At 45.2% G+C, this 72,089-nt stretch overlaps 1 protein-coding gene and 2 long non-coding RNA genes across 3 annotated transcripts; 1 reads left to right on the top strand and 2 right to left on the bottom strand.

Annotated features, from left to right (window-relative positions):
- Nucleotides 1-26,583: 26,583 nt before the first annotated feature.
- Nucleotides 26,584-45,916, bottom strand: LOC117508028. The gene is made up of 3 exons (XR_004559952.1): nt 45,906-45,916; nt 43,150-43,155; nt 26,584-26,669 (listed from the first exon to the last, which is right to left on the bottom strand). It is a non-coding gene; the product is annotated as an uncharacterized LOC117508028 (long non-coding RNA).
- LOC117508027 lies at nt 26,593-44,445 on the top strand. Its single transcript, XR_004559951.1, has 4 exons — nt 26,593-26,667; nt 35,519-35,530; nt 41,053-41,056; nt 44,436-44,445. It is a non-coding gene; the product is annotated as an uncharacterized LOC117508027 (long non-coding RNA).
- A 7,121-nt stretch (nt 45,917-53,037) lies between the features above and the next one.
- Nucleotides 53,038-68,312, bottom strand: LOC117507836. The gene is made up of 5 exons (XM_034167623.1): nt 68,220-68,312; nt 63,952-64,086; nt 63,379-63,847; nt 61,234-61,287; nt 53,038-53,197 (listed from the first exon to the last, which is right to left on the bottom strand). The coding sequence occupies exons 2-5, from the start codon at nt 63,962-63,964 to the stop codon at nt 53,038-53,040; spliced, it is 696 nt and encodes a 231-aa protein (XP_034023514.1). The 5' UTR covers nt 63,965-64,086; nt 68,220-68,312.
- Nucleotides 68,313-72,089: the final 3,777 nt, after the last annotated feature.

The raw sequence follows: 72,089 nt of genomic DNA, 5'->3' as shown, positions 1-72,089 counted from the left end.
GGATTAATACTTGTGGAATTAAAGGACAGGGGTTGATGCCAGCGCCGCCGTTCGGCATAAGCAGACTACGCAGCCTGCGTGGGGCACCAACCATGTTGCACTAGTTTGCAGGGCCTCCAGTTGACTGAAAAATGTGTTGAAATTATTACATTATTACATTTCAAAATCAATATGAATTATTTATGAATAGGCCCATCGTTTTTGTCTTTAAACATTGTCTTTAAATGTTTGCATGGAATATGGAAATATACATGGAATAAACTATAGCAGGATAAATTTTGGGTCATTTGGTTCCAAAAACCCATATGTAAGGAGCATTTGAATATTTCAAGTAACGCGTGTGTCGTACATGTGCTGTTGACGTAGAAAACCACTCTGTTGGTTATAATTAGTTCATTGTTGTAGTGTGGGCCGCTGAAGAGGAGGTACTGCTGGCCCACCACCACAAGATGGCGCCCTGCTTGAAGTGCGGGCTTCAAGCACGAGAGGGCGTCGGAGCGACCGGGAGTGACAGCTGTCACTCATCATCCGTACTAGCTGTCACTCATCCACTACTCAACACCATCACCATAAAGGCCGGACTGCAACTCCACCTCCCCGCCGAGAAATCAGCTACCATACAGGTAATTCTCTGCTGAATCTAAACCGAACAATAGTTTGATCTCTTTTGCAGCCGTTTTCCTGTGACGGATTCCTTGTCTGCTGTGTTGGCGTTTGGTGTGGACTGCGACGGCTTCGCCTCCCACCCCAACCAGATAAGTGGTTGTCACAGGAGCTGTCCGAGTGTGTTATCGGAGGTGGAGGTTCTCCCTCCTAACTGAACACAGACTGTGGGATTACTGAGTGTGCGAACTCATTGTCCGTTCATTAACGCCCCCTGTTGTGGGTCCGTGTCACGACACCTTCCCAACAATTGTGGCCATGTCATTCTTTACATGTGATGATTATACTCAAATGATGTTCCTGAAATAAAATCTACATAGATTTTGTTTGTTACAAGTGATCGTAACATATGTACTGAAATTACGTTTTTTGTCAATTACTCTTAAAAACACCAGATAGGCTTATTGTTACTACAGAAGTTGAATATAAACTTGCAGTCAAGCAACATTTGGAGCCAAATTTCAAGTCTCTAGGTGCAGCAGTTCTCAAGATATAACATTTTTGTCGATATTTTTGGCAATTTTTGAACCCGATATCTTCACTGGTTCCATGAAAATAAAATAAAACAAATGGTGACTGGTTTATAACACGATGAAAATGATGAGTTTGAGGGGGAGAGAGAGAGGGAACCACAGCCAGCCAGTTTTTTTTTCTTTTCTTTGTTTACATGTGCGCGTGCAAACACAACAAATAAAGCACAGCAACTTGCTCCGTAGGTGAGAGTCATAAAACGCAGGGAAGACGAAGACAACACACTGAAAATTTTTTTTTTTTTCCCTTATTTATTCCTTTATTGGTTCATTTTACTGGTGCTTATAGTTGATCAAACTTGGAGTGCAGTATAAAGTTACGTGCAAATACTTGTTAGTGATTAAAATTGTACGAAAAGACTGATGATTTGTTTTTATTTGCCCCTTAAAATAATGGCCGCTGCTTGGAGATTATACTGACTGTGCCACTTACAGTCACTCCCACACACAGAAATGTGCGCACACACACCACTGACTTCATGAACGAAACACGGTCAATAAAAAATAATTGTGCTATACGAGGTCTGTTAGAAAAGTATCGGACCTTTTTATTTTTTGCAATAACCTTATGGCTTTGAATTACGTGTGATTGCATCAGCCAAGCTACAACCCCTGGCAAAAATTATGGAATCACCGGCCTCGGAGGATGTTCATTCAGTTGTTTAATTTTGTAGAAAAAAAGCAGATCACAGACATGACACAAAACTAAAGTCATTTCAAATGGCAACTTTCTGGCTTTAAGAAACACTATAAGAAATCAAGAAAAAAAGATTGTGGCAGTCAGTAACGGTTACTTTTTTAGACCAAGCAGAGGAAAAAAAAATATGGAATCACTCAATTCTGAGGAAAAAATTATGGAATCACCCTGTAAATTTTCATCCCCAAAACTAACACCTGCATCATATCAGATCTGCTCGTTAGTCTGCATCTAAAAAGGAGTGAACACACCTTGGAGAGCTGTTGCACCAAGTGGACTGACATGAGTCATGGCTCCAACACGAGAGATGTCAATTGAAACAAAGGAGAGGATTATCAAACTCTTAAAAGAGAGTAAATCATCACGCAATGTTGCAAAAGATGTTGGTTGTTCACAGTCAGCTGTGTCTAAACTCTGGACCAAATACAAACAACATGGGAAGGTTGTTAAAGGCAAACATACTGGTAGACCAAGGAAGACATCAAAGCGTCAAGACAGAAAACTTAAAGCAATATGTCTCAAAAATAGAAAAATGTACAACAAAACAAATGAGGAACGAATGGGAGGAAACTGGAGTCAACGTCTGTGACCGAACTGTAAGAAACCGCCTAAAGGAAATGGGATTTACATACAGAAAAGCTAAACGAAAGGCATCATTAACACCTAAACAGAAAAAAACAAGGTTACAATGGGCTAAGGAAAAGCAATTGTGGACTGTGGATGACTGGATGAAAGTCATATTCAGTGATGAATCTCGAATCTGCATTGGGCAAGGTGATGATGCTGGAACTTTTGTTTGGTGCCTTTCCAATGAGATTTATAAAGATGACTGCCTGAAGAGAACATGTAAATTTCCACAGTCATTGATGATATGGGGCTGCATGTCAGGTAAAGGCACTGGGGAGATGGCTGTCATTACATCATCAATAAATGCACAAGTTTATGTTGATATTTTGGACAATTGAAAGGATGTTTGAGGATGATGAAATCATTTTTCAAGATGATAATGCATCTTGCCATAGAGCAAAAACTGCAAAAACATTCTTTGCAAAAAGACACATAGGGTCAATGTCATGGCATAGGGTCAATGTCAATGAATTTACAGGGTGATTCCATAATTGTTTCCTCAGAATTGAGTGATTCCATATTTTTTTCCTCTGCTTGGTCTAAAAAAGTAACCGTTACTGACTGCCACAATCTTTTTTTCTTGATTTCTTATAGTGTTTCTTAAAGCCAGAAAGTTGCCATTTGAAATGACTTTAGTTTTGTGTCATGTCTGTGATCTGCTTTTTTTCTACAAAATTAAACAACTGAATGAACATCCTCTGAGGCCGGTGATTCCATAATTTTTGCCAGGGGTTGTAGAACCTTCGTGCACATGCGTGAGTTTTTTCACGCCTGTCGGTTGCGTCATTCGCCTGTGAGCACGCTTTGAGTGAGCACTGGTCCTCCCCCCTCGTCGGATTTTCATTGTGAGGAAAATGTCTGAATGGCTGGAGCAGCAATGCATCAAATTTTTCAAGAAAGTGTGAGAGACAGCCAGATGGACACATTCCGAAAAGTCAGATGGCTTTCAGGGATGATTTTATGGGCATCACACAGATTAAGGAGTGGTACAGCCGGTTTAAAGACAGTGCACAATGGCGGAGGGTGCGCCGCACTCCGAGCGGCGATCGACAGGCTGAAACGACCAGATCATTTCCAAACTGAATGCTGTGTTGATCCGGGACGTCGTCTGACTACCAGAGAAATGGCAGAAAAGGTGGACATAGCACTTTTCCGGCACATTCCACTGTTAAAGGAGATTTTGTCATGAAAACAGGAGCGGAGGAATTCGCCACAGAGCCACTAATGGCGCGGAATGAAAGCACCTCCGTGTTGGTCTCACAGGACATGTTGTGACATGCTCAGCTCTTTGACAATTTCTCGGATACTCACTCGACTGAAAAGCCACCCAAAGCCATCTGAATCTTCCGAATGGTGGATGAGCTGGGCATGTCCTGTGAGACTTCCAACACGGAGGTGTTTTTTGTTCTGCGCCATTAACGGCTCCATCCTGACGTGCAAATTCCGCCGCACGTCTTTTATTACAAAATCTCCTGTAACAGTGTAATGTGCCGAAAAAGTGCTATGTCCACCTCTCTTGCTATTTCTCTGGTAGTCAGACGACGTCCCGGATTAACACAGCCTTCACTTTGGAAACAATCTGGTCGTTTCAGCCTGTCGATAGCCGCACAAAGCGCGGCGCGCCCTCAGCCGCTGTGGGCCATCTTTAATCCTGTTGTAATGCTCCTTAATCTGTGATGCCCATAAGATCTTCACCGAAAGCCATCTCAAGTTTCCGAATAGTTTCCACCTGGCTGTCTCGCACAGTTTCTGAAAAAATTTTGATGCAGCAAAGCGGCAGTCGCTCGGCCATTTTCCTGACAAAGCGTGCTCACAGGCGAATGACGCAACCGACAGGCGTGAAAAAACTCACGCATGCGCATGAAGGTTCAAGCTGTATATATACTCAACAAAAATATAAATGCAACACTTTTGGTTTTGCTCCCATTTTGTATGAGATGAACTCAAAGATCTAAATCTTTTTCCACATACACAATATCACCATTTCTCTCAAATATTGTTAACAAACCAGTCTAAATCTGTGATAGTGAGCACTTTTCCTTTGCTGAGATAATCCATCCCACCTCACAGGTGTGCCATACCAAGATGCTGATTAGACACCATGATTAGTGCACAGGTGTGCCTTAGACTGCCCACAATAAAAGGCCACTCTGAAAGGTGCAGTTTTATCACACAGCACAATGCCACAGATGTCGCAAGATTTGAGGGAGCGTGCAATTGGCATGCTGACGCAGGAATGTCAACCAGAGCTGTTGCTCATGTATTGAATGTTCATGTCTCTACCATAAGCCGTCTCCAAAGTCGTTTCAGAGAATTTGGCAGTACGTCCAACCAGCCTCACAAACGCAGACCACGTGTAACCACACCAGCCCAGGACCTCCACATCCAGCATGTTCACCTCCAAGATCGTCTGAGACCAGCCACTCGGACAGCTGCTGGAACAATCGGTTTGCATAACCAAAGAATTTCTGCACAAACTGTCAGAAACCATCTCTGGGAAGCTCATCTGCATGCTCGTCATCCTCATCGGGGTCTTGACCTGACTCCAGTTCATCGTCGTAACCAACTTGAGTGGGAAAATGCTCACATTCGCTGGCGTTTGGCACATTGGAGAGGTGTTCTCTTCACGGATGATGCGAAGGAGATGTGTTGCACTGCATGAGGCAAATGGTGGTCACACCAGATACTGACTGGTATCCCCCCCCCAATAAAACAAAACTGCACCTTTCAGAGTGGCCTTTTATTGTGGGCAGTCTAAGGCACACCTGTGCACTAATCATGGTGTCTAATCAGCATCTTGGTATGGCACACCTGTGAGGTGGGATGGATTATCTCAGCAAAGAAGTGCTCACTATCACAGATTTAGACTGGTTTGTTAACAATATTTGAGGGAAATGGTGATATTGTGTATGTGGAAAAAGTTTTAGATCTTTGAGTTCATCTCATACAAAATGGGAGCAAAACCAAAATATATATATATATATATATATATATATATATATATATATATATATATATATATATATATATATATATATATATATAGATTAAAGAAGAAGCTCTCCCTGAACACCAGGAATGGAATCTGAGTGTTGACCAGGAGGAGGACATTAAAGAAGAAGAGATGCAGTTGTATGGGCTGCTGAAGAGGAGGTACTGCGGGCCTACCACCAGATGGCACCCTGCCATGCGGGCACCTTTTTGCCCTGAAGAGGGCGCACTGGCCTGTTGGCCTCTTTTGGCACTACCAGGTGTGCACCGTTAGGTTGTCAGCTGTTTTTCATCATCATCATCATCATCTCCATAAAAGCCTGTAAAAGACACCATAACTCTGCTGAGTTATCAGCTTACCCGACAGGTAAACTCTCTCAGCCTTTTGTGCCGTTTGCACATTTATTGTTACTAAAGTCTGTTGCAGTGTGATTTATACTTTCAGCTTGTAGCTGGGTTATGGAAGTTTGGAGGAGTTGGCGTTCTCCACTCCTCACGTCACATTTTTAAGTATAATCTTTGACACTGTACGTTCTCAAGTTCCTCAGCACTCTGGGAATTATTGGATTTTTCATTTTGGAGGAACCTGTGTTTTTTGCTGACTGTTTGCTGAGTGTACACACACCCACCTTAATCTGTCTTTGCGCCTGCCAGCAGTACCGGTCCGACAGCCTTGAGCGGTGGCCACCTGGGGTACCAGGACTGGGCGGTTCTGGTGTATTGCGGAGCTCTGGCTGGCGGTGTAACTACGTGGGTTCTGGCTCTTCTCTGGATAAGTGTCTCCTACCCTCGGGCCTGCCCACGTGTCACTTTTGTATTGAATTGGACTCTGCATGTTTGGAACTGTGTTGCACCTTTTGCATAATAAATTGTGATTTATTCGTATCCTATTGACTGCTCATTTACGCCCCCTAACGTGGGTCCGTGCATTCACTTTCTCAACAGAATAACTCGGCCATGTCATGGACTCCGAGGGGCGTTTACCACCTGATGACCGATCGATGGAAGTGCAAGGTGTGCAGAATCTACCGGGAGGATCGCTGGGTGAGCTGCAGCACATTCTGTAACCTTGCTGCTCGTTTGGACTTATTAACCAAGCAGAATGCTCACCTCAGCCGTAGGATGGAGGCTCTCACCGCGCGGGTAGACACGAGCATGTCAGGTGCGGCTGCAGCCACTCCTCCTCCAGTAGATCTGTCGCCACACAGAATAAATCCTGCGGTCGTTCAGAGGCCCCCCCCCCCCCGTCGCCCGAAACTTACATCAGTCCCCCGGAACCGTACGGTGGTTGTGTTGAAACATGCGCCGACTTTTTGATGCAGTGCACACTCATTTTTTCACAACGGCCCATTATGTACGCGTCAGAACACATCCGGGTGGCATATGTGATTAATTTGCTTCGGGGCGAGGTACGCGCCTGGGCTACGGCGCTCTGGGAACAAGATTCACGGATCCTCTCAACTTACACTGGGTTCATAAGGGAGTTTCGACAGGTGTTCGATTATCCCAACAGAGGCGAATCCGCTTCAAATATGCTGCTGTCAATGAGACAGGGACCACAAAGTGCAGCTGATTACGCAACTGACTTCTACGTTGCACCACCTCCCCCTGCTGACAAAGCTATAGACACGAGCAGGGCTAAAGTAAAAGTGCAGGAAAGACAAAGGAGGCTGGCCCGTGGAGAGTGTTTTTACGGCGGCTCGAGTGAGCAGGTGCAGAAGAACTGCCCTAAATGGTTAAACTTTAACGCTCACCCTTAGAGACTGGGGTAAGGGTGAGCCATACAAACAACACGGGCGTTCCACGAAAATGCGCACAACTCCCAGTCACAGTCCTTTATGGGGATTTAGCCCTTACCGCTCCAGCACTGATTGTCACGGGATCGGAAGGGAACCTACTGGATAGTAGGTGGGCTAAGGCCGTGGGGCTCCCTCTGGTGGCCGTTCCTTCAGCATTGAAGGTGCGGGCACTAGATGGCACCCTACTGCCAGAAATCACACATCAGACATGGCCTTTAACCTTGGTCGTCTCTGGTAATCACAGGGAGGAGATTGTGTTTTATGTAACACCTTCTACCTCCAGGGTTATTTTGGGCTACCCACGGATGATAAAACACAATCCCCGGATCGATTGGCCGTCTGGGGTTGTGGCTCAATGGAGCGAAACCTGCCACCGGGAGTGTTTAAGATCCTTGGTGCCACCTGGCGATGAAGTTAAAGAGGAGGTCAGAGTTCCCCCCAATCTTACGGAGGTGCCGGTTGAGTATCATGACCTTGCTGATGTCTTCAGCAAGGATCTCGCCCTCACCCTGCCCCCACATCAACCATATGATTGTGCCATTGATTTGATTCCAGGCGCTGAGTATCCGTCCAGCAGGCTGTACAACCTCTCACGTCCTGAGTGGGAATCAATGGAGACCTACATCCGGGACTCTTTAGCTGCCGGGCTAATCCTGAATTCTTCATCCCCGTTAGGTGCAGGTTTCTTTTTTGTGGGCAAGAAGGATGGCGGTCTCCGTCCATGCATTGATTATAGAGGGCTGAACAAGATTACGGTTCGCAACCGATACCTGTTACCTCTGTTGGATTCAGTGTTCATGCCCCTGCATGGAGCCAAAATTTTCCCAAAACTGGATCTTAGGAATGCCTACCATCTGGTTCAGATAAGGAAGGGAGATGAGTGGAAGATGGCATTTAACACCCCCTTAGGGCACTTTGAGTACCTGGTCATGCCGTTCGGCCTCACTAACGCCCCTGCAATGTTCCAGGCTTTGGTAAACGATGTTCTGCGGGATTTCCTGCACCGATTCGTCTTCGTTTACCTAGACATATCCTCATCTTCTCCCAGGACTCTGAGACTCATGTTAGGCATGTCTGTCAGGTTCTTCAGCGGTTGTTGAAGAACCGGCTGTTTGTGAAGGCCGAGAAGTGCGAGTTCCATCGCACCCCTCTGTTCTTCTTGGGGTTCATTATCTCCTCCAACTCCATCGCACCTGATCCGGCTAAGGTAGCTGCGGTGAGAGATTGGCCCCAACCGGTAAATCGTAGGAAGCTTCAACAGTTCCTAGGGTTCACCAATTTTTACAGGAGGTTTATTAAGGGCTACAGTCAGGTAGTTAGCCCCCTTACAGCCCTGACCTCCACCAAAATTCCCCTCACCTGGTCGGATCGGTGCGAAGCCGCGTTTAGGGAGTTGAAACACCGATTTTCAACTGCACCAGTTTTGGTGTAGCCCGATCCTAGCTGCCAGTTTATCATTGAATTGGATGCCTCTGACTCAGGGATAGGAGCCATGATGTCCCAGAGCAGGGAGTCCGATAGTGTTCTCCACCCCTGTGCTTACTTATCCCGCAGGTTAATCCCTGCTGAACGGAACTATGACGTTGGCAATTGGGAACTCCTGGGTGTGAAAGAGGCCCTTGAGGAGTGGAGACATCTGTTGGAGGGAGCTGTGGTCCTGTTCGTGGTTCTTACCGACCACCGGAACCTGGAATACATCCAGACCGCCAAGCGGCTGAACCCCAGGCAGGCCCGGTGGTCATTATTTTTTGGTAGGTTCAACTTTAAGATCACCTATTGCCCCGGGACTAAGAACGCCCGGTCCGATGCACTGTCCCGGGTACACGAAGAGGAGATAAAGACCAGGCTGTTGGACCCACCGGACACCATCTTGCCGGAGTCCACTGTCGTCGGTACCCTCACGTTTGACGTGGAGGGAGTCGTCAGGGAGGCCCTGACCCGACACCCGGATCCGGGAGGTGGACCACCGAACCGGCTGTACGTGCCACCAGACGCTCGGACTGCCGTGTTGGACTTCTCTCACGGTTCCAAGCTCTCCTGCCATCCAGGGGTGTGAAAGACCGTGGCAGTGGTCCAGCAGCTGTTCTGGTGGCCGTCAGTAGAAGCAGACACACAGGACTACATCCGAACTTGCACCACCTGCGCCAGGGGCAAGGCATCTCATCAGCCGGAAAGGGGCTCCTCCAGCCACTGCCTGTGCCCCGTTGTCCTTGGTCGCACATCGGACTGGACTTCGTCACGGGCCTCCCTGCGTCCCAAGGGAAAACGGTCATCTTGACGATAGTGGACCGGTTTTCGAAGGCGGCCCACTTCGTGGACCTCCCGAAGTTCCCGACTGCCCAGGAGACTGCAGACCTCCTGGTCTACCACGTCGTGCGTCTGCATGGTATAGTTTCTGTAAGGAGCTGGGGGCCACGGTGAGCCTGTCGTCCGGGTATCACCCTCAAACCAACTGTCAAGCAGAGCGGGCCAATCAAGACTTAGAACAAGCCTTAAGATGCGTAACATCTGTGCACCCGACAGCCTGGAGTCAACACCTGGCCTGGATTGAGTATGCACACAATAGTCAAGTGTCATCCTCAACCGGCCTCTCCCCGTTCGAAGTCTGCCTAGAATATCAACCACCACTCTTTCCAGCTGTCGAGGGAGAGGTCGAGGTGCCCTCAGTCCAGGCCCACCTCAGGAGATGCTGTCGGGGGTGGAAGAAAACCCACTCTGCTCTCCTGAAGGCCCGGATGCGGGCTAAGAACCATGTGGACCGCAGATGAGCCCCGGCCCCAACATACCAGCCCGGGCAGGAGGTTTGGATATCCACTAAAACATACCTCTTCAAACAGACTCACCTAAGCTGACTGACCGTTACATCGGACCGTATAAGATTGTCAAGGTGATCAGCCCAGCTGCAGTGAAACTGCAACTCCCTGCATCTCTGCGGATTCACCTTGTTTTTCACGTGTCCCGGATAAAGCCCTACCTCCCGTCGGACCTCTGTTCCCCTGGACCGGGGCCACCTCCTGCCCGGATCATCGATGGAGAACCAGCCTGGACAGTCAAGAAACTCCTTGATGTACGTCGGAGGGGTCGGGGGTATCGGTATCTGGTAGACTGGGAGGGGTATGGTCCAGAAGAGCGTTCCTGGGTGAAGAGGAGCTTCATTCTGGATCCCGCCCTCCTCGCGGATTTCTACCGGGAACACCCAGACAAGCCGGGGCGGGCGCCAGGAGGCACCCGTTGAGGGGGGGTCCTGTTCTGTGGGCCACTGAAGAGGAAGTACTGCTGGCCCACCACCAGATGGCGCCCTGCCATGCAGGCACCTTTTTGCCCTGAAGTTCTTACAGAAACTTCTTACAGGCCTTACTTCAGTTTTTACACTTCATTGCTTTGACATGAAACGTGCTCCTTTCAAATGGTGACCATGGAAATATATACGAGGTCTGTTAGAAAAGTATCCGACCTTTTTATTATTTTCAAAAACTATATGGATTTGAATCATATGCGCTTGCATCAGCCAAGCTTGAACCTTTGTGCGCATGCGTGAGTTTTTGCATGCCTGTCGGTTGCGTCATTCGCCTGTGGGCAGGCTTTGAGTGAGCACTGGTCCACCCCCCTCGTCGGATTTTCATTGTCAGGGAAATGGCTGAGCGATTGGAGCAGCACTGAATCACATTTTTCCAGAAACTGTGAGAGACAGCCAGGTGGAAACCATTCGGAAGATTCAGATGGCTTTCGGTGAGGATACTCTGGGCGTCACACAGATTAAGGAGCATTACAACCGGATTAAAGACGGCCCACAACGGCGGAGGGTGCTCCGAGCGGCCATCGACAGGCTGAAACGACCAGATCATTTCCAAAGTGAAGGCTGTGTTGATCCGGGACGTCGTATGACTACCAGAGAAATTGCAGAAGAGGTGGACAGCAGCACTTTTGCGGCACATTCCACTGTTACAGGAGATTTTGTAATGAAAGACGTGCAGAGGAATTTGTGCGTTGGGACGGAGCAGCAATGGCGCACAACAAAAAACACGTCTGTGTTGGAAGTCTCACAGGACAAGTTGTGACATGCCCAGCTGTTACACAATTTCTCGGATACTCACTCGACTGAAAAGCCACTGAAAGCCGTCTGAATCTTCCAAATGGTTTCCAACACGGACGTGCTTTTTGTTGTGCGCCATTGCGGCTCCGTCCCGACGCGTGAATTCCTCCGCACGTCTTTCATTACAAAATCTCCCATAACAGTGGAATGTGCCACAAAAGTGCTGATGTACACATTTTCTGCAATTTCTCTGGTAGTCAGACGACGTCCCGGATCAACACAGCGTTCACTTTGGAAATGATCTGGTCGTTTCAGCCTGTCGATGGCCACTCGGAGTGCGGCGCCCTCCACCACTGTGGGCCATCTTTAATCCGGTTGTAATGCTCCTTAATCTGTGTGACGCCCAGAGTATCCTCACCGAAAGCCGTCTGAATCTTTCGAATGGTTTCCACCTGGCTGTCTCTCACAGTTCCTGGAAAAAATTGATTCAGCGCTGTTCCAATCACTCAGCCATTTCCCTGACAATGAAAATCCGATGAGGGGGTGGACCAGTGCTCACTCAAAGCCTGCCCACAGGCAAATGACGCAACCGACAGGCGTGAAAAAACTCACGCATGCGCACGAAGGTTCAAGCTTGGCTGATGCAAGCGCACGATTCAAATCAATATAGTTATTTAAAAAAATAAAAGGGTCAGACAGTTTTCTAACAGACCTCGTGTGTGTGTGTGTGTGTGTGTGTGTATATATATATATATATATGTGTGTGTGTGTGTGGTGTGTCTCTATTTCCATGGTAAGAACAAGCGCACCCTCTTCTTCGATGTCAACACTTCTCCCTCCCACTTGACCTTATGCCTAAAATACTTCCTACAGAAACGTCTTTCAATTACAATTGCTTTCTTTCAGTTTTTACTCTTTAATATATTGAAAAATGATGAGATATATTTTTTAAAATAAAATATTTTGAGGTAAAATGAAAGCACTGCGCTAAATACTGTACATGTATGTTCATTGGTTATGATTTTTATTATTTCTATTATAACTGGTGGCATTTGAAAGTGCTGTATTCTGGTGATAGTATTTCACAACACTATTTTGATCTGGTGGTGGAATTTGGCATTAATATGCAGTCTTGATCTGGTGATGGTCATTTTTTTTTAACTATTGCATTGGTTTTAAATGACTTACAAGTGGCAAAACATTTTTCATTGATAATAGTTAACGTCTTTAAGTGTATTATTTGCTAAAATCCAAAAAGGTGTAATTATTGATTTGTTTTCTAAGACGCACTTAGAATTTGGTAAATGTAGAATGAAAACGATGAAAGCAGAATGAAAGTCAATTAATGCAGACAGTCAGTCCATCTGTGGAAACTTGTTAAAGACAAAACCCAAAATAGTAAATAAATTTGAACTAAGACTTGAGCCATATTTTGTTCCAGTGTTAGAGTCAAGTTCCACTGTGTTTTAAACCAAGAAAACTGACCAAAGTGCTGTCAGAATCCACCAAATTGCACAATTTTCTTCCTGGGGGGCATACCCCACCCACCCCCCAAGAGAACCTCACGCCTTTGAGGCTCAGCTGTCCACTCACAGAAAATGTTCAGTCAAAAAATCTCGGTTGCTTACACCCAGGCAGTAGTTAAAGAATTTTATTTGGGGTATGCCATAATTTTCCTCACCTGCATAGTGGAGGGAAATAGTTGGAGAATAAACCTGGGTGAGCTCAGGTTATTCACTAGAACTGGTTCATGATGTTTGCAGCTATACCTGTAAGGTCAGAGGTCGATGGTGGAGGTGGAACGAGTTTCTTACAGGTGAACAACATTGTTCCTGAATCAGTGACGTTTCTGATTCTATCATGAAGATAATTTGGCAGCAGAAATGCTGGAAGATTGTTCTGTGGTTATTCTGTAAACACTCCTGCATTACATTGATGCGGCTCTATGACATCATACTGAAGTGTTATCAATCAAGCCTCTGTGGGGGCTGATCACCTTTGACCTTTGCATCATATTAGAAAAATCCATTTACCAAAAAGAAATTCATGGTATTAATGTGGAACCTGTAGTTTCACTCTATATCAACTCAAAACATGTTTCTCCAAAGCTTTTCATTGTGTAGTTATTAAAGCATTCCTCCATTTTCTGATTATTTACAACAAACATGGTTGGTGATATTTAATTTTTTACTGGGGTTATTTCCATCAACAGCCAGAATAAAAAGAAATAGACTGGAGATTAGTTCTTGGACTGATGTCTTGTTGAGAGAAGGTTCTCAGAGCTTCTCACCTCATAGCAAATTAACAAATCACAGATATGACTGAAAACAGTTTGTTCAGTTCCCACCCACAGCCACAGCATGTTGTTGGTCTTTCAGTCGACTCCAGTTGTTCAGGGTCGTCACAGCAGATCAAGTTCAGAGCTGCATTGGGATTTGGCACAAATTTTACTCTGGATGCCCAAACAGCAACTGGAAAAAACAAAGTTCAGTTTGACCTCTGAGGTGAAGTTTCCTTCATTTGAATTTCTGCATTTTCTGGAGTGTAAGTTGCATTTTTGTTTTTGTTTGTTTTTACTAGTTACTCGACCCCGAGGTCAAACTGAGAACATCTCCACACCTTTAAAAACCCAACATTAATGTTGAGTCCAGTTGTCTCTGTGTTGTTTCCACTGCTGTTTGTGTCTCAGAGAAAATGGTGCACGGTTCTTAATTTTACTGCTTCTCTTTTACTTCAAACTGAAATGTGACTCTGGCAACACAATTTACAGATCATTCTCATGAATGAATTTGTAAAATGTAACAAACTTTAAATGTATCATGGATCAAGTGTCATTGTCTTGGTTACTGTTTGTGTGTCTTACAAACAAGTCGTCACAATAAAAGTACTAAAAGCTTCATTCTACTACATGATGCTCTTCAATCAAAAAGTGTGTTAGTGGGGCTGTTAATCGGGACAATTGTGCACAGAATGAAAACATGAAACTTTCAAGGTTTGTTCTTGATAACAGAAGCTTTAAACTGAAAGTGTCGAAACCTTTAAGTGTGAAGACGAGACGACAACAATTTAATGACAAACTACAAACTACACACATTGGTGCTTCTCATCCCGAATTCACCAAAGTCTGACACTCTTTCACTTCACGATCTATGCAAATGTAATATCCAGGATGCATTTCTTTATATTGTGGATAAATGTTTCTTTGTTTTGTTCTGGTTTTATCAGATCAGAGAATCCAGCAGGAATTTGAAGTCACCCTCTCATCCCGTTCCCCTACAGGCACATTTTGATGCACCTTCTGTAGGACAGAGGTAGAAGAAGAGTCATCCATTCCCAAGAAAGACACCAGAACTTTGGTTTCAGTCTTCAATGAACAGATTGAACCATCGATGTGCTGCTGCTGAAACTGAAGATGTCAAATTGACCTGCTGGAGCCTGATGGAAGCCCCGCCCTCAAACATGTCAGTTTTCTTTGTTGCTGACAAAATGTTCTTTGGTGTTAATTCCGACTTGCAGATCTTTTTTTTTTTTTTTTAAATGGTTTAGGTATTGTGTTGCCCTTTTCTCATTTTCTTGTTCTCAAGTATTTGTACGTGGAATCTTCAGCAAAATCTTCAATGTAGCTCCCTTCATCCAACTGTATGTTTTCTGCTGCTTCCTTTTTTCCTCCCGATTGTACAGTAGTGTTCAGAATAATAGTAGTGCTATGTGACTAAAAAGATTAATCCAGGTTTTGAGTATATTTCTTACTGATACATGGGAAACAAGGTACCAGTAGATTCTCACAAATCCAACAAGACCAAGCATTCATGATATGCACACTCTTAAGGCTATGAAATTGGGCTGTTAGTAAAAACAAGTAGAAAAGGGGGTGTTCACAATAATAGTAGCATCTGCTGTTGACGCTACATACTCAAAGGTATTATGTTCAAACTGCTTTTTTAGCAATCCTGTGAATCACTAAACTAGTATTTAGTTGTATAACCACAGTTTTTCATGATTTTTTCACATCTGCGAGGCATTAATTTTGTTGGTTTGGAACCAAGATTTTGCTGGTTTACTAGTGTGCTTGGGTTCATTGTCTTGTTGAAACACCCATTTCAAGGGCATGTCCTCTTCAACATAAGGCAACATGACGTCTTCAAGTATTTTGACATATCCAAACTGATCCATGATACCTGATATGCAATATATAGGCCCAACACCATAGTAGGAGAAACATGCCCATATCATGATGCTTGCACCACCATGCTTCTCTGTGAACTGTAGCTTGAATTCAGAGTTTGGGGGTCGTCTCACAAACTGTCCTTGGACCCAAAAAGAACAATTTTACTCTCATCAGTCCACAAAATATTCCTCCTTTTCTCTTTAGGCCAGTTGATGTGTTCTTTGGCAAATTGTAACCTCTTCTGCACATCTTTTATTTAACAGAGGGACTTTGCGGGGGATTCTTGCAAATAAATTTGTTTCACACAGGCGTCTTCTGTCACAGCACTTACAGGTAACTCCAGACTGTCTTTGATCATCCTGGAGCTGATCAATGGGTGAGCCTTTGCCATTCTGGTTATTATTCTATCCATTTTGGCGGTTGTTTCCCGTTTTCTTCCACACATCTCTGGGTTTTTTTTTAAAGCATTGGAGATCATTGTAGATGAACAGCCTCTAATATTTTGCACCTGCGTACACGTTTTCCCCTCTCCAATCAACATTTTAATCAAAATATGCTGTTCTTCTGAACAATGTCTTGAACATCCCATTTTCCTCAGGTTTTCAAAGAGAAAAGCATGTTCAACAGGTGCTGGCTTCATCATTAAATAGGGGACACCTGATTCACACCCGTTTGTTCCACAAAATTGACAAACTCACTGACTAAATGCCACACTAATATTATTGTGAACACCCCCTTTTCTACTTTTTTTTTTTTAAATAATAGTCCAATTTCATAGCCTTAAGCGTGTGCATATCATGAATGCTTGGTCTTGTTGGATTTGTGAGAATCTACTGGTACCTTGTTTCCCATGTATCAGTAAGAAATATACTCAAAACCTGGATTAATCTTTTTAGTCACATAGCACTACTATTATTCTGAACACTACTGTACATTTAGAACATTTATCCAGTCCAAATTCCATACCAATGTCCAAGGTCATGTTATGGACTGCCTCCACTAACCGAGTCGATGAAGATTTTCAAGTCGTCCATTAATAAGCGGGTTCACCACTTCCCGGTGTTCCTTCCTCTGCCTCTACTTAAGTCATACCCGATGTCATGCTCCTTCAGGATCTTGCTGAGTGAGTCTATGATTAAACAGAATAAAAGTGGTGAGAGTCTGTCTCCCTGAAATATTTGTCTCTGAACTCGTACGTCTGGGATTGTTATTTGTCCCTCTGTGTGATTGAGGGTGATGGTGGTGTTACACTTGTTCATTTGTGCTTTCAGGAAAGATCTTATTTCCTCATTGATGTTGTAGAGTTGTAAGCACCTCATGACCCAGGAGTGTGGCACGCTGTCAAATGCCTTTTTGTAATCAATCCAAGCCATGCTGAGGTTTCTCCTCCTTTTTCTGCAGTCCTCCAGGATATCTTTGTCTATCAGTAACTGGTCTTTAGCTCCTAATCTTTTTCGGGAACAACCTTTCTGTTCATTTTCCAGGTAGCCACCAGTGTCAAGATGTTTGTAAATGGCATCAGCTATAATTCCTGTCAGCCATTTGTACATTGTTGTTAGGCAGCAGATCAATCAATCAATCAATTTTATTTATATAGCGCCAAATCACAACAAAGTTGCCCCAAGGCGCTTTATATTGTAAGGCAAGGCCATACAATAATTATGTAAAACCCCAACGGTCAAAACGACCCCCTGTGAGCAAGCACTTGGTGACAGTGGGAAGGAAAAACTCCCTTTTAACAGGAAGAAACCTCCAGCAGAACCAGGCTCAGGGAGGGGCAGTCTTCTGCTGGGACTGGTTGGGGCTGAGGGAGAGAACCAGGAAAAAGACATGCTGTGGAGGGGAGCAGAGATCAATCACTAATGATTAAATGCAGAGTGGTGCATACAGAGCAAAAGGAGAAAGAAACACTCAGTGCATTATGGGAACCCCCCAGCAGTCTAAGTCTATAGCAGCATAACTAGGGGATGGTTCAGGGTCACGTGATCCAGCCCTAACTATAAGCTTTAGCAAAAAGGAAAGTTTTAAGCCTAATCTTAAAAGTAGAGAGGGTGTCTTCCCTGATCTGAATTGGGAGCTGGTTCCACAGGAGAGGAGCCTGAAGCTGAAGGCTCTGCCTCCCATTCTACTCTTACAAACCCTAGGAACTACAAGTAAGCCTGCAGTCTGAGAGCGAAGCGCTCTATTGGGGTGATATGGTACTATGAGGTCCCTAAGATAAGATGGGACCTGATTATTCAAAACCTTATAAGTAAGAAAAAGAATTTTAAATTCTATTCTAGAATTAACAGGAAGCCAATGAAGAGAGGCCAATATGGGTGAGATATGCTCTCTCCTTCTAGTCCCCGTCAGTACTCTAGCTGCAGCATTTTGAATTAACTGAAGGCTTTTCAGGGAACTTTAGGACAACCTGATAATAATGAATTACAATAGTCCAGCCTAGAGGAAATAAATGCATGAATTAGTTTTTCAGCATCACTCTGAGACAAGACCTTTCTAATTTTAGAGATATTGCGTAAATGCAAAAAAGCAGTCCTACATATTTGTTTAATATGCACACTGAATGACATATCCTGATCAAAAATGACTCCAAGATTTCTCACAGTATTACTAGAGGTCAGGGTAATGCCATCCAGAGTAAGGATCTGGTTACACACCATGTTTCTAAGATTTGTGGGGCCAAGTACAATAACTTCAGTTTTATCTGAGTTTAAAAGCAGGAAATTAGAGGTCATCCATGTCGTTGTAAGACAATCCTGCAGTTTAGCTAACTGGTGTGTGTCCTCTGGCTTCATGGATAGATAAAGCTGGGTATCATCTGCGTAACAATGAAAATTTAAGCAATGCCGTCTAATAATACTGCCTAAGGGAAGCATGTATAAAGTGAATAAAATTGGTCCTAGCACAGAACCTTGTGGAACTCCATAATTAACCTTAGTCTGTGAAGAAAATTCCCCATTTACATGAACAAATTGTAATCTATTAGATAAATATGATTCAAACCACCGCAGCGCAGTGCCTTTAATACCTATGGCATGCTCTAATCTCTGTAATAAGATTTTATGGTTAACAGTATCAAAAGCAGAACTGAGGTCTAACAGAACAAGCACAGAGATGAGTCCACTGTCTGAGGCCATAAGAAGATCAATTGTAACCTTCACTAATGCTGTTTCTGTACTATGATGAATTCTAAAACCTGACTGAAACTCTTCAAATAGACCATTCCTCTGCAGATGAGCAGTTAGCTGTTTTACAACTAGCCTTTCAAGAATTTTTGAGAGAAAAGGAAAGTTGGAGATTGGCCTATAATTAGCTAAGATAGCTGGGTCAAGTGATGGCTTTTTAAGTAATCATTTAATTATTGCCACCTTAAAAGCCTGTGGTACATAGCCAACTAATAAAGATAGATTGATCATATTTAAGATCGAAGCATTAAATAATGGTAGGGCTTCCTTGAGCAGCCTGGTAGGAATGGGGTCTAATAGATATGTTGATGGTTTGGATGAAGTAACTAATGAAAATAACTCAGAACAATCGGAGAGAAAGAGTCTAACCAAATACCGGCATCACTGAAAGCAGCCAAAGATAACGATACGTCTTTGGGATGGTTATGAGTAATTTTTTCTCTAATAGTTAAAATTTTATTAGCAAAGAAAGTCAAGAAGTCATTACTAGTTAAAGTTAAAGGAATACTCGGCTCAATAGAGCTCTGACTCTTTGTCAGCCTGGCTACAGTGCTGAAAAGAAACCTGGGTTGTTCTTACTTTTCTTCAATTAGTGATGAGTAGAAAGATGTCCTAGCTTTACGGAGGACTTTTTTATAGAGCAACAGACTTTTTCCAGGCTAAGTGAAGATCTTCTAAATTAGTGAGATGCCATTTCCGCTCCAACTTACAGGTTATCTGCTTTAAGATGCGAGTTTGTGAGTTATACCACAGAGTCAGGCACTTCTGATTTAAAGCTCTTTTTCAGAGGAGCTACAGCATCCAAAGTTGTCTTCAATGAGGATGTAAACTACTGACGAGATACTCTATCTCACTTACAGAGTTTAGGTAGCTACTCTGCACTGTGTTGGTATATGGCAATAGAGAACATAAAGAAGGAATCATATCCTTAAACCTAGGTACAGCGCTTTCTGAAAGACTTCTAGTGTAATGAAACTTATTCCCCACTGCTGGTAGTCCACTCAGAGTAAATGTAAATGTTATTAAGAAATGATCAGACAGAAGGGAGTTTTCAGGGAATAATGTTAAGTCTTCAATTTCCATACCATATTCAGAACAAGATCGAAGATATGATTAAAGTGGTGGGTGGACTCATTTACATTTTGAGCAAAGCCAATTGAGTCTAATAATAGATTAAATGCAGTGTTGAGGCTGTCATTCTCAGCATCTGTGTGGATGTTAAAATCGCCCACTATAATTATCTTATCTGAGCTAAGCACTAAGTCAGACAAAAGGTCTGAAATTCACAGAGAAACTCACAGTAACGACCAGGTGGACGATAGATAATAACAAATAAAACTGTTTTTTGGGACTTCCAATTTGGATGGACAAGACTAAGAGTCAAGCTTTCAAATGAATTAAAGCTCTGTCTGGGTTTTTGATTAATTAATAAGCTGGAATGGAAGATTGCTGCTAATCCTCCACCTCGGCCCGTGCTACGAGCATTCTGGCAGTTAGTGTGACTCGGGGGTGTTGACTCATTTAAACTAACATATTCATCCTGCTGTAACCAGGTTTCTGTAAGGCAGAATAATCAATATGTTGATCAATTATTATATCATTTACTAACAGGGACTTAGAAGAGAGAGACCTAATGTTTAATAGACCACATTTAACTGTTTTAGTCTGTGGTGCAGTTGAAGGTGCTATATTATTTTTTCTTTTGAATTTTTATGCTTAAATAGATTTTTGCTGGTTATTGGTGGTCTGGGAGCAGGCACCGTCTTTACGGGGATGGGGGTAATGAGGGGATGGCAGGGGAGAGAAGGTGCAGAGAGGTGTGTAGACTACAACTCTGCTTCCTGGTCCCAACCCTGGATAGTCACGGTTTGGAGGATTTAAGAAATTGGCCAGATTTCTAGAAATGAGAGCTGCTGCCATCCAAGTGGGATGGATGCCGTCTCTCCTAACAAGACCAGGTTTTCCGCAGAAGCTTTGCCAATTATCTATGAAGCCCACCTCATTTTTTGGACACCACTCAGACAGCCAGCAATTCAAGGAGAACATGCGGCTAAACATGTCACTCCCGGTCCGATTGGGGAGGGGCCCAGAGAAAACTCCAGAGTCCGACATTGTTTTTGCAAAGTTACACACCGAGTCAGTATTAATTTTAGTGACCTCCGATTGGCGTAACCGGGTGTCATTACTGCCGACGTGAATTACAATCTTACCAAATTTACGCTTAGCCTTAGCAAGCAGTTTCAAATTTCCTTCAATGTCGCCTGCTCTGGCCCCGGAAGACAATTGACTATGGTTGCTGGTGTCGCTAACTTCACATTTCTCAAAACAGAGTCGCCAATAACCAGAGTTTGATCCTCGGCGGGTGTGTCGTCGAGTGGGGGAAAAACGGTTAGAAATGTGAACGGGTTGGCGGTGTACACGGGGCTTCTGTTTAGGACTACACTTCCTCCTCACAGTCACCCAGTCGGCCCTGCTTTCCCGGCTGCTCGGGATCTGCCAGAGGGAAACTAACGGCGGCTAAGCTACCTTGGTCCGCACCGACTACAGGGGCCTGGCTAGCTGTAGAATTTTCCACCGTGCGGAGCCGAGTCTCCAATTCGCCCCAGCCTGGCCTCCAAAGCTACGAATAAGCTACACTTATTACAAGTACCATTACTGCTAAAGGAGGCCGAGGACTAACTAAACATTTCACACCCAGAGCAGAAAAGTGTGGGAGAGACAGGAGAAGCCGCCATGCTAAACTGGCTAAGAGCTAGTAGCTGCGCTAAGCTAGCGGATTCCTAAGAACAAAGTGAATAATGTGTAAATAATTTAGAGGTGATTCAGCAGAGGGAGTGCTTTATTTAAGGCACGTGAAGATTACACTGTGAAACAAATCGTTATCTAGTTAACTAGATCAATCTAACTGCGCAGATTTAAAACAGCTAACACGATACAGCAAACACCGCTGTGTCCGGAACAGGAAGTGATACAATACCGCAGTGAGAGCCAACCACCAGTAGAGGCAAGCAAGAGCAGATGGGTCTATACTTGTTGGGAAGCTGTGTTTTCTTGGTCTATGGGAAGTAGGCTTGTGTTTCCAGGCATTAGCCAGTCTGGTGTGTCCTCTTCTCTGTTCAATATCTTTGTGAAAATTTGGGATTTTGTCGATGCCAGGTGCCTTGAAGTTACTGTATTCACTCATTTTCTTTCTGATTTCCTCTTCAGTGATTACAATTGCTGGCATTTGCTGTTTGTCTTTGTTTTTCTGTTTTATTTTATTTATCCACTCTGCCTCTTGGTGTTGTTTTGGGTCTTCAAAGAGTGGTCTCCAGAATTTTTCAACTTCTCTTTCTGGTGGCTGTTGTACTTCTATTGTCATTTGACAACTTCCTGTACACTAGCCTGTTTTTGTTTTTTTGCAAACTGCTTGTTGGTTTTGCTTGTTTTCTTGTCCTTTGTTCCAAATCTGTGGTGCAAAAGCTTCACTAAGGCTTGATGTTCAGCCAGCCTCCCACCCAGCTGTTTATCTTCACATTGTATTTTATTTTAGGGTTATTCTTAGACTATGGGCACTTATTATGTTCTTTGATCATATTGTATGAAAAACAGAAAAAAGGGGAAATTTCACACTTTTATACTTATCTTTACAATGAAAGTGTTTTAAGAAATTTGTTCTAGTAGTCTATGATGACTTTTTCATCTTTACAATGAAAGTGTTTTAAGAAATTTGTTCTAGTAGTCTATGATGACTTTTTCACCTTTTTTCAGCATCATTATATGCAAATATTGCCGTTTTGTGCTTGTCCCACACCCAGACTTTTGATCTTCAATGATAAAAATGAATGGTAAAAAAAACATTTTTTTTCTAATGTTTTAAAATATCTCTGAATAAAATAATCAAACATAATTGGGGTATTCAATGTCATACAACTGTTGTGATTTTTTTTAAACAAAATGTAGTTGTCCCACACTATTGCCGTAATTTCCACCACAACACTGTAATGTCCCTTTAAACAGTTTGAAAGATTGTTTGGGTAGTTTCTATGGAGATAAACAGTGACATCAGAGCACATGTATATAGCGCCAAATCACAACAAACAGTTGCCCCAAGGCGCTTTATATTGTAGGCAATGGTGTGGGTGCAAATTACATTTACAAGGCCAATACTGGCCGTAGTTAAAGAATCACCCTTTAATGAAATTTACTTTTTTAAGGGATTCCCTTTTATGGTTGTGGCTTCCCAAAAATGTTACCATTTGGAGAGATCTCTGCTCTTAGGCGGCTAATTTTTTGTTGTAATTTCTTTTCCATTGTGGCACGGTATTTTTCTTAATCTGTGGTTCTTTTTCTCCAAATCTTGTGGGGCTAATTTACTGTGTATGTACCATGCCGCTCCATAATTTACAGAGTTTAACTCTGTTAGTGTGGTTCCTTCTGGGACCAGTGTAGCCAGTACCAGGTTAACTTTTTGCAGGATAGTTTTGAAATTTTATTCTCCTTTAATTTAGTCAGTTTTGGGTGCTCTTTCATGTCCATTCTCTTGTTTCTTCAATCTTATTTGCCAATTCCTCTTCTAGTTCTGCTGTCTGGGTCTGTGTGCACCTGTATATTACCTTGTAGATGAAGCTGGTGAATGGCTCGTCTTTTTTTGGGGGGGGGGGGGGGGGGGGGTGTTGCCTGATTCCTTTTTGTTGGAGCTGTGTTTGACTTCTACTTTTTCTTTGGGCTGAGGCTTGCTTGGTCTGGTGTTTTGTTGGATGCATGTTTTCTGAGGACAGTCATTTCTAGTGGTGCAATGGGTTGTGTCAGAGGCAGATGCCTTCCCTGATCATTTGCCCAACCTCGTGTTGCATCACTTGTATTTCCGCATCCGAGAATGTTTTTGTGCGATAAAGTTGTGTCTTTGGGTGGTGAGTCGTCCTCTTGGATGCCTTTCTTGCTTGGGCAGTGGTGGTGGTATTCTTTGCCATTCTCCGCATCTTTCTCTCTGACTGTTGGTGTATTTTATTTTTGCATATTCCATTGCCCACAGCAGTACCCACTCTTCCTCCCTCTTCCATTTACTCCTTTCAAACTCAAGTTGTTGCCCTTCCTCCATCGACTGATGATCCTTTATTGCTTCTTTTTGGGCTTCTTCCTTTATTTTTGTATTTCCTCTGCTGTTAGATATTTAGTGATTTGAGAGGCAATCGATTGTAGTTTTGCACTTGTGGTGGTTTCTTTTTTCTGCTGGTAAATCCGTTTCTTTTATGCGCTCCTCAAATACTGCTTTTGTCCTCCTGCCCCACTTCTCATGCCTTGAGTAAGTGAAGCAGTGAAAGATCTTTTTCTTCTCTTCAATGGTCCAATTTACTGTGGCATAATTTCGTTTGTTCTTTTGGCCCATTGATGCTGGTGCTGGGGTCCAGGATGAGAACTATGCTGATCTGGTGGATTATCCAGCTGAGTACTTCCACAGGAGGGTTGTCCTGTACAGATTGTTCTTTGTGGCTTCAGAGTGCCCTTCTGTTTCTGTTTTTTTTGCCCTGTATGAATTATCATGTGTGTGTTCAGGCTGCTCTTTCGTCCAAATCTCTGACCACACTCAGAACAAACAAATGATTTTTGCCCTGTATGAATTATCATGTGTGTCTTCAGGTGGCTCATCTGTCCAAATCTCTGACCACACTCAGAACAGACAAACCCTTTATGCCTTGTATGAATACTATAGTGTGTGTGTTCAAACTGCTCTTTCGTCCAAATCTCTGACCACACTCAGAACAACAAATGGTTTTTGCCCTGTATGAATTATCATATGTGTGTTCAGGTGGTTCTGGTATCCAAATCTGTGACCACACTCAGAACAGACAAACCCTTTTTGCCTTGTATGAATACTATAGTGTGTTTGTTCAAGTTGCACTTTCGTGTAAATCTTTGACCACATTCAGAACAGCCAAACAGTTTTTCTCCGGTCTGAATTCTAATGTGTTTGTTCAGAGTGCCCTTCTGTCTTTTACTCTGATCAGAGCAGCTAAATGGTTTTCCGCTTGCTTGCCTCTCCTTTTTTTGCTCTGAGTTGTTCATGTGACCAGATGCTTTTCCATATTTAGAGCCTTTAAACTGTTTCTCATCAGTGTTGCCTGAACAAACAATACTGGTATTTTTTTGAAGGTTACACCTTGACTGAAGTTCTTGGTCTGTTTCCAGTCATAACTGTCATCAGTCTCAGTTCCAGAACTGTCTGAACTCCTGCCACTGGTATCTGGTTGTAAATGACTGTTTGGACCTGAGTTGCTGGCTGGTTGTGGTACTCCATCATCCTCTCCATCAGCTTCTGCTGTCAGTGTTCTCTGTACAGATGAGCTGCTGGCTACAGGCTCAGCCTCTGTGCTCTCATCACTTCGGCTTTGATGAAGCTGTGATGACTCTGGTTTTTCATCATCATTTCACTCTTCAGAGGGACGGCAGTGAAACCAAACTTGGTAAGATCTGCCTCCTCCAGCTGCTGAAGCTGCTCTCCCTGCTGACGTATCCACAGCTTCTCTTCTTCTTTAATGTCCTCCTGGTCAACACTCAGATTCCATTCCTGGTGTTCAGGGAGAGTTTCTTCTTTAATCACCAACAACGGCCGCACGTCTGCAAAGAAACAAATTAACATAAATGTCAGAACAACACTCATTCAAATAAAGTATCAGTGGTGAGTTTGACCTGATGACAGTAAGTCATTGCAGTGATGGAACTGATAAAGTGGAAATGTACATCGGATTTATTTGAAATTTCATAAATTTTAATTGACGTCTTTGTCTTCCACTACTGACTATTCTAATACTTTATATTTTCTGGATTGGCACAAAATAGTGTAGGATGTCTTACAGATGGTACAGAATACTGCTGCTCGAGTTTTGATGAAAACCAGAGGTTTGATCACAGACATTCTGGCTCCCGTCATTGGCTCCATGTGCCTTGAAGACTAGATTTCAAGATTTTGTTAGACATTTCAGGCTCTAAACGGTCCTGAACTCAACTATTGCTGAACTTGTTCCGCCTTATGTGTCACCTCGTGCCCTGTGGTCCTTGGCTGCAGACTTGTTCTGTGTCTCAAGGTGTAAAAAGAAGTCAGCAGGCTTCAGAGCCTTTTCTTGCTGTGCTCGTATCTTGTGGAACAGGCTGCCTGTTCCCATTTGACATGTGACTTTAAGACTATTTCTAAAACAACGATTGTGTAATTAGTTTTAGGGTTTTTAATCTTCTTTTCATTATTTTTGCTTGTTGTACTTCATTGTTTTGTGTTTTTAATTGGCGTTATTTTTGGATATGAGGAGCTTTGTTTAATGTTTGTCTGTGGTTATGTTTATCACTTTGTTGACTTCTTTTCCTCACTTAAAATGCTTTATAAATTTAACATTATTACTTAGGACAGCACAGTGGATATAGTGGTTAGCACTGTTGCCTCACAGAAAGATGGTCATGGGATCGATTCCCACCTGCGGCCTTTCTGTGTGGAGTTTGCATGTTCTCCCTGTGTTTGTGTGGGTTCTCTCTGGGTGCTCCGGCTTCCTCCCACATCCAAAGACATGCATGTTAGATGAACTGAAAACTTTAAAATGACCCTCGGCATGAATGTGAATGTGTTTGTCTGTCTATATGTGGCCCTGCGATAGAATGGCATCCTGTCCAGGGTGTACCTCGCCTCATACCCCATGACTGCTGGGATAGGCTCCAGCCCCCCATGACCCTTAATTGGAGTAAGCGGGTATAGAAAACAGATGGATGGATTATTACTCAAACAACATTCAAAGAAGATGTCAGGGGGAGGAGGGTTTCCAGTTTGGTGGGCTCAGGGTCTCATTGCTTTTTGCAGATGATGTGGTCCTGTTGGCAGACTATCGGCCTGTGACCTCCAACACTCACTGGATCAGTTCACACTGAGTGTGAAGCAGCTGGGATAAGGATCAGCACCTCTAAATCTGAGGCTGTGGTTCTCGGCAGCAAACCGATGGATTACCTACTCTGGTCTTGATTTTCCTCAGAAACTCAGTGGTTATCGAAGCAAAAACTGAGTGGGTGTGGGAGGAAACAACCCACAGCAAATGACTTTCAGTCAGCCTCAAAGCGGTTTTGGCAAACAGATGTCAGGAAACTGAGGCAGTTCTGAGATCAGACTGTTTCAACAAGGATGCAGAGCCGCTTACCTCGAGTGTAAATATCATAAAAACATCACCAAATTAGGCTGGGAAGTGGCAGAGTTCATCACTAAACATGACAAACCCTTGACAGAGGCAGAGTTTAACAAAACTGTGTCATGCCATTGGTGGAGAATTTTTGTCCTGAGAAGACAACTGGGGGAGGGGGGTGAATTTAAAGCAGATTCTTCTGACATCAATCAGTTACTGATTTTCTGAGGCTCTGACGATGACATGAACGTAGCAGAAGAGCTGCTTTACATCAAAGCCAACAAGGCCAAACAAGAGGAACAGATTAAAACAGATGAAAAGATGATGAAAATGCTGGTTTTTTAGATCCAGATATTTATGTGAGCAGACTGTTGTGTGGGCCGCTGAAGAGGAGGTACTGCTGGCCCACCACCACCAGAGGGCGCCCTGCCTGGAGTGCGGGCTCCAGGCACCAGAGGGCGCTGCCGCCTCACAGGAGCAGCCGGGGTGACAGCTGTCACTTATCGACGACAGCTGTCATCAATCATCTGATCTTCAGTGGTATATCAGCAAGACGGCATCTCCACCTCATTGCAGAGATATCGCTCTACGAAGAGGTAAATTCTCAGCTGACTGTATTGTGGAATAACTGTTGCTTGTGTGACTTGGACAGCATTTACTCTGTTCCTTTTTTTGACGAGAGGTGGAGGTGATTTCCCACCATACGTGTTGCTGGGTGCACACGCACCCACTTCTAACTGTGTTTGCTCCTCGCCAGCAGTACCAGATCCGACACGCGTAGGCAGTGGCCACCTGGGAGTTCGGGACTTGGCGGCTCCAGTATTCCCGGGGTTCGGTGGCGGTGGAAATCGTGTGGTTCCGGTTCGACTTGGACTGACGTCTCCTATCGTCGAGCCTGCCCACATAACACTGTATATTGGAGTTCATATTGTAATCTGTTGTTGTTGTTGTGCAATTTCACAACAGTAAAGTGTTGTATTTGGCCTTATCCATTGTCCATTCATTTGCGCCCCTGTTGTGGGTCCGTGCTCTTACACTTTCACAACAGGATATCTCGGCCATCGTCATGGATCCCGAGGGGCGTCAACCGGCTGTTGAACGGCCAATGGAAGAACAGGGCGCACAGGCGGCCGCAGGAGGAATGATCGGTGAGTTGCAGCGAATCCTCACCGCTTTTACGGCTCGGTTGGATCTAATGACCGAGCAGAACGTCCTCCTTAACCGCAGGGTGGAGACTCTCGCCGCACAGGTGGAAGCGCGCCCTCAGGGCGAAGCTGCGGCTCTCCCTCCTGTGGACCCTGTGCGAAACAATGACATTCCACAGGTCGTTCAACGACCCCTCCCACCATCCCCGGAAGCATACATAAGCCCGCCAGAGCCGTACGACGGTTGTGTGGAGACGTGCGCTGATTTCCTTATGCAGTGTTCGCTCGTCTTCGCACAACGTCCCGTTATGTACGCGACTGATGCTAGTAAAGTAGCTTATGTCATAAATTTGCTTCGTGGTGAGGCACGCGCTTGGGCTACAGCGCTCTGGGAGCAGAATTCACGGCTCCTTCAGGTGTATGATGGGTTTGTGAGGGAGTTCAGAACAGTGTTCGATCACCCAAATAGGGGTGAGAACCGCTTCAGCCGTGCTGCTGTCAATGAGACAGGGGCGCCGGAGTGCAGCTTATGCAGTCGACTTCCGCATCGCGGCTGCAAGGTCCGGCTGGAATAGTACTGCCCTCCGCGCCGCCTTTGTAAACGGACTGTCACTGGTTCTAAAGGAGCACCTGGTGGCTAAGGACGAACCGCGGGATTTAGACGGGCTTATCGATCTCGTCATACGATTAGACAATCGGTTAAAAGAACGCCGTCGGGAACGAGACGAAGGGCGTGGCGGGGCACGCGTCGTCCCTCTCCCTTCCGGTTCCGACCGCGTTCCGCCCTCCCCACGCCCCTGCGCTCCGTGTGGTGACAGCTCCCCCTGCTGACGAAGCTATGGACACGAGCAGGACCACATTTAGGCACCAGATAGACAGAGGAGGCTGGCCCGTGGAGCATGTTTTGTTTGTGGCTCGATAGAGCATCAGGTAAGAGACTGCCCCGAGCGGTTTAAAACACCAACGCCCGCCCCTAGAAACTGGGCTAGGGGTGGGCCGAGACTTCACGTGGGACACACCCACATTGCCACCGACTCCCAGTTACAATCCTGTATGAGGATTTAACCCTGAAGGCCCCAGCACTGGTGGACACGGGCTCTGAAGGGAATCTGTTAGACAGCAGATGGGCCAGGGAGATAGGGCTCCCTCTGGTGGCTCTTACCTCGCCTGTGCAGGTACGAGCACTAGATGGCTCCCTCCTTCCTCCAATCACACATAGGACACCACCTGTAACTCTGGTGGTGTCAGGAAATCACCGGGAGGAGATAGAGTTTTTTGTGACTCCGACTACCTCCCGTGTGATCTTGGGGTTCCCCTGGATGTTGAAACACAATCCCCGGATCGATTGGCCGTCCGGGGTAGTGGTTCAGTGGAGAGAGACCTGCCATCGGGTAGTTTAGGTTCCTCGGTACCTCCCGGTTCCCAGGCTAAGGAGGAGGTCAGAGTCCCACCCAATCTAGGGACGGTGCCGGTGGAGTACCACGACCTTGTGGATGTGTTCAGCAAGGATCTGGCGCTCACCCTTCCCCCCACCGTCCGTACGATTGTGCCATTGATTTGGTTCCAGGCGGTGAGTTCCCGTCCAGCAGACTGTACAACTCTCACGGCCTGAGCGCGAATCAATGGAGACCTACATCCGGGACTCTTTAGCCGCCGGGTTGATCCGGAATTCCACCTCCCCGATGGGTGCAGGTTTCTTTTTTGTGGGTAAAAAAGATGGCGGACTTCGTCCATGCATTGATTACAGGGGACTGAACGAAATCACGGTTCATAATCGATACCTGTTGCCCCTGTTGGATTCAGTGTTCACGCCCCTGCATGGAGCCCGAATATTCACCAAGCTAGATCTTAGAAATGCGTATCACCTGGTTCGGATCCGGAAGGGAGACGAGTGGAAGACGGCATTTAACACCCCTTTAGGCCACTTTGAGTACCTGGTCATGCCGTTCGGTCTTACAAACGCCCCTGCGACGTTCCAAGCTTTGGTTAATGATGTCTTGCGGGATTTCCTGCACCGATTCGTCTTCGTATATCTGGACGATATACTCATCTTTTCTCCGGATCCTGAGACCCATGTCCGACATGTACGTCAGGTCCTGCAGCGGTTGTTGGAGAACTGGCTGTTGTGAAGGGCGAGAAGTGTGAGTTCCACCGCACATCTTTGTCCTTCCTGGGATTTATCATCTCCTCCAACTCCGTCGCTCCTGATCCGGCCAAGGTTGCGGCGGTGAGACTGGCCCCAACCCACAAGCCGTAGGAAGCTGCAACAGTTCCTCGGCTTTGCTCATTTCTACAGGAGGTTCATTAAGGGCTACCGTCAGGTAGTTAGCCCCCTGACAGCCCTGACCTCAAAAGTCCCCTTCACCTGGTGGATCGTTGCGATGCCGCGTTCAAGGAGTTGAAACGGCGCTTCTCGTCTGCACCCGTTCTGGTGCAGCCCGATCCTAGCCGCCAGTTAGTGGTTGAAGTGGACGCCTCGGACTCAGGGATAGGAGCTGTGCTGTCCCAGAGCGGGAAAACCGATAAGGTCCTTCACCCGTGTGCCTATTTTTCCCGCAGGTTGACCCCGGCCGAACGGAACTATGACGTCGGCAATCGAGAACTCCTTGCGGTGAAAGAGGCTCTTGAAGACTGGAGACATCTGTTGGAGGGAACGTCCGTGCCATTTACGGTTTTCACTGACCACCGGAACCTGGAGTATATCAGGACCGCCAAGCGGCTGAATCCCAGGCAAGCCCGCTGGTCACTGTTCTTCGGCCGTTTTGACTTCCGGATCACCTACCGTCCCGGGACCAAAAACCAGAGATCGGATGCTTTGTCCCGGGTACATGAAGACGAAGTCAAAACGGAGTTGTCGGATCCACCGGAACCCATCATCCCGGAGTCCACTATCGTGGCCACCCTCACCTGGGACGTAGAGAGAACCGTCCGGGAGGCCCTGGCACGAAGCCCGGACCCCGGAACCGGGCCGAAGAATAGACTCTACGTCCCACCAGAAGCTAGGGCTGCAGTCCTGGACTTCTGTCACGGCTCTAAGCTCTCCTGTCATCCAGGGGTGCGAAGAACCGTGGCAGTTGTCCGGCAGCGCTTCTGGTGGGCGTCCCTGGAGGCCGACGTCCGGGATTATATCCAGGCCTGTACCACCTGCGCCAGGGGCAAGGCCGACCATCGCAAGGCCTCGGGATTGCTACAGCCGCTGCCCGTGCCTCATCGCCCCTGGTCCCACATCGGCCTGGATTTTGTCACGGGCCTCCCGCCGTCCCAGGGCAACACCACCATTCTCACGATAGTGGACCGATTCTCCAAGGTGGCCCACTTCGTGGCCCTCCCGAAGCTCCCAACAGCCCAGGAGACAGCGGACCTCCTGGTCCACCACGTCGTCCGGCTGCATGGGATTCCAACAGACATTGTCTCCGATCGCGGTCCCCAGTTCTCCTTGCACGTCTGGAGGAGCTTCTGCCGGGAACTGGGGGCCACGGTTAGTCTCTCATCCGGGTATCATCCCCAAACCAACGGGCAAGCAGAACGGGCCAATCAAGAGATGGAGCAGACCCTGCGTTGCGTGACAGCCGCGCACCCGGCGGCCTGGAGTACCCATCTGGCCTGGATCGAGTATGCCCACAACAGCCAAGTGTCGTCCGCCACCGGCCTCTCCCCTTTTGAGGTGTGTCTGGGGTATCAGCCCCCGTTGTTCCTGGTGGTTGAGGGAGAGGTTGGTGTGCCCTCGGTCCAGGCCCACCTGCGGAAGTGCCGTCGGGTGTGGCGTGCCGCCCGTTCTGCTTTGCTAAGGGCCCGGATGAGGACAAAGGCCCATGCAGACCGGCGGCGGACCCCGGCTCCTACGTATCGTCCTGGGCAGGAAGTGTGGTTGTCAACCAAGGACATTCCACTGCAAGTGGCCTCCCCAAAATTACAGGAACGGTACATAGGTCCATTCAAGATCCTCAAGGTCATCAGTCCCGCCGCAGTGAGGCTTCAGCTTCCGGCCTCACTGCGGATCCATCCCGTGTTCCACGTGTCAAGGATTAAACCGCATCACACCTCACCCCTCTGCACTCCGGGTCCGACACCACCTCCTGCCGGATCATCGATGGCGAGCCGGCTTGGACAGTGCGCCGGCTTTTGGATGTCTGACGGATGGGCCGGGGCTTCCAGTACTTGGTGGACTGGGAGGGGTACGGCCCCGAAGAATGCTCCTGGGTGAAGAAGAGCTTCATCCTGGACCCGGCCCTCCTGGCCGACTTTTACCGCCGCCACCCGGACAAGCCCGGTCGGGCGCCAGGAGGCGCCCGTTGAGGGGGGGTCCTGTTGTGTGGGCCGCTGAAGAGGAGGTACTGCTGGCCCACCACCACCAGAGGGCGCCCTGCCTGGAGTGCGGGCTCCAGGCACCAGAGGGCGCTGCCGCCTCACAGGAGCAGCGGGGTGACAGCTGTCATCAATCATCTGATCTTCAGTGGTATATCAGCAAGACGGCATCTCCACCTCATTGCCGAGATATCGCTCTACGAAGAGGTAAATTCTCAGCTGACTGTATTGTGGAATAACTGTTGCTTGTGTGACTTGGACAGCATTTACTCTGTTCCTTTTTTTGATGAGGTGGAGGTGATTTCCCACCATACGTGTTGCTGGGTGCACACGCACCCACTTCTGTGTTTGCTCCTCGCCAGCAGTACCAGATCCGACACGCGTAGGCAGTGGCCACCTGGGAGTTCGGGACTTGGCGGCTCCAGTATTCCCGGGGTTCGGTGGCGGTGGAAATCGTGTGGTTCCGGTTCGACTTGGACTGACGTCTCCTATCTTCGAGCCTGCCCACATAACACTGTGTATATTGGAGTTCATATTGTAATCTGTCGTTGTTGTTGTGCAATTTCACAACAGTAAAGTGTTGTATTTGGCCTTATCCATTGTCCGTTCATTTGCGCCCCCTGTTGTGGGTCCGTGCTCTTACACTTTCACAACACAGACTTTTTCAGTTACGAACATCAACAAGAACCCACTTGAGTTTCAATGACTTGAGTGAGCTTTTGTTACAGGCTCAGTGGACTGATATCACAAAACCAAAGTTAGTTCTGTTAACAAAGACAGTTTCTGGGACCAGACTTCCATCACAACCTCTCTTTGTCTTTTCAAACCCACATTTCTGCACACTTCCACATTTACACTATTCAGGTCGACATGTCACACCTGGTAGCAAAGCCGGCTATTAATGGTGCAGAGTTACCAAGGAAAAGTTCCTTAGTTTGGGTTGTTGATGGAAGCTGTAAAAATAATGGATTTTATTCATTGAAGTCATGTTGATTTGAATTAATACTGCAGTGTTGAATAAATTCTGGGGGCAAAGATAATTATTCTTAGTCTACTCATAACCAGAGCTGCTCTTACCCGTGTACAACAGGTTACTGATGTTGACGTTTTAGTGCCAAGTGTTGGATCAAAATAACCAAACCTCTACGTGCCACAATACACAAATCACTGCCACCAGAATCCTTCCAGTTACCTTTGTTCATTTCTAAATTCAAAGTCCCTGCTGATCTTGGACAAAGGGAGTCAAAACGTTGAGGGTGGTGACGTCACTTTCCTTCAGTAAGAAATTAACCAGAGATTTTACAGAATATGGAGAAATTTTACATCTTTCATCAAAATCCTCCTCATCCTGTTCTGTAAGTATTGACAGAATCACTGGAGGAATAACCGATGAAGAAAATTATAACATGTTATAAAGTATCAGTAACACAACAAAGCTAAGTGAACAAACCTGTTCTGTAGAAGAGATTTGGAGGATAAAAACTGCATCCAGCGCTTTACCTCTTTTTCTCTTCTTTTAAATGCACAGAATAACTCGGCCATGTCATGGACTCCGAGGGGCGTTTACCACCTGATGACCGATCGATGGAAGTGCAAGGTGTGCAGAATCTACCGGAGGATCGCTGGGTGAGCTGTAGCACATTCTGTAACCTTGTTGCTCGTTTGGACTTATTAACCAAGCAGAATGCTCACCTCAGCCGTAGGATGGAGGCTCTCACCGCGCGGGTAGACACGAGCATGTCAGGTGCGGCTGCAGCCACTCCTCCTCCAGTAGATCTGTCGCCACACAGAATAAATCCTGCGGTCGTTCAGAGGCCCCCCCCCCCGTCGCCCGAAACTTACATCAGTCCCCCGGAACCGTACGGTGGTTGTGTTGAAACATGCGCCGACTTTTTGATGCAGTGCACACTCATTTTTTCACAACGGCCCATTATGTACGCGTCAGAACACATCCGGGTGGCATATGTGATTAATTTGCTTCGGGGCGAGGTACGCGCTGGGCTACGGCGCTCTGGGAACAAGATTCACGGATCCTCTCAACTTACACTGGGTTCATAAGGGAGTTTCGACAGGTGTTCGATTATCCCAACAGAGGCGAATCCGCTTCAAATATGCTGCTGTCAATGAGACAGGGACCACAAAGTGCAGCTGATTACGCAACTGACTTCTACGTTGCACCACCTCCCCCTGCTGACAAAGCTATAGACACGAGCAGGGCTAAAGTAAAAGTGCAGGAAAGACAAAGGAGGCTGGCCCGTGGAGAGTGTTTTTACGGCGGCTCGAGTGAGCAGGTGCAGAAGAACTGCCCTAAATGGTTAAACTTTAACGCTCACCCTTAGAGACTGGGGTAAGGGTGAGCCATACAACAACAGGGCGTTCCACGAAAATGCGCACAACTCCCAGTCACAGTCCTTTATGGGGATTTAGCCCTTACCGCTCCAGCACTGATTGTCACGGGATCGGAAGGGAACCTACTGGATAGTAGGTGGGCTAAGGCCGTGGGGCTCCCTCTGGTGGCCGTTCCTTCAGCATTGAAGGTGCGGGCACTAGATGGCACCCTACTGCCAGAAATCACACATCAGACATGGCCTTTAACCTTGGTCGTCTCTGGTAATCACAGGGAGGAGATTGTGTTTTATGTAACACCTTCTACCTCCAGGGTTATTTTGGGCTACCCACGGATGATAAAACACAATCCCCGGATCGATTGGCCGTCTGGGGTTGTGGCTCAATGGAGCGAAACCTGCCACCGGGAGTGTTTAAGATCCTTGGTGCCACCTGGCGATGAAGTTAAAGAGGAGGTCAGAGTTCCCCCCAATCTTACGGAGGTGCCGGTTGAGTATCATGACCTTGCTGATGTCTTCAGCAAGGATCTCGCCCTCACCCTCCCCACATCAACCATATGATTGTGCCATTGATTTGATTCCAGGCGCTGAGTATCCGTCCAGCAGGCTGTACAACCTCTCACGTCCTGAGTGGGAATCAATGGAGACCTACATCGGGACTCTTTAGCTGCCGGGCTAATCCTGATTCTTCATCCCCGTTAGGTGCAGGTTTCTTTTTTGTGGGCAAGAAGGATGGCGGTCTCCGTCCATGCATTGATTATAGAGGGCTGAACAAGATTACGGTTCGCAACCGATACCTGTTACCTCTGTTGGATTCAGTGTTCATGCCCCTGCATGGAGCCAAAATTTTCCCAAAACTGGATCTTAGGAATGCCTACCATCTGGTTCAGATAAGGAAGGGAGATGAGTGGAAGATGGCATTTAACACCCCCTTAGGGCACTTTGAGTACCTGGTCATGCCGTTCGGCCTCACTAACGCCCCTGCAATGTTCCAGGCTTTGGTAAACGATGTTCTGCGGGATTTCCTGCACCGATTCGTCTTCGTTTACCTAGACATATCCTCATCTTCTCCCAGGACTCTGAGACTCATGTTAGGCATGTCTGTCAGGTTCTTCAGCGGTTGTTGAAGAACCGGCTGTTTGTGAAGGCCGAGAAGTGCGAGTTCCATCGCACCCCTCTGTTCTTCTTGGGGTTCATTATCTCCTCCAACTCCATCGCACCTGATCCGGCTAAGGTAGCTGCGGTGAGAGATTGGCCCCAACCGGTAAATCGTAGGAAGCTTCAACAGTTCCTAGGGTTCACCAATTTTTACAGGAGGTTTATTAAGGGCTACAGTCAGGTAGTTAGCCCCCTTACAGCCCTGACCTCCACCAAAATTCCCCTCACCTGGTCGGATCGGTGCGAAGCCGCGTTTAGGGAGTTGAAACACCGATTTTCAACTGCACCAGTTTTGGTGTAGCCCGATCCTAGCTGCCAGTTTATCATTGAATTGGATGCCTCTGACTCAGGGATAGGAGCCATGATGTCCCAGAGCAGGGAGTCCGATAGTGTTCTCCACCCCTGTGCTTACTTATCCCGCAGGTTAATCCCTGCTGAACGGAACTATGACGTTGGCAATTGGGAACTCCTGGGTGTGAAAGAGGCCCTTGAGGAGTGGAGACATCTGTTGGAGGGAGCTGTGGTCCTGTTCGTGGTTCTTACCGACCACCGGAACCTGGAATACATCCAGACCGCCAAGCGGCTGAACCCCAGGCAGGCCCGGTGGTCATTATTTTTTGGTAGGTTCAACTTTAAGATCACCTATTGCCCCGGGACTAAGAACGCCCGGTCCGATGCACTGTCCCGGGTACACGAAGAGGAGATAAAGACCAGGCTGTTGGACCCACCGGACACCATTGCCGGAGTCCACTGTCGTCGGTACCCTCACGTTTGACGTGGAGGGAGTCGTCAGGGAGGCCCTGACCCGACACCCGGATCCGGGAGGTGGACCACCGAACCGGCTGTACGTGCCACCAGACGCTCGGACTGCCGTGTTGGACTTCTCTCACGGTTCCAAGCTCTCCTGCCATCCAGGGGTGTGAAAGACCGTGGCAGTGGTCCAGCAGCTGTTCTGGTGGCCGTCAGTAGAAGCAGACACACAGGACTACATCCGACTTGCACCACCTGCGCCAGGGGCAAGGCATCTCATCAGCCGGAAAGGGGCTCCTCCAGCCACTGCCTGTGCCCCGTTGTCCTTGGTCGCACATCGGACTGGACTTCGTCACGGGCCTCCCTGCGTCCCAAGGGAAAACGGTCATCTTGACGATAGTGGACCGGTTTTCGAAGGCGGCCCACTTCGTGGACCTCCCGAAGCTCCCGACTGCCCAGGAGACTGCAGACCTCCTGGTCTACCACGTCGTGCGTCTGCATGGTATAGTTTCTGTAAGGAGCTGGGGGCCACGGTGAGCCTGTCGTCCGGGTATCACCCTCAAACCAACTGTCAAGCAGAGCGGGCCAATCAAGACTTAGAACAAGCCTTAAGATGCGTAACATCTGTGCACCCGACAGCCTGGAGTCAACACCTGGCCTGGATTGAGTATGCACACAATAGTCAAGTGTCATCCTCAACCGGCCTCTCCCCGTTTGAAGTCTGCCTAGAATATCAACCACCACTCTTTCCAGCTGTCGAGGGAGAGGTCGAGGTGCCCTCAGTCCAGGCCCACCTCAGGAGATGCTGTCGGGGGTGGAAGAAAACCCACTCTGCTCTCCTGAAGGCCCGGATGCGGGCTAAGAACCATGTGGACCGCAGATGAGCCCCGGCCCCAACATACCAGCCCGGGCAGGAGGTTTGGATATCCACTAAAAACATACCTCTTCAAACAGACTCACCTAAGCTGACTGACCGTTACATCGGACCGTATAAGATTGTCAAGGTGATCAGCCCAGCTGCAGTGAAACTGCAACTCCCTGCATCTCTGCGGATTCACCTTGTTTTTCACGTGTCCCGGATAAAGCCCTACCTCCCGTCGGACCTCTGTTCCCCTGGACCGGGGCCACCTCCTGCCCGGATCATCGATGGAGAACCAGCCTGGACAGTCAAGAAACTCCTTGATGTACGTCGGAGGGGTCGGGGGTATCGGTATCTGGTAGACTGGGAGGGGTATGGTCCAGAAGAGCGTTCCTGGGTGAAGAGGAGCTTCATTCTGGATCCCGCCCTCCTCGCGGATTTCTACCGGGAACACCCAGACAAGCCGGGGCGGGCGCCAGGAGGCCCGTTGAGGGGGGGTCCTGTTCTGGGGCCACTGAAGAGGAAGTACTGCTGGCCCACCACCAGATGGCGCCCTGCCATGCAGGCACCTTTTTGCCCTGAAGTTCTTACAGAAACTTCTTACAGGCCTTACTTCAGTTTTTACACTTCATTGCTTTGACATGAAACGTGCTCCTTTCAAATGGTGACCATGGAAATATATACGAGGTCTGTTAGAAAAGTATCCGACCTTTTTATTATTTCAAAAACTATATGGATTTGAATCATATGCGCTTGCATCAGCCAAGCTTGAACCTTTGTGCGCATGCGTGAGTTTTTGCATGCCTGTCGGTTGCGTCATTCGCCTGTGGGCAGGCTTTGAGTGAGCACTGGTCCACCCCCCTCGTCGGATTTTCATTGTCAGGGAAATGGCTGAGCGATTGGAGCAGCACTGAATCACATTTTTCCAGGAACTGTGAGAGACAGCCAGGTGGAAACCATTCGGAAGATTCAGATGGCTTTCGGTGAGGATACTCTGGGCGTCACACAGATTAAGGAGCATTACAACCGGATTAAAGACGGCCCACAACGGCGGAGGGTGCTCCGAGCGGCCATCGACAGGCTGAAACGACCAGATCATTTCCAAAGTGAAGGCTGTGTTGATCCGGGACGTCGTATGACTACCAGAGAAATTGCAGAAGAGGTGGACAGCAGCACTTTTGCGGCACATTCCACTGTTACAGGAGATTTTGTAATGAAAGACGTGCAGAGGAATTTGCGCGTTGGGACGGAGCAGCAATGGCGCACAACAAAAAAGTGTTGGAAGTCACAGGACAAGTTGTGACATGCCCAGCTGTTACACAATTTCTCGATACTCACTCGACTGAAAAGCCACTGAAAGCCGTCTGAATCTTCCAAATGGTTTCCAACACGGACGTGCTTTTTGTTGTGCGCCATTGCGGCTCCGTCCCGACGCGTGAATTCCTCCGCACGTCTTTCATTACAAAATCTCCCATAACAGTGGAATGTGCCACAAAAGTGCTGATGTACACATTTTCTGCAATTTCTCTGGTAGTCAGACGACGTCCCGGATCAACACAGCGTTCACTTTGGAAATGATCTGGTCGTTTCAGCCTGTCGATGGCCACTCGGAGTGCGGCGCCCTCCACCACTGTGGGCCATCTTTAATCCGGTTGTAATGCTCCTTAATCTGTGTGACGCCCAGAGTATCCTCACCGAAAGCCGTCTGAATCTTTCGAATGGTTTCCACCTGGCTGTCTCTCACAGTTCCTGGAAAAAATTGATTCAGCGCTGTTCCAATCACTCAGCCATTTCCCTGACAATGAAAATCCGATGAGGGGGTGGACCAGTGCTCACTCAAAGCCTGCCCACAGGCAAATGACGCAACCGACAGGCGTGAAAAAACTCACGCATGCGCACGAAGGTTCAAGCTTGGCTGATGCAAGCGCACGATTCAAATCAATATAGTTATTTAAAAAAATAAAAGGGTCAGACAGTTTTCTAACAGACCTCGTGTGTGTGTGTGTGTGTGTGTATATATATATAATTAGTGTGTGTGTGTGTGTGTGTCTCTATTTCCATGGTAAGAACAAGCGCACCCTCTTCTTCGATGTCAACACTTCTCCCTCCCACTTACCTTATGCCTAAAATACTTCCTACAGAAACGTCTTTCAATTACAATTGCTTTCTTTCAGTTTTACTCTTTAATATATTGAAAAATGATGAGATATATTTTTTAAAATAAAATATTTGAGGTAAAATGAAAGCACTGCGCTAAATACTGTACATGTATGTTCATTGGTTATGATTTTTTATTTCTATTATAACTGGTGGCATTTGAAAGTGCTGTATTCTGGTGATAGTATTTCACAACACTATTTTGATCTGGTGGTGGAATTTGGCATTAATATGCAGTCTTGATCTGGTGATGGTCATTTTTTTTTAACTATTGCATTGGTTTTAAATGACTTACAAGTGGCAAAACATTTTTCATTGATAATAGTTAACGTCTTTAAGTGTATTATTTGCTAAAATCCAAAAAGGTGTAATTATTGATTTGTTTTCTAAGACGCACTTAGAATTTGGTAAATGTAGAATGAAAACGATGAAAGCAGAATGAAAGTCAATTAATGCAGACAGTCAGTCCATCTGTGGAAACTTGTTAAAGACAAAACCCAAAATAGTAAATAAATTTGAACTAAGACTTGAGCCATATTTTGTTCCAGTGTTAGAGTCAAGTTCCACTGTGTTTTAAACCAAGAAAAACTGACCAAAGTGCTGTCAGAATCCACCAAATTGCACAATTTTCTTCCTGGGGGGCATACCCCACCCACCCCCCAAGAGAACCTCACGCCTTTGAGGCTCAGCTGTCCACTCACAGAAAATGTTCAGTCAAAAAATCTCGGTTGCTTACACCCAGGCAGTAGTTAAAGAATTTTATTTGGGGTATGCCATAATTTTCCTCACCTGCATAGTGGAGGGAAATAGTTGGAGAATAAACCTGGGTGAGCTCAGGTTATTCACTAGAACTGGTTCATGATGTTTGCAGCTATACCTGTAAGGTCAGAGGTCGATGGTGGAGGTGGAACGAGTTTCTTACAGGTGAACAACATTGTTCCTGAATCAGTGACGTTTCTGATTCTATCATGAAGATAATTTGGCAGCAGAAATGCTGGAAGATTGTTCTGTGGTTATTCTGTAAAACACTCCTGCATTACATTGATGCGGCTCTATGACATCATACTGAAGTGTTATCAATCAAGCCTCTGTGGGGGCTGATCACCTTTGACCTTTGCATCATATTAGAAAAATCCATTTACCAAAAAGAAATTCATGGTATTAATGTGGAACCTGTAGTTTCACTCTATATCAACTCAAAACATGTTTCTCCAAAGCTTTTCATTGTGTAGTTATTAAAGCATTCCTCCATTTTCTGATTATTTACAACAAACATGGTTGGTGATATTTAATTTTTTACTGGGGTTATTTCCATCAACAGCCAGAATAAAAAGAAATAGACTGGAGATTAGTTCTTGGACTGATGTCTTGTTGAGAGAAGGTTCTCAGAGCTTCTCACCTCATAGCAAATTAACAAATCACAGATATGACTGAAAACAGTTTGTTCAGTTCCCACCCACAGCCACAGCATGTTGTTGGTCTTTCAGTCGACTCCAGTTGTTCAGGGTCGTCACAGCAGATCAAGTTCAGAGCTGCATTGGGATTTGGCACAAATTTTACTCTGGATGCCCAAACAGCAACTGGAAAAAACAAAGTTCAGTTTGACCTCTGAGGTGAAGTTTCCTTCATTTGAATTTCTGCATTTTCTGGAGTGTAAGTTGCATTTTTGTTTTTGTTTGTTTTTACTAGTTACTCGACCCCGAGGTCAAACTGAGAACATCTCCACACCTTTAAAAACCCAAACATTAATGTTGAGTCCAGTTGTCTCTGTGTTGTTTCCACTGCTGTTTGTGTCTCAGAGAAAATGGTGCACGGTTCTTAATTTTACTGCTTCTCTTTTACTTCAAACTGAAATGTGACTCTGGCAACACAATTTACAGATCATTCTCATGAATGAATTTGTAAAATGTAACAAACTTTAAATGTATCATGGATCAAGTGTCATTTGTCTTGGTTACTGTTTGTGTGTCTTACAAACAAGTCGTCACAATAAAAGTACTAAAAGCTTCATTCTACTACATGATGCTCTTCAATCAAAAAGTGTGTTAGTGGGGCTGTTAATCGGGACAATTGTGCACAGAATGAAAACATGAAACTTTCAAGGTTTGTTCTTGATAACAGAAGCTTTAAACTGAAAGTGTCGAAACCTTTAAGTGTGAAGACGAGACGACAACAATTTAATGACAAACTACAAACTACACACATTGGTGCTTCTCATCCCGAATTCACCAAAGTCTGACACTCTTTCACTTCACGATCTATGCAAATGTAATATCCAGGATGCATTTCTTTATATTGTGGATAAATGTTTCTTTGTTTTGTTCTGGTTTTATCAGATCAGAGAATCCAGCAGGAATTTGAAGTCACCCTCTCATCCCGTTCCCCTACAGGCACATTTTGATGCACCTTCTGTAGGACAGAGGTAGAAGAAGAGTCATCCATTCCCAAGAAGACACCAGCACTTGGTTTCAGTCTTCAATGAACAGATTGAACCATCGATGTGCTGCTGCTGAAACTGAAGATGTCAAATTGACCTGCTGGAGCCTGATGGAAGCCCCGGCCCTCAAACATGTCAGTTTTCTCTTGTTGCTGACAAAATGTTCTTTGGTGTTAATTCCGACTGCAGATCTTTTTTTTTTTTTTTTAAATGGTTTTAGGTATTGTGTTGCCCTTTTCTCATTTTCTTGTTCTCAAGTATTTGTACTGGAATCTTCAGCAAAATCTTCAATGTAGCTCCCTCATCCAACTGATGTTTTCTGCTGCTTTCCTTTTTTCCTCCCGATTGTACAGTAGTGTTCAGAATAATAGTAGTGCTATGTGACTAAAAAGATTAATCCAGGTTTTGAGTATATTTCTTACTGATACATGGGGGAACAAGGTACCAGTAGATTCTCACAAATCCAACAAGACCAAGCATTCATGATATGCACACTCTTAAGGCTATGAAATTGGGCTGTTAGTAAAAACAAGTAGAAAAGGGGGTGTTCACAATAATAGTAGCATCTGCTGTTGACGCTACATACTCAAAGGTATTATGTTCAAACTGCTTTTTTAGCAATCCTGTGATCACTAAACTAGTTTAGTTGTATAACCACAGTTTATCATGATTTTTTCACAAAGCTGCGAGGCATTAATTTTGTTGGTTTGGAACCAAGATTTTGCTGGTTTACTAGTGTGCTTGGGTTCATTGTCTTGTTGAAACACCCATTTCAAGGGCATGTCCTCTTCAACATAAGGCAACATGACGTCTTCAAGTATTTTGACATATCCAAACTGATCCATGATACCTGATATGCAATATATAGGCCCTAACACCGATAGTAGGAGAAACATGCCATATCATGATGCTTGCACCACCATGCTTCTCTGTGAACTGTAGCTTGAATCAGAGTTTGGGGGGCGCTCACAAACTGTCCTTGGACCCAAAAGAACAATTTTACTCTCATCAGTCCACAAAATATTCCTCCTTTTCCTCTTTAGGCCAGTTGATGTGTTCTTTGGCAATTGTAACCTCTCTGCACATCGTTTATTAACAGAGGGACTTTGCGGGGGATCTTGCAAATAATTTGTTTCACACAGGCGTCTTCTGTCACAGCACTTACAGGTAACTTCCAGACTGTCTTTGATCATCCTGGAGCTGATCAATGGGGGAGCCTTTCCATTCTGGTTATTATTCTATCCATTTTGGCGGTTGTTTCCCGTTTTCTTCCACACATCTCTGGTTTTTTTTAAAGGCATTGGAGATCATTGTAGATGAACAGCCTCTAATATTTTGCACCTGCGTACACGTTTTCCCCTCTCCAATCAACATTTTAATCAAATATGCTGTTCTTCTGAACAATGTCTTGAACATCCCATTTTTCCTCAGGTTTTCAAAGAGAAAAGCATGTTCAACAGGTGCTGGCTTCATCATTAAATAGGGGACACCTGAGTCACACCCGTTGTTCCACAAAATTGACAAACCTCACTGACTAAATGCCACACTAATATTATTGTGAACACCCCCTTTTCTACTTTTTTTTTTTTAAATAATAGTCCAATTTCATAGCCTTAAGCGTGTGCATATCATGAATGCTTGGTCTTGTTGGATTTGTGAGAATCTACTGGTACCTTGTTTCCCATGTATCAGTAAGAAATATACTCAAAACCTGGATTAATCTTTTTAGTCACATAGCACTACTATTATTCTGAACACTACTGTACATTTAGAACATTTATCCAGTCCAAATTCCATACCAATGTCCAAGGTCATGTTATGGACTGCCTCCACTAACCGAGTCGATGAAGATTTTCAAGTCGTCCATTAATAAGAGCTGGTTCACCACTTCCCGGTGTTTCCTTCCTCTGCCTCTACTTAAGTCATACCCGATGTCATGCTCCTTCAGGATCTTGCTGAGTGAGTCTATGATTAAACAGAATAAAAGTGGTGAGAGTCTGTCTCCCTGAAATATTTGTCTCTGAACTCGTACGTCTGGGATTGTTATTTGTCCCTCTGTGTGATTGAGGGTGATGGTGGTGTTACACTTGTTCATTTGTGCTTTCAGGAAAGATCTTATTTCCTCATTGATGTTGTAGAGTTGTAGCACCTCATGACCCAGGAGTGTGGCACGCTGTCAAATGCCTTTTTGTAATCAATCCAAGCCATGCTGAGGTTTCTCCTCCTTTTTCTGCAGTCCTCCAGGATATCTTTGTCTATCAGTAACTGGTCTTTAGCTCCTATCTTTTTCTGGGAACAACCTTTCTGTTCATTTTCCAGGTAGCCACCAGTGTCAAGATGTTTGTAAATGGCATCAGGCTATAATTCCTGTCAGCCATTTGTACATTGTTGTTAGGCAGCAGATCAATCAATCAATCAATTTTTATTATATAGCGCCAAATCACAACAAAGTTGCCCCAAGGCGCTTTATATTGTAAGGCAAGGCCATACAATAATTATGTAAACCCCAACGGTCAAAACGACCCCCTGTGAGCAAGCACTTGGTGACAGTGGGAAGGAAAAACTCCCTTTTAACAGGAAGAAACCTCCAGCAGAACCAGGCTCAGGGAGGGGCAGTCTTCTGCTGGGACTGGTTGGGGCTGAGGGAGAGAACCAGGAAAAAGACATGCTGTGGAGGGGAGCAGAGATCAATCACTAATGATTAAATGCAGAGTGGTGCATACAGAGCAAAAGGAGAAAGAAACACTCAGTGCATTATGGGAACCCCCCAGCAGTCTAAGTCTATAGCAGCATAACTAGGGGATGGTTCAGGGTCACGTGATCCAGCCCTAACTATAAGCTTTAGCAAAAAGGAAAGTTTTAAGCCTAATCTTAAAAGTAGAGAGGGTGTCTTCCCTGATCTGAATTGGGAGCTGGTTCCACAGGAGAGGAGCCTGAAAGCTGAAGGCTCTGCCTCCCATTCTACTCTTACAAACCCTAGGAACTACAAGTAAGCCTGCAGTCTGAGAGCGAAGCGCTCTATTGGGGTGATATGGTACTATGAGGTCCCTAAGATAAGATGGACCTGATTATTCAAAACCTTATAAGTAAGAAAAGAATTTTAAATTCTATTCTAGAATTAACAGGAAGCCAATGAAGAGAGGCCAATATGGGTGAGATATGCTCTCTCCTTCTAGTCCCCGTCAGTACTCTAGCTGCAGCATTTTGAATTAACTGAAGGCTTTTCAGGGAACTTTTAGGACAACCTGATAATAATGAATTACAATAGTCCAGCCTAGAGGAAATAAATGCATGAATTAGTTTTTCAGCATCACTCTGAGACAAGACCTTTCTAATTTTAGAGATATTGCGTAAATGCAAAAAAGCAGTCCTACATATTTGTTTAATATGCACACTGAATGACATATCCTGATCAAAATGACTCCAAGATTTCTCACAGTATTACTAGAGGTCAGGGTAATGCCATCCAGAGTAAGGATCTGGTTACACACCATGTTTCTAAGATTTGTGGGGCCAAGTACAATAACTTCAGTTTTATCTGAGTTTAAAAAGCAGGAAATTAGAGGTCATCCATGTCGTTGTAAGACAATCCTGCAGTTTAGCTAACTGGTGTGTGTCCTCTGGCTTCATGGATAGATAAAGCTGGGTATCATCTGCGTAACCAATGAAAATTTAAGCAATGCCGTCTAATAATACTGCCTAAGGGAAGCATGTATAAAGTGAATAAAATTGGTCCTAGCACAGAACCTTGTGGAACTCCATATTAACCTTAGTCTGTGAAGAAATTCCCCATTTACATGAACAAATTGTAATCTATTAGATAATATGATTCAAACCACCGCAGCGCAGTGCCTTTAATACCTATGGCATGCTCTAATCTCTGTAATAAGATTTTATGGTTAACAGTATCAAAAGCAGAACTGAGGTCTAACAGAACAAGCACAGAGATGAGTCCACTGTCTGAGGCCATAAGAAGATCAATTGTAACCTTCACTAATGCTGTTTCTGTACTATGATGAATTCTAAAACCTGACTGAAACTCTTCAAATAGACCATTCCTCTGCAGATGAGCAGTTAGCTGTTTTACAACTAGCCTTTCAAGAATTTTTGAGAGAAAAGGAAAGTTGGAGATTGGCCTATAATTAGCTAAGATAGCTGGGTCAAGTGATGGCTTTTTAAGTAATCATTTAATTATTGCCACCTTAAAAGCCTGTGGTACATAGCCAACTAATAAAGATAGATTGATCATATTAAGATCGAAGCATTAAATAATGGTAGGGCTTCCTTGAGCAGCCTGGTAGGAATGGGGTCTAATAGATATGTTGATGGTTTGGATGAAGTAACTAATGAAAATAACTCAGAACAATCGGAGAGAAAGAGTCTAACCAAATACCGGCATCACTGAAAGCAGCCAAAGATAACGATACGTCTTTGGGATGGTTATGAGTAATTTTTTCTCTAATAGTTAAAATTTTATTAGCAAAGAAAGTCAAGAAGTCATTACTAGTTAAAGTTAAAGGAATACTCGGCTCAATAGAGCTCTGACTCTTTGTCAGCCTGGCTACAGTGCTGAAAAGAAACCTGGGGTTGTTCTTATTTTCTTCAATTAGTGATGAGTAGAAAGATGTCCTAGCTTTACGGAGGACTTTTTTATAGAGCAACAGACTTTTTCCAGGCTAAGTGAAGATCTTCTAAATTAGTGAGATGCCATTTCCGCTCCAACTTACAGGTTATCTGCTTTAAGATGCGAGTTTGTGAGTTATACCACAGAGTCAGGCACTTCTGATTTAAAGCTCTTTTTCAGAGGAGCTACAGCATCCAAAGTTGTCTTCAATGAGGATGTAAAACTACTGACGAGATACTCTATCTCACTTACAGAGTTTAGGTAGCTACTCTGCACTGTGTTGGTATATGGCAATAGAGAACATAAAGAAGGAATCATATCCTTAAACCTAGTTACAGCGCTTTCTGAAAGACTTCTAGTGTAATGAAACTTATTCCCCACTGCTGGGTAGTCCATCAGAGTAAATGTAAATGTTATTAAGAAATGATCAGACAGAAGGGAGTTTTCAGGGAATAATGTTAAGTCTTCAATTTCCATACCATATTCAGAACAAGATCGAAGATATGATTAAAGTGGTGGGTGGACTCATTTACATTTTGAGCAAAGCCAATTGAGTCTAATAATAGATTAAATGCAGTGTTGAGGCTGTCATTCTCAGCATCTGTGTGGATGTTAAAATCGCCCACTATAATTATCTTATCTGAGCTAAGCACTAAGTCAGACAAAAGGTCTGAAAATTCACAGAGAAACTCACAGTAACGACCAGGTGGACGATAGATAATAACAAATAAAACTGTTTTTTGGGACTTCCAATTTGGATGGACAAGACTAAGAGTCAAGCTTTCAAATGAATTAAAGCTCTGTCTGGGTTTTGATTAATTAATAAGCTGGAATGGAAGATTGCTGCTAATCCTCCACCTCGGCCCGTGCTACGAGCATTCTGGCAGTTAGTGTGACTCGGGGGTGTTGACTCATTTAAACTAACATATTCATCCTGCTGTAACCAGGTTTCTGTAAGGCAGAATAAATCAATATGTTGATCAATTATTATATCATTTACTAACAGGGACTTAGAAGAGAGAGACCTAATGTTTAATAGACCACATTTAACTGTTTTAGTCTGTGGTGCAGTTGAAGGTGCTATATTATTTTTTCTTTTTGAATTTTTATGCTTAAATAGATTTTTGCTGGTTATTGGTGGTCTGGGAGCAGGCACCGTCTTTACGGGGATGGGGTAATGAGGGGATGGCAGGGGGAGAGAAGGTGCAGAGAGGTGTGTAAGACTACAACTCTGCTTCCTGGTCCCAACCCTGGATAGTCACGGTTTGGAGGATTTAAGAAAATTGGCCAGATTTCTAGAAATGAGAGCTGCTCCATCCAAAGTGGGATGGATGCCGTCTCTCCTAACAAGACCAGGTTTTCCGCAGAAGCTTTGCCAATTATCTATGAAGCCCACCTCATTTTTTGGACACCACTCAGACAGCCAGCAATTCAAGGAGAACATGCGGCTAAACATGTCACTCCCGGTCCGATTGGGGAGGGGCCCAGAGAAAACTCCAGAGTCCGACATTGTTTTTGCAAAGTTACACACCGAGTCAGTATTAATTTTAGTGACCTCCGATTGGCGTAACCGGGTGTCATTACTGCCGACGTGAATTACAATCTTACCAAATTTACGCTTAGCCTTAGCAAGCAGTTTCAAATTTCCTTCAATGTCGCCTGCTCTGGCCCCCGGAAGACAATTGACTATGGTTGCTGGTGTCGCTAACTTCACATTTCTCAAAACAGAGTCGCCAATAACCAGAGTTTGATCCTCGGCGGGTGTGTCGTCGAGTGGGGAAAAACGGTTAGAAATGTGAACGGGTTGGCGGTGTACACGGGGCTTCTGTTTAGGACTACACTTCCTCCTCACAGTCACCCAGTCGGCCTGCTTTCCCGGCTGCTCGGGATCTGCCAGAGGGAAACTAACGGCGGCTAAGCTACCTTGGTCCGCACCGACTACAGGGGCCTGGCTAGCTGTAGAATTTTCCACCGTGCGGAGCCGAGTCTCCAATTCGCCCAGCCTGGCCTCCAAAGCTACGAATAAGCTACACTTATTACAAGTACCATTACTGCTAAAGGAGGCCGAGGACTAACTAAACATTTCACACCCAGAGCAGAAAAGTGTGGGAGAGACAGGAGAAGCCGCCATGCTAAACTGGCTAAGAGCTAGTAGCTGCGCTAAGCTAGCGGATTCCTAAGAACAAAGTGAATAATGTGTAAATAATTTAGAGGTGATTCAGCAGAGGGAGTGCTTTATTTAAGGCACGTGAAGATTACACTGTGAAACAAATCGTTATCTAGTTAACTAGATCAATCTAACTGCGCAGATTAAACAGCTAACAGATACAGCAAAACACCGCTGTGCTCCGGAACAGGAAGTGATACAATACCGCAGTGAGAGCCAACCACCAGTAGAGGCAAGCAAGAGCAGATGGGTCTATACTTGTTGGGAAGCTGTGTTTTCTTGGTCTATGGAAGTAGGCTTGTGTTTCCAGGCATTAGCCAGTCTGGTGTGTCCTCTTCTCTGTTCAATATCTTTGTGAAAATTTGGGATTTTGTCGATGCCAGGTGCCTTGAAGTTACTGTATTCACTCATTTTCTTTCTGATTTCCTCTTCAGTGATTACAATTGCTGGCATTTGCTGTTTGTCTTTGTTTTTCTGTTTTATTTTATTTTATCCACTCTGCCTCTTGGTGTTGTTTTGGGTCTTCAAAGAGTGGTCTCCAGAATTTTTCAACTTCTCTTTCTGGTGGCTGTTGTACTTCTATTGTCATTTGCCAACTTCCTGTACACTAGCCTGTTTTTGTTTTTTTGCAAACTGCTTGTTTGTTTTGCTTGTTTTTCTTGTCTTTGTTCCAAATCTGTGGTGCAAAAGCTTTCACTAAGGCTTGATGTTCAGCCAGCCTCCCACCCAGCTGTTTATCTTCAACATTGTATTTTATTTTAGGGTTATTCTTAGACTATGGGCACTTATTATGTTCTTTGATCATATTGTATGAAAAACAGAAAAAAGGGGAAATTTCACACTTTTATACTTATCTTTACAATGAAAGTGTTTTAAGAAATTTGTTCTAGTAGTCTATGATGACTTTTTCATCTTTACAATGAAAGTGTTTTAAGAAATTTGTTCTAGTAGTCTATGATGACTTTTCACCTTTTTTCAGCATCATTATATGCAAATATTGCCGGTTTGTCTTTTGTCCCACACCCAGACTTTGATCTTCCATGATAAAAAATGAATGGTAAAAAAAAACATTTTTTCTAATGTTTTAACATATCTCTGAATAAAATAATCAAAAACTAATTGGGGTATCAATGGTCATACAACTGTTGTGATTTTTTTTAAACAAAATGTAGTTGTCCCACACTATTGCCGTAATTTCCACCACAACACTGTAATGTCCCTTTAAACAGTTTGAAAGATTGTTTGGGTAGTTTCTATGGAGATAAACAGTGACATCAGAGCACATGTATATAGCGCCAAATCACAACAAACAGTTGCCCCAAGGCGCTTTATATTGTAAGGCAATGGTGTGGTGCAAATTACATTTACAAGGCCAATACTGGCCGTAGTTAAAGAATCACCCTTTAATGAAATTTACTTTTTTAAGGAGATTCCTTTTATGGTTGTGGCTTCCCAAAATGTTACCATTTGGGAGATCTCTGCTCTTAGGCGGCTAATTTTTTGTTGTAATTTCTTTTCCATTGTGGCACGGTATTTTTTCTTAATCGTGGTTCTTTTTCTCCAAATCTTGTGGGGCTAATTTACTTTGTATGTACCATGCCGCTCCATAATTTACAGAGTTTAACTCTGTTAGTGTGGTTCCTTCTGGGACCAGTGTAGCCAGTCCCAGGTTAACTTTTTGCAGGATAGTTTTGAAATTTTTATTCTCCTTTAATTTAGTCAGTTTTGGGTGCTCTTTCATGTCCATTTCTCTTGTTTCTTCAATCTTATTTGCCAATTCCTCTTCTAGTTCCTGCTGTTCTGGGTCTGTGTGCACCTGTATATTACCTTGTAGATGAGCTGGTGAATGGCTCGTCTTTTTTTGGGGGGGGGGGGGGGGGGGTGTTGCCTGATTCCTTTTTTGTTGGAGCTGTGTTTGACTTCTACTTTTTCTTTGGGCTGAGGCTGGCTTGGTCTGGTGTTTGTTGGATGCATGTTTTCTGAGGACAGTCATTTCTAGTTGGTGCAATGGGTTGTGTCAGAGGGCAGATGCCTTCCCTGATCATTTGCCCAACCTCGTGTTGCATCACTTGTATTTCCGCATCCGAGAAGTGTTTTTGTGCGATAAAGTTGTGTCTTTGGGTGGTGAGTCGTCCTCTTGGGATGCCTTTCTTGCTTGGGCAGTGGTGGTGGAATATTCTTTGCCATTCTCCGCATCTTTCTCTCTGACTGTTGGTGTATTTTATTTTTGCATATTCCATTGCCCACAGCAGTACCCACTCTTCCTCCCTCTTCCATTTACTCCTTTCAAACTCAAGTTGTTGCCCTTCCTCCATCGACTGATGATCCTTTATTGCTTCTTTTTGGGCTTCTTCCTTTATTTTTTGTATTTCCTCTGCTGTTAGATATTTAGTGATTTGAGAGGCAATCGATTGTAGTTTTGCACTTGTGGTGGTTTCTTTCTTTTCTGCTGGTAAATCCGTTTCTTTTATGCGCTCCTCAAATACTGCTTTTGTCCTCCTGCCCCACTTCTCATGCCTTGAGTAAGTGAAGCAGTGAAAGATCTTTTTCTTCTCTTCAATGGTCCAATTTACTGTGGCATAATTTCGTTTGTTTCTTTTGGCCCATTGATGCTGCTGGTGCTGGGGTCCAGGATGAGAACTATGCTGATCTGGTGGATTATCCAGCTGAGTACTTCCACAGGAGGGTTGTCCTGTACAGATTGTTCTTTGTGGCTTCAGAGTGCCCTTCTGTTTCTGTTTTTTTTTGCCCTGTATGAATTATCATGTGTGTGTTCAGGCTGCTCTTTCGTCCAAATCTCTGACCACACTCAGAACAAACAAATGATTTTTGCCCTGTATGAATTATCATGTGTGTCTTCAGGTGGCTCATCTGTCCAAATCTCTGACCACACTCAGAACAGACAAACCCTTTATGCCTTGTATGAAATACTATAGTGTGTGTGTTCAAACTGCTCTTTCGTCCAAATCTCTGACCACACTCAGAACAAACAAATGGTTTTTGCCCTGTATGAATTATCATATGTGTGTTCAGGTGGTTCTGGTATCCAAATCTGTGACCACACTCAGAACAGACAAACCCTTTTTGCCTTGTATGAAATACTATAGTGTGTTTGTTCAAGTTGCACTTTCGTGTAAATCTTTGACCACATTCAGAACAGCCAAACAGTTTTTCTCCGGTCTGAATTCTAATGTGTTTGTTCAGAGTGCCCTTCTGTCTTTTACTCTGATCAGAGCAGCTAAATGGTTTTCCGCTTGCTTGCCTCTCCTTTTTTTGCTCTGAGTTGTTCATGTGACCAGATGCTTTTCCATATTTAGAGCCTTTAAACTGTTTCTCATCAGTGTTGCCTGAACAAACAATACTGGTATTTTTTTGAAGGTTACACCTTGACTGAAGTTCTTTGGTCTGTTTCCAGTCATAACTGTCATCAGTCTCAGTTCCAGAACTGTCTGAACTCCTGCCACTGGTATCTGGTTGTAAATGACTGTTTGGACCTGAGTTGCTGGCTGGTTGTGGTACTCCATCATCCTCTCCATCAGCTTCTGCTGTCAGTGTTCTCTGTACAGATGAGCTGCTGGCTACAGGCTCAGCCTCTGTGCTCTCATCACTTCGGCTTTGATGAAGCTGTGATGACTCTGGTTTTTCATCATCATTTTCACTCTTCAGAGGGACGGCAGTGAAACCAAACTTGGTAAGATCTGCCTCCTCCAGCTGCTGAAGCTGCTCTCCCTGCTGACGTATCCACAGCTTCTCTTCTTCTTTAATGTCCTCCTGGTCAACACTCAGATTCCATTCCTGGTGTTCAGGGAGAGTTTCTTCTTTAATCACCAACAACGGCCGCACGTCTGCAAAGAAACAAATTAACAATAAATGTCAGAACAACACTCATTCAAATAAAGTATCAGTGGTGAGTTTGACCTGATGACAGTAAGTCATTGCAGTGATGGAACTGATAAAGTGGAAATGTACATCGGGATTTATTTGAAATTTCATAAATTTTAATTGACGTCTTTGTCTTCCACTACTGACTATTCTAATACTTTATATTTTCTGGATTGGCACAAAAATAGTGTAGGATGTCTTACAGATGGTACAGAATACTGCTGCTCGAGTTTTGATGAAAACCAGGAGGTTTGATCACAGACATTCTGGCTACCCGTCATTGGCTCCATGTGCCTTGAAGACTAGATTTCAAGATTTTGTTAGACATTTCAGGCTCTAAACGGTCCTGAACTCAACTATCTTGCTGAACTTGTTCCGCCTTATGTGTCACCTCGTGCCCTGTGGTCCTTGGCTGCAGACTTGTTCTGTGTCTCAAGGTGTAAAAAGAAGTCAGCAGGCTTCAGAGCCTTTTCTTGCTGTGCTCGTATCTTGTGGAACAGGCTGCCTGTTCCCATTTGACATGTGACTTTAAGACTATTTCTAAAACAACGATTGTGTAATTAGTTTTAGGGTTTTTAATCTTCTTTTCATTATTTTTGCTTGTTGTACTTCATTGTTTTGTGTTTTTAATTGGCGTTATTTTTGGATATGAGGAGCTTTGTTTAATGTTTGTCTGTGGTTATGTTTATCACTTTGTTGACTTCTTTTCCTCACTTAAAATGCTTTATAAATTTAACATTATTACTTAGGACAGCACAGTGGATTAGTGGTTAGCACTGTTGCCTCACAGAAAGATGGTCATGGGATCGATTCCCACCTGCGGCCTTTCTGTGTGGAGTTTGCATGTTCTCCCTGTGTTTGTGTGGGTTCTCTCTGGGTGCTCCGGCTTCCTCCCACATCCAAAGACATGCATGTTAGATGAACTGAAAACTTTAAAATGACCCTCGGCATGAATGTGAATGTGTTTGTCTGTCTATATGTGGCCCTGCGATAGAATGGCATCCTGTCCAGGGTGTACCTCGCCTCATACCCCATGACTGCTGGGATAGGCTCCAGCCCCCCATGACCCTTAATTGGAGTAAGCGGGTATAGAAAACAGATGGATGGATTATTATTACTCAAACAACATTCAAAGAAGATGTCAGGGGGAGGAGGGTTTCCAGTTTGGTGGGCTCAGGGTCTCATCACTGCTTTTTGCAGATGATGTGGTCCTGTTGGCAGACTATCGGCCTGTGACCTCCAACACTCACTGGATCAGTTCACAACTGAGTGTGAAGCAGCTGGGATAAGGATCAGCACCTCTAAATCTGAGGCTGTGGTTCTCGGCAGCAAACCGATGGATTACCTACTCTGGTCTTGATTTTCCTCAGAAACTCAGTGGTTATCGAAGCAAAAACTGAGTGGGTGTGGGAGGAAACAACCCACAGCAAATGACTTTCAGTCAGCCTCAAAGCGGTTTTGGCAAACAGATGAGTCAGGAAACTGAGGCAGTTCTGAGATCAGACTGTTTCAACAAGGATGCAGAGCCGCTTACCTCGAGTGTAAATATCATAAAAACATCACCAAATTAGGCTGGGAAGTGGCAGAGTTCATCACTAAACATGACAAACCCTTGACAGAGGCAGAGTTTAACAAAAACTGTGTCATGCCATTGGTGGAGAATTTTTGTCCTGAGAAGACAACTGGGGGAGGGGGGTGAATTTAAAGCAGATTCTTCTGACATCAATCAGTTACTGATTTTCTGAGGCTCTGACGATGACATGAACGTAGCAGAAGAGCTGCTTTACATCAAAAGCCAACAAGGCCAAACAAGAGGAACAGATTAAAAACAGATGAAAAGATGATGAAAATGCTGTAGTTTTTTAGATCCAGATATTTATGTGAGCAGACTGTTGTGTGGGCCGCTGAAGAGGAGGTACTGCTGGCCCACCACCACCAGAGGGCGCCCTGCCTGGAGTGCGGGCTCCAGGCACCAGAGGGCGCTGCCGCCTCACAGGAGCAGCCGGGGTGACAGCTGTCACTTATCACCGACGACAGCTGTCATCAATCATCTGATCTTCAGTGGTATATCAGCAAGACGGCATCTCCACCTCATTGCAGAGATATCGCTCTACGAAGAGGTAAATTCTCAGCTGACTGTATTGTGGAATAACTGTTGCTTGTGTGACTTGGACAGCATTTACTCTGTTCCTTTTTTTGACGAGAGGTGGAGGTGATTTCCCACCATACGTGTTGCTGGGTGCACACGCACCCACTTCTAACTGTGTTTGCTCCTCGCCAGCAGTACCAGATCCGACACGCGTAGGCAGTGGCCACCTGGGAGTTCGGGACTTGGCGGCTCCAGTATTCCCGGGGTTCGGTGGCGGTGGAAATCGTGTGGTTCCGGTTCGACTTGGACTGACGTCTCCTATCGTCGAGCCTGCCCACATAACACTGTGTATATTGGAGTTCATATTGTAATCTGTTGTTGTTGTTGTGCAATTTCACAACAGTAAAGTGTTGTATTTGGCCTTATCCATTGTCCATTCATTTGCGCCCCCTGTTGTGGGTCCGTGCTCTTACACTTTCACAACAGGATATCTCGGCCATCGTCATGGATCCCGAGGGGCGTCAACCGGCTGTTGAACGGCCAATGGAAGAACAGGGCGCACAGGCGGCCGCAGGAGGAATGATCGGTGAGTTGCAGCGAATCCTCACCGCTTTACGGCTCGGTTGGATCTAATGACCGAGCAGAACGTCCTCCTTAACCGCAGGGTGGAGACTCTCGCCGCACAGGTGGAAGCGCGCCCTCAGGGCGAAGCTGCGGCTCTCCCTCCTGTGGACCCTGTGCGAAACAATGACATTCCACAGGTCGTTCAACGACCCCTCCCACCATCCCCGGAAGCATACATAAGCCCGCCAGAGCCGTACGACGGTTGTGTGGAGACGTGCGCTGATTTCCTTATGCAGTGTTCGCTCGTCTTCGCACAACGTCCCGTTATGTACGCGACTGATGCTAGTAAAGTAGCTTATGTCATAAATTTGCTTCGTGGTGAGGCACGCGCTTGGGCTACAGCGCTCTGGGAGCAGAATTCACGGCTCCTTCAGGTGTATGATGGGTTTGTGAGGGAGTTCAGAACAGTGTTCGATCACCCAAATAGGGGTGAGACCGCTTCAGCCGTGCTGCTGTCAATGAGACAGGGGCGCCGGAGTGCAGCTGCTTATGCAGTCGACTTCCGCATCGCGGCTGCAAGGTCCGGCTGGAATAGTACTGCCCTCCGCGCCGCCTTTGTAAACGGACTGTCACTGGTTCTAAAGGAGCACCTGGTGGCTAAGGACGAACCGCGGGATTTAGACGGGCTTATCGATCTCGTCATACGATTAGACAATCGGTTAAAAGAACGCCGTCGGGAACGAGACGAAGGGCGTGGCGGGGCACGCGTCGTCCCTCTCCCTTCCGGTTCCGACCGCGTTCCGCCCTCCCCACGCCCCCTGCGCTCCGTGTGGTGACAGCTCCCCCTGCTGACGAAGCTATGGACACGAGCAGGACCACATTTAGGGCACCAGATAGACAGAGGAGGCTGGCCCGTGGAGCATGTTTTGTTTGTGGCTCGATAGAGCATCAGGTAAGAGACTGCCCCGAGCGGTTAAAACACCAACGCCCGCCCCTAGAAACTGGGCTAGGGGTGGGCCGAGACATTCACGTGGGACACACCCACATTGCCACACGACTCCCAGTTACAATCCTGTATGAGGATTTAACCCTGAAGGCCCCAGCACTGGTGGACACGGGCTCTGAAGGGAATCTGTTAGACAGCAGATGGGCCAGGGAGATAGGGCTCCCTCTGGTGGCTCTTACCTCGCCTGTGCAGGTACGAGCACTAGATGGCTCCCTCCTTCCTCCAATCACACATAGGACACCACCTGTAACTCTGGTGGTGTCAGGAAATCACCGGGAGGAGATAGAGTTTTTTGTGACTCCGACTACCTCCCGTGTGATCTTGGGGTTCCCCTGGATGTTGAAACACAATCCCCGGATCGATTGGCCGTCCGGGGTAGTGGTTCAGTGGAGAGAGACCTGCCATCGGGTATGTTTAGGTTCCTCGGTACCTCCCGGTTCCCAGGCTAAGGAGGAGGTCAGAGTCCCACCCAATCTAGGGACGGTGCCGGTGGAGTACCACGACCTTGTGGATGTGTTCAGCAAGGATCTGGCGCTCACCCTTCCCCCCCACCGTCCGTACGATTGTGCCATTGATTTGGTTCCAGGCGGTGAGTTCCCGTCCAGCAGACTGTACAACCTCTCACGGCCTGAGCGCGAATCAATGGAGACCTACATCCGGGACTCTTTAGCCGCCGGGTTGATCCGGAATTCCACCTCCCCGATGGGTGCAGGTTTCTTTTTTGTGGGTAAAAAAGATGGCGGACTTCGTCCATGCATTGATTACAGGGGACTGAACGAAATCACGGTTCATAATCGATACCTGTTGCCCCTGTTGGATTCAGTGTTCACGCCCCTGCATGGAGCCCGAATATTCACCAAGCTAGATCTTAGAAATGCGTATCACCTGGTTCGGATCCGGAAGGGAGACGAGTGGAAGACGGCATTTAACACCCCTTTAGGCCACTTTGAGTACCTGGTCATGCCGTTCGGTCTTACAAACGCCCCTGCGACGTTCCAAGCTTTGGTTAATGATGTCTTGCGGGATTTCCTGCACCGATTCGTCTTCGTATATCTGGACGATATACTCATCTTTTCTCCGGATCCTGAGACCCATGTCCGACATGTACGTCAGGTCCTGCAGCGGTTGTTGGAGAACTGGCTGTTTGTGAAGGGCGAGAAGTGTGAGTTCCACCGCACATCTTTGTCCTTCCTGGGATTTATCATCTCCTCCAACTCCGTCGCTCCTGATCCGGCCAAGGTTGCGGCGGTGAGAGACTGGCCCCAACCCACAAGCCGTAGGAAGCTGCAACAGTTCCTCGGCTTTGCTCATTTCTACAGGAGGTTCATTAAGGGCTACCGTCAGGTAGTTAGCCCCCTGACAGCCCTGACCTCACCAAAAGTCCCCTTCACCTGGTCGGATCGTTGCGATGCCGCGTTCAAGGAGTTGAAACGGCGCTTCTCGTCTGCACCCGTTCTGGTGCAGCCCGATCCTAGCCGCCAGTTAGTGGTTGAAGTGGACGCCTCGGACTCAGGGATAGGAGCTGTGCTGTCCCAGAGCGGGAAAACCGATAAGGTCCTTCACCCGTGTGCCTATTTTTCCCGCAGGTTGACCCCGGCCGAACGGAACTATGACGTCGGCAATCGAGAACTCCTTGCGGTGAAAGAGGCTCTTGAAGACTGGAGACATCTGTTGGAGGGAACGTCCGTGCCATTTACGGTTTTCACTGACCACCGGAACCTGGAGTATATCAGGACCGCCAAGCGGCTGAATCCCAGGCAAGCCCGCTGGTCACTGTTCTTCGGCCGTTTTGACTTCCGGATCACCTACCGTCCCGGGACCAAAAACCAGAGATCGGATGCTTTGTCCCGGGTACATGAAGACGAAGTCAAAACGGAGTTGTCGGATCCACCGGAACCCATCATCCCGGAGTCCACTATCATGGCCACCCTCACCTGGGACGTAGAGAGAACCGTCCGGGAGGCCCTGGCACGAAGCCCGGACCCCGGAACCGGGCCGAAGAATAGACTCTACGTCCCACCAGAAGCTAGGGCTGCAGTCCTGGACTTCTGTCACGGCTCTAAGCTCTCCTGTCATCCAGGGGTGCGAAGAACCGTGGCAGTTGTCCGGCAGCGCTTCTGGTGGGCGTCCCTGGAGGCCGATGTCCGGGATTATATCCAGGCCTGTACCACCTGCGCCAGGGGCAAGGCCGACCATCGCAAGGCCTCGGGATTGCTACAGCCGCTGCCCGTGCCTCATCGCCCCTGGTCCCACATCGGCCTGGATTTTGTCACGGGCCTCCCGCCGTCCCAGGGCAACACCACCATTCTCACGATAGTGGACCGATTCTCCAAGGTGGCCCACTTCGTGGCCCTCCCGAAGCTCCCAACAGCCCAGGAGACAGCGGACCTCCTGGTCCACCACGTCGTCCGGCTGCATGGGATTCCAACAGACATTGTCTCCGATCGCGGTCCCCAGTTCTCCTTGCACGTCTGGAGGAGCTTCTGCCGGGAACTGGGGGCCACGGTTAGTCTCTCATCCGGGTATCATCCCCAAACCAACGGGCAAGCAGAACGGGCCAAACAAGAGATGGAGCAGACCCTGCGTTGCGTGACAGCCGCGCACCCGGCGGCCTGGAGTACCCATCTGGCCTGGATCGAGTATGCCCACAACAGCCAAGTGTCGTCCGCCACCGGCCTCTCCCCTTTTGAGGTGTGTCTGGGGTATCAGCCCCCGTTGTTCCTGGTGGTTGAGGGAGAGGTTGGTGTGCCCTCGGTCCAGGCCCACCTGCGGAAGTGCCGTCGGGTGTGGCGTGCCGCCCGTTCTGCTTTGCTAAGGGCCCGGATGAGGACAAAGGCCCATGCAGACCGGCGGCGGACCCCGGCTCCTACGTATCGTCCTGGGCAGGAAGTGTGGTTGTCAACCAAGGACATTCCACTGCAAGTGGCCTCCCCAAAATTACAGGAACGGTACATAGGTCCATTCAAGATCCTCAAGGTCATCAGTCCCGCCGCAGTGAGGCTTCAGCTTCCGGCCTCACTGCGGATCCATCCCGTGTTCCACGTGTCAAGGATTAAACCGCATCACACCTCACCCCTCTGCACTCCGGGTCCGACACCACCTCCTGCCCGGATCATCGATGGCGAGCCGGCTTGGACAGTGCGCCGGCTTTTGGATGTCTGACGGATGGGCCGGGGCTTCCAGTACTTGGTGGACTGGGAGGGGTACGGCCCCGAAGAATGCTCCTGGGTGAAGAAGAGCTTCATCCTGGACCCGGCCCTCCTGGCCGACTTTTACCGCCGCCACCCGGACAAGCCCGGTCGGGCGCCAGGAGGCGCCCGTTGAGGGGGGGGTCCTGTTGTGTGGGCCGCTGAAGAGGAGGTACTGCTGGCCCACCACCACCAGAGGGCGCCCTGCCTGGAGTGCGGGCTCCAGGCACCAGAGGGCGCTGCCGCCTCACAGGAGCAGCCGGGGTGACAGCTGTCATCAATCATCTGATCTTCAGTGGTATATCAGCAAGACGGCATCTCCACCTCATTGCCGAGATATCGCTCTACGAAGAGGTAAATTCTCAGCTGACTGTATTGTGGAATAACTGTTGCTTGTGTGACTTGGACAGCATTTACTCTGTTCCTTTTTTTGATGAGGTGGAGGTGATTTCCCACCATACGTGTTGCTGGGTGCACACGCACCCACTTCTGTGTTTGCTCCTCGCCAGCAGTACCAGATCCGACACGCGTAGGCAGTGGCCACCTGGGAGTTCGGGACTTGGCGGCTCCAGTATTCCCGGGGTTCGGTGGCGGTGGAAATCGTGTGGTTCCGGTTCGACTTGGACTGACGTCTCCTATCTTCGAGCCTGCCCACATAACACTGTGTATATTGGAGTTCATATTGTAATCTGTCGTTGTTGTTGTGCAATTTCACAACAGTAAAGTGTTGTATTTGGCCTTATCCATTGTCCGTTCATTTGCGCCCCCTGTTGTGGGTCCGTGCTCTTACACTTTCACAACACAGACTTTTTCAGTTACGAACATCAACAAGAACCCACTTGAGTTTCAATGACTTGAGTGAGCTTTTGTTACAGGCTCAGTGGACTGATATCACAAAACCAAAGTTAGTTCTGTTAACAAAGACAGTTTCTGGGACCAGACTTCCATCACAACCTCTCTTTGTCTTTTTCAAACCCACATTTCTGCACACTTCCACATTTACACTATTCAGGTCGACATGTCACACCTGGTAGCAAAGCCGGCTATTAATGGTGCAGAGTTACCAAGGAAAAGTTCCTTAGTTTGGGTTGTTGATGGAAGCTGTAAAAATAATGGATTTTATTCATTGAAGTCATGTTGATTTGAATTAATACTGCAGTGTTGAATAAATTCTGGGGGCAAAGATAATTATTCTTAGTCTACTCATAACCAGAGCTGCTCTTACCCGTGTACAACAGGTTACTGATGTTGACGTTTTAGTGCCAAGTGTTGGATCAAAATAAACCAAACCTCTACGTGCCACAATACACAAATCACTGCCACCAGAATCCTTCCAGTTACCTTTGTTCATTTCTAAATTCAAAGTCCCTGCTGATCTTGGACAAAGGGAGTCAAAACGTTGAGGGTGGTGACGTCACTTTCCTTCAGTAAGAAATTAACCAGAGATTTTACAGAATATGGAGAAATTTTACATCTTTCATCAAAATCCTCCTCATCCTGTTCTGTAAGTATTGACAGAATCACTGGAGGAATAACCGATGAAGAAAATATTATAACATGTTATAAAGTATCAGTAACACAAACAAAGCTAAGTGAACAAACCTGTTCTGTAGAAGAGATTTGGAGGATAAAAACTGCATCCAGCGCTTTACCTCTTTTGTTCTCTTCTTTTAAATGACACATTTCTTCTTCCTGGTCTGTGATCATTCCTTCATCAGCAGGTGTTAGCTGTAATTTCAACATGTCCCTCAGCTGCTGGACTTCAGATGTGTTTGTAGAAAGACTTTATAAACACACAAGAGAAAGAGAGAGTCAACAACCAAGTGGAGGAAAGACTCAAAACAGGCCGAATTAATCATCTGCTGCTGCTCTGCTGCCCAGGCTGAACAATCACAAGTGTGAGACAACACCGAAATGTCCCTGTGCTGGGACAGGCATCCTAAAGGAGGAGACACCAACCCTGATCCCAGAGATCACCAGACATGAAAGTTTTCCTAAAGTTCCGGTCACACGGCATTAACGAAGGACAACAAAGCCCAAACAAAAGTCCCAAATCTGGACTTTCATTGGCACTGTTTAACCTTCGCTCAGCTTCGTTTCTGCAGCTGGCACTTTGTCCGAATTTTTAAATTGTCAAAAAATTTGAACAAATGCCACCGACAACCATATTTCGTTTTGCTATCGTTTTTGACAATTTATTATTGTGCTTAGTTTTTGTATCATTAGCATTTTGTTCAACTTTGTTAATCTTCGTTCGACCTCACAAGTCCGATGTATTCAACGAATGCAACAACATCTGAATTAATCAATAACTAAAGCCTCGACGAACTGAATGAAACATTCTTGTAAAGCAACGTTTTGATACAGTAACAATAGCATTAGAATGTTTTATCAACTATGTACACATGTTTCAAAACTTTGTGGCTGCTAGTCTAACACGGGGAGGAGCCTGGGGAGGCATGGGGAGGAGCCAGCCCGCCTTATTGACGACTGCGAGACGGCTGTTCTTCAGGCCAAAGTTGACGATGATGAATTCATGGTCAACATGTACCGATGGTGAAGGGGACAGCAACAGAGATGGTGGTCAAGGCCATGAATCCAGTGAGGAAGACAGTTTGGTCTGTATGACCAAATCATGGTTGAACTGAGGGCCCAAGATCCACAGTCATTCTGTAACTTTATGCGAATGCCAACCGAGATGTATGACGAGCTTCTCGGGAGAGCTGGTCCACATATCACAAAGGAGGAGACATGTACTGAGCAGCTCTGGATCTAGGCCTGAAGCTGGCAGTTGACTCTTTGTCATTTGGCTTCCGGAACCAAGTACCGCAGTATGTAGTATGGATGGCGCATTCCTCACAACAGAACTGCTGTTGCTGTCCGAGAAGTGTGCAAAGCCACCTGTCAAGAGCTCATGGACGAATGTTTGACACCTCCAACTACACTTCTACAGTGGCTGGCTACTGCCGAGGGCTTCTTCAGGAAATGGCAATTTCCGATCTGTTGTGGTGCCCTTGACGGCAAGCATATTGCTTGTGTCCTCCTGGTACAGGAAGCATGTACCACAATTATAAAGGATTCTTTAGTGTCGTTCTCCTTACCTTGGTTGATTCAGACTACAAGTTCATCTAGGCAGACATCGGTGGTAAGTAGCAGAAGATGTATCATTCTCTTGGGTTGGAGATGATGCCTTTGCTTTGCGCCCTAATCTCATGAAACCATACGCTCATCGCCACCTCACAGATGAAGAACGGATCTTCAGTTACAGACTGTCACGTGCAAGAAGGGGGGTAGAAAATGCATTTGCAATTCTAGAAAATCGTTTCCAGGATCTCCTGACGACAATGCAGCACAGTCCGAGGACAGTGCGACTCATCGTCCAAACCTGTATGGTGCTCCATAATCTTATGCGGAACAGATGCCCCGGCCCCCAGAATAACATCATTGATCTTGAAGATATCCTGGAGCGTGGAGGCAAGAGAACAATCTGCAGGATATAAAAATCCATAGAGGGCACAATACTGCAAATAACCCCGGCAAGATCCAAAGGAACTTACTGAAGTATTGTTGCAATTCTGAGGCCGGTGCAGTGCCATGGCAGAGAGAAATGTGCCACACTTGAACATTGTGTATAATTATATGCACATTGTAAGCTGGAACTCTCATTGTTTAAATTTGCTCATTTGGCTAACTGATTTGTTAGAAGACATGAAAATTTGTTATGTTCTAAATAATAAAACTGTTATCAACAATCTTTAAATTTTCTTCTGTCTTTATTGAACAAAATATAAAAATTATTGTAATTTATGTGTAATAGGACTGCAAAATACATATTTTTTTAATGCGACTGAAAATTATTCTAAGTTGTGTTTACCAGGACAGGAGCGACTGCAGTCCTCGGACAGGCAGGACAGTGTGTATTGGCTTTGTGTGGTGGTGAGGTAGTTGCTGTTGGAACTTCTGTTGTTGCTTGACCCTTTCCTCTTCAGCCCCATTTTCATATTTTGTCAACACCCGGCAGATTTCATCTTTTGCTTTTCTGTAGCTCCATTCTGACATGGTGTTTAAGGAGTCCCGGACATAGGCTGCGAAGGCGTTCCTAGCTGTGCTGGGGGGCTGCTCTTTACACTTTTGCAGTTCTTCCATGTGGGCCCGACTCTCCTCCGCTCGTTCCTGCATTAGCAGTAACATTCGGTCCATCTCGCCTTCTTTGATACTTTGCCTTCTTGGACTAGCTGAAGTGGAAGTCCTTGGTTTGCCTTGAGGGTCTACGTCCGTGGCCTCCTGTGCAGCAGCAGCTTCAGCAGCATCCAAGATGACTGAGTGCTCAAGGATAACACCATCTACCCGCAGAGACAAAATCAGAAACAAAGGTAAGTTTTATGGGAAGTTTAAAATATGTAATTTATTAATGTAACAAATTTAGAAAATTAATGTTTGTACTTACACTTGGATGCCATGATGAACCACTGTCACTTTATCCAGATTTCATCATCATCTTCCCCGACTTCCCTTTGCCCTTCTTGATGAGTCGAGTGTTCGTGTCACGGACGCTCTTAAACACGGTGCCCGACAGGTTCAGCTGCAAGTACAGAAAAGTACACAATTTGGCATGTTAAAATATTGTAAGTAAAAAATATTAATAATAATTTTTTTTTTTTTTAACTTTGAAGAGGAATACAACTCCGTTTATTTAATTCTGCCACACATGAACTAACACACACGACGCCTCCCGATGACGTCCGCCACCTCCTGATGACGTCCGCCCCTTCTCTGTGCATGCTCCACCCTCTTATGCCGCATCCCATCCATCCATCCATCCATTTTCTACCGCTTTATCCGGAGTCGGGTCGCGGGGGCAGCAGCTCAAGCAAAGCCGCCCAGACCTCCCGATCCACACACACCTCCCCCAGCTCCTCCTGGGGAACCCCAAGGCATTCCCAAGCCAGCCGAGAGATGTAGTCCCTCCAGCATGTCCTGGGTCTTCCCCGGGGCCTCCTCCCGATGACACGTGCCCGGAACACCTCTCCAGCGAGGCGTCCAGGGGGCATCCGGAAAAGATGCCCAAGCCACCTCAACTGGCTCCTTTCGACGTGGAGGAGCAGCGGCTCAACTCCGATTTCCTCCCGAGTGACTGAGCTCCTCACCCTATCTCTAAGGGAGCGCCCAGCCACCCTGCGGAGGAAACTCATCTCGGCCGCTTGTACTCGTGATCTCGTTCTTTCGGTCATGAGCCAAATCTTATGTCCAACTCTTATACAACCCCTGGCAAAAATTATGGAATCACCGGCCTCGGAGGATCTTCATTCAGTTGTTTAATTTTGTAGAAAAAAAGCAGATCACAGACATGACACAAAACTAAAGTAATTTCAAATGGCAACTTTCTGGCTTTAACAAACACTATAAGAAATCAAGAAAAAAAAAATTGTGGCAGTCAGTAATGGTTACTTTTTTAGACCAAGCCAAGCAGTGGGAAAAAAATATGGACTTAATTCTGAGGAATAAATTATGGAATCACCCTGTAAATTTTCATCCCCAAAACTAACACCTGTATCAAATCAGATCTGCTCATTAGTCTGCATCTAAAAAGGAGTGATCACACCTTGGAGAGCTGTTGCACCAAGTGGACTGACATGAATCATGGCTCCAACACGAGAGATGTCAATTGAAACAAAGGAGAGGATTATCAAACTTTTAAAAGATGGTAAATCATCACGCAATGTTGCAAAAGATGTTGGTTGTTCACAGTCAGCTGTGTCTAAACTCTGGACCAAATACATACAACATGGGAAGGTTGTTAAAGGCAAACATACTGGTAGACCAAGGAAGACATCAAAGCGTCAAGACAGAAAACTTAAAGCAATATGTCTCAAAAATCGAAAATGCACAACAAAACAAATGAGGAACGAATGGGAGGAAACTGGAGTCAACGTCTGTGACCGAACTGTAAGAAACCACCTAAAGGAAATGGGATTTACATACAGAAAAGCTAAACGAAAGCCATCATTAACACCTAAACAGAAAAAAACAAGGTTACAATGGGCTAAGGAAAAGCAATCGTGGACTGTGGAAAAGCAATCGTGGACTGGATGAAAGTCATATTCAGTGATGAATCTCGAATCTGCATTGGGCAAGGTGATGATGCTGGAACTTTTGTTTGGTGCCGTTCCAATGAGATTTATAAAGATGACTGCCTGAAGAGAACATGTAAATTTCCACAGTCATTGATGATATGGGGCTGCATGTCAGGTAAAGGCACTGGGGAGATGGCTGTCATTACATCATCAATAAATGCACAAGTTTACGTTGATATTTTGGACACTTTTCTTATCCCATCAATTGAAAGGATGTTTGGGGATGATGAAATCATTTTTCAAGATGATAATGCATCTTGCCATAGAGCAAAACCTGTGAAAACATTCCTTGCAAAAAGACACATAGGGTCAATGTCATGGCCTGCAAATAGTCCGGATCTTAATCCAATTGAAAATCTTTGGTGGAAGTTGAAGAAAATGGTCCATGACAAGGCTCCAACCTGCAAAGCTGATCTGGCAACAGCAATCAGAGAAATTTGGAGCCAGACTGATGAAGAGTACTGTTTGTCACTCATTAAGTCCATGCCTCAGAGACTGCAAGCTGTTATAAAAGCCAGAGGTGGTGCAACAAAATACTAGTGATGTGTTGGAGCGTTCTTTTGTTTTTCATGATTCCATAATTTTTTCCTCAGAATTGAGTGACTCCATATTTTTTTCCCCTCTGCTTGGTCTAAAAAAGTAACCGTTACTGACTGCCACAATTTTTTTTCCTGATTTCTTATAGTGTTTCTTAAAGCCAGAAAGTTGCCATTTGAAATGACTTTAGTTTTGTGTCATGTCTGTGATCTGGTTTTTTTCTACAAAATTAAACAAATGAATGAACATCCTCCAAGGCCGGTGATTCCATAATTTTTGCCAAGGGTTGTAATAATAATAAACAACAAAAAAACATGTGCACTTAAAAGGGCAACTAAATTATGGTGCTATTTGTGTGGGGGGGAAAAAAAAAAGAAGCTATGTTGGGTCTCAAACCTGCAGTAATTGGATGTTAAAGCACACGCCTTACGACTTAACCACCATCTATTGTTGCGCAGTATGCGACAATATCAGAATCCAAGGATGCCACTGGAAGCAGCTGCAACAGCCACAATGAGCAAACAGAGCAGGCTCAAAACATATTCTTGGAAAAGGTAGACAGTCTCTCTAGGATGACCATATTTTGATGACCAAAAACCAGGATACTCAGCCTGGCAATGAGATACTCAAATGATACTCAAGTGCTGGTCAACTTCATGGCCCAATGCAAAACAATGAAAACCAAAACATTGTCATCACTTTCTAAAATACAACCCAGGACGGCCAGGACAGTACAATCCCTGGGAAAACAGGACATTTGGTCACCCTAAACCTGTCGGCATCCATGAAGAAAATGGACAATCCTGTTCAAGACAAGACCAGGAATCTGCTCAGACAAGACACTAAGGACATTGCTCAGAATTTGAAGAAAAAAAAAAAAAGCTGAGCATTTATGGATCCACATATTTACATGAAGAAATATTTTAGGGTTATTTAGGGTCTGCTCCTTTCTCTGTCCTTGACCAAAGCAGCATCTACATCTGGAGTTGGTCCCCAAGTGCAGGACTCTGGCTGCCCATTGCTCTGAGTGGTTGGAGTGAGTCTAATTGTAATTAGGATGGTTGAATGCAGAGGACAAGATGTTGTATGTATGTACAATGACAAAAAGCTATATTATTATTAATAATACACTAGCGTGTTGCCCGTGGGGACCCACAGGCTCTAGATTGGGTAGTGTTTATAAAATAGGTAGATGACATTTTTCAAGGGTGGTAATAAATTAAGCAGTTTGTATAATGAGTTTGAATGGAGTGTGAGTCCATAATGTAGTTGGCACTATTCATTGTTCTGTGTTGTTAGCTAATATCCATAACTTCTCCAAAAATATTAGTCCTATCAACTTAACGTTTTCACAGCGTTCATTCTTGATCCAAAATACATAAACATACCAAGTGGCAAATGTCATCTCTCCCCGGTTTTTGCATGGCTGAAGCCATACACACACACGCGTGCAAGCACAGAGGACACTTGGTAATTATAATATAGATTATTAAAAAGTCTGTAGATTTTTGTTGTTGTTGGGAGCTGTAGAAAATAATGGATTTTATTAATTGAAGTCATTTTAATTTGAATTAATATTGCAGCTGCTCTTACTCGTGTACAACAAGTTACTGATGTTGACCTTTTAGTGCCAAGTGTTGGATCAAAATAAACCAAACCTCTATGTGGCAGAATACACAAATCACTGCCCCCCAGAATCCTTTCAGTTACCTTTGTTCATTTCTAAATTCAAAGTCCCTGCTGATCTTGAACAAAGGGAGTCGACACCTTGAGGGTGGTGACGTAATTTTCCTTAAGGAAGAAATTATCCAGAGATTTTACAGAATATGGAGAAGTTTTATATGCATCTTTCATCAAAATCTTTCTCGTCCTGTTGTGTAAATATTGATAGAACCACTGGAGGAATACCCATTGAGGAAAATAGTTACAACATCACAGTTACAACAACACGTTATAAAGTATCAGTAACACAAACAAAGCTGAGTGAACAAACCTGCTCCTTAGAAGAAATTTGGAGGATTAAAAACAGCATCCAGCCCTTTACCTCTTTTGTTCTCTTCTTTTAAATGACACATTTCTTCTTCCTGGTCTGTGATCATTCCTTCATCAGCAGGTGTTAGCTGTAGTTTCAACATGTCCCTCAGCTGCTGGACTTCAGACAGGTTTGGAGAAAGATTTTAAAAACACACAAAAGAAAGAGAGTCAAAGACCAAGTGGAGGAAAGACTAAAAACAGGCTGAATTAATCATCTGCTGCTGCTCTGCTGCACAGGCTGACCAATCACAAGTGTGAGACAACACCGAAAGGTCCCGGTGCTGGGACAGACGTCCTAAAGCAGGAGAAACCAACCCTGATCACAGAGATCACCTGACGTGCACGTTTTCCTTACGTACCTGCTACAACCAGCTGATGATAGATTAGATAGATAGATATTAATGTCCACAAACTGAAAGAACTTACGATGGCTATTTTTCTTGGAAATGGCTATTCGCCCAGCAAGATCTGGTGGCGAATAGGTTTTTATTGTAAAATCTTTGAGTCTTAGCAGTTCTAATATTGACAGGAAGATAACTGCATAATACAGCAGTATATGGTAAAGCTTCTCGTGTCAGCGTATCAAAAGACAGTGAAGGCCTATTCTTAGCCCTTTCTTACAGGATGTATGATAGTTAATTTTTACACCAGTGTAATCCTCAGGGATATAGTAAGTCCTCTCGTAAAGATCATTTTGTGATGCAGACTGTAGACTAGATCTAGAAGTGTGAGACATTTTCGCTTTCACGCTTTGCCACTCTTTTCGTTGTATGTATGACGAAATCGATTAGTGTACTGTACAGAAGACATCGTCAGCTTCCAAATAAAAATAAAAAATCATCAAAATCGGACAAATATTAAAGGAGTTATGACATCTTGAATGCAGTATGTTTGTTTATACAAGTAGTTCCAAGTTTTGCCACCAGAGTCTTGCCGTGCAAATAGTGAATGATAGTTATGGACACGGCCGTTGTGCAAATAGGGTCGGCCATTTTTCTTATTCAGTCTCCTGCTCTTCATGTCGACTTGTATGTTTATCTGTGCAGTTGGAACATCAGCAGTTTCCTCAGGATAAATGAAGTCTTAATTTGAGTGAAACCATAGTGTTGTGCTCAGAGTTCAGCAATTGATTTATGAGCTTGAGATTTTATGAATTTTGTGCATCGTTCCATTTTTGTGTATATAAAATTAGTAAAAACTGTAATTGATAGTATCAATTGATCGGCTTCATCAGTCCATCACCAAGCTGAAATGTCCAGTTATCATCAGTTTGTCTTATTTATTGCTGCTGCTATTTGATATTCAGTCTATAATAAGAACTCCAACACAATCTAACAGCTATCATTTGGATGTGGTGGAGTTGTTCTGGAATAAAGTTTAGTGAACAAACCTGATCTGGATCAGCGAACTTCAGGCTTGAAAACAGAATCCAGCACGTTGACTAGTTTCTTCTCTTCTTTAAATCCACTCGTTTCTTCTTGCTGCTCCGCGATGTCTTTGTTTCTACCAACTCAAATATCTCGACATTAGCAGCAGTTAGCCGCTGTTTCAACAACCTTCTCAGCTGCTCCACCTTTTCACGCTAACTTCGCCTCTTCTTCTTATTCCGGTTTACTGTCGACCTTTGTGCTTCTGGAGCTCTTCAAAAAACATATTCGAGGATCACCGAGTGAAGTTTGATCTGTTCGTCTCCAGCTAACTAGCTGTAGCCTCGGACAACAAAAAACAGTTCTTCGTTGGATCGTTGTGACGTTTGGCAAACCAGCTTTTAGGTACATTACCGCCACCTACTGGAGTAGATTATGAACTGGTTGTCGACGTCCACATGGTAAATAGGAAGTGGCGTCTGTGTGTTTGTATATCCGGAGCATCAACTGAAATCAAGAAAGAGCAGACTTTCGTCCTTTGACAGACTTATGCATTTTTAAAATGAGGATTCAAGTCATGAAAAAAGCAAGGTGATTGGAATAATATTTTGTGAGAAATCAGCAAATTTTTTAAAACAACTCTGTTTATGTCACACTTCCACAATAAGAGCCTATATTTCAAAATAAAGGTCTCTGAGGTCGCTACAGACCTGACAGAGTTCATCAGTCTGTCCATCCTCGAACATCTCAGACAGCAAATTCAAATCTGGACATTTTCTGTGTGGATGTGACCCCAAACCCAGAATTAACATATTCACACTCAGGACAAAACAGCAGAATTGTGTCTCAACAGTGTGAATAAAATAAAATAAATTTGACCTAATGTGAACGCTGTCACAGTGAAAATATAAAACTTTCATAATTATTTCAGAGATATTCATAATTTCTTTACAAAGAATATTGTCCTGATTAAGCAGCTTCAGAAAAGCTTATTGATAACAAAAATTCATTTTTGAAAATTTTACACTAATGAAAACAACGTAAACCTTCAATAAAGACTTTCATAAAAGCCAAGAATTTTTTCAATGTCAACACTATTTCATTTATGTCCGATGTGACATTTTGCCTTGTGGTTCGGTAACATGCAGCCGTCCCAAGGTGGCAGCTGGAGCCAAGTAGAGGTCAACCAAGGATTACACAGGGGTCAACATTTAAAAATACTCCAAACATATTCTAGCATATACCACATTATTTGACTGATCAAAATAATTTGCATCACTTTTTAACAAATTTGGAGAAAATTTAACTTTTGGCCCTTGTGTGTACTGAAGTTGACCTTTGTCACCTTTTCTGCTGTTTTTAACCCATAACTCCAGAGCATTCGGTCATAAATAATCTAAACTATACGCTTATAGAATCTTTATGATCAGAACATTTATTCTCCTTAAACAGGACAGAAAACTTCCTCAGCTCGTGAACTGTTTCATCAACATAAACACCAGAATGGGTGATTTCAGACAAACTGATGGTTTCTTCATGAAAATCCTGTGAACTTTTATTTTTGGTGAAATGCTACCCTCATGTGTCCGATAAAGGTATTTATAATTATAAAGGCAGAAATTGAAACAGCAAAACCTGTAATTTGCTGGAAATATTTTTGCTGGAAGTTGAGGTTCTCTTCCAAAAAAAAAAAAAAAAAAATTAAGAACGATCTGTAAATTTTCTTGAATGCAGTCTTCTTTTTTCCTATCAGAAAACATGAAATTCAGGAACATGCTCAATTTGGAGTGAATTTCATAGCTTCATGACCAAAAGTTGAAATTTTTCCCCAAATTCAATTTTCAAAATTCTGCATTTACAAACAGAGCTTTGATGACTCAAACAAAAGCATCAGAATTATAATTTATCAGAAACTGGAGGAAAATAAGCATTTTGGGTGAATGTTATTATTTTTCAAACATCTAGTCTGTTTCCAACAAAATTCTGTGAAGAAAGCTCAGATTAGGCAAAAGAGAAAAAAAAAATCCATGAATAAGTGAGAAGGAAAAACACATTTTGTGAGAATTTCAGTTTTCAGGAGGTATCCCAGCATGCAGCAGGACTCCAGAGACAGACGCCGTCTCACACCTTGATTACTGCAACACCTTGCTGACAGGATAAACATCATGAACATCCAAACACATCACACCTTCACACCAACTTTTAGTCCAAATTTTTCTTAATGGCCAAATCATAAGCTGTTCATCATCTCCCTTTTTATAGAAACCCTTTTGTGATCACGTACAAGGATTTAAGGTAAAACAAGGTGGAGACAGTTAAGAAAACAGCAAATTGTTCTCTTGCTGAACAAGATTATATTTCACTCACTAACCCGAAGTTCTCAAACCGGTTCCAGAAAGGGCTGAGAGGGTGCAGGCTTTCTGTGCAGCCACCCACTCCAGCAGGTGATTTCACTGATTAACTGATTTCACCTGTTCAAAGTGATGTTCATCAGTGAAATCACCTGCTGGAGT

The sequence above is a fragment of the Thalassophryne amazonica genome, chromosome 3 (assembly GCF_902500255.1).
Source record: "Thalassophryne amazonica chromosome 3, fThaAma1.1, whole genome shotgun sequence".
NCBI classification, from domain to species: domain Eukaryota; kingdom Metazoa; phylum Chordata; class Actinopteri; order Batrachoidiformes; family Batrachoididae; genus Thalassophryne; species Thalassophryne amazonica.
Note: the sequence above shows the minus strand (reverse complement) of the source record. Positions and strands in the feature narration are given on the sequence as shown.

Coding starts and splice junctions, on each gene's coding strand:
- LOC117507836 (XM_034167623.1), bottom strand. Junction 61,288..63,378: donor CTGCAGTCGCTCCTGTCCTG/GTAAACACAACT, acceptor GTGTTTATAAAG/TCTTTCTACAAACACATCTG. Junction 53,198..61,233: donor AGGGACATGTTGAAATTACA/GCTAACACCTGC, acceptor TCGTTGTTTTAG/AAATAGTCTTAAAGTCACAT.